The sequence below is a fragment of the Biomphalaria glabrata genome, chromosome 13, assembly GCF_947242115.1.
Source record: "Biomphalaria glabrata chromosome 13, xgBioGlab47.1, whole genome shotgun sequence".
Taxonomy (NCBI): Eukaryota; Metazoa; Mollusca; class Gastropoda; family Planorbidae; genus Biomphalaria; species Biomphalaria glabrata.
Window position 1 is genome coordinate 38,138,584 of NC_074723.1, and position 72,089 is coordinate 38,210,672.

The 72,089-nt window shown below is 34.9% G+C and overlaps 2 protein-coding genes across 5 annotated transcripts; both read left to right on the forward strand.

The window, feature by feature from the left end:
- Positions 1 to 12,043: 12,043 nt before the first annotated feature.
- LOC129922305 (peptidyl-glycine alpha-amidating monooxygenase B-like) lies at positions 12,044 to 19,853 on the forward strand. 4 transcript variants are annotated; one of them, XM_056007828.1, is made up of 18 exons: positions 12,044 to 12,264; positions 12,420 to 12,481; positions 12,910 to 12,964; positions 13,094 to 13,184; positions 13,382 to 13,467; positions 14,826 to 14,902; positions 15,749 to 15,800; positions 16,607 to 16,690; positions 16,785 to 16,858; positions 17,134 to 17,186; positions 17,509 to 17,728; positions 17,884 to 17,942; positions 18,224 to 18,278; positions 18,926 to 19,016; positions 19,169 to 19,254; positions 19,363 to 19,451; positions 19,635 to 19,686; positions 19,786 to 19,853. In XM_056007828.1, the coding sequence occupies exons 1-11, from the start codon at positions 12,240 to 12,242 to the stop codon at positions 17,609 to 17,611; spliced, it is 762 nt and encodes a 253-aa protein (XP_055863803.1). In that variant the 5' UTR covers positions 12,044 to 12,239; the 3' UTR covers positions 17,612 to 17,728; positions 17,884 to 17,942; positions 18,224 to 18,278; positions 18,926 to 19,016; positions 19,169 to 19,254; positions 19,363 to 19,451; positions 19,635 to 19,686; positions 19,786 to 19,853. The 4 variants fall into 4 exon arrangements, with proteins under 4 accessions (XP_055863803.1, XP_055863804.1, XP_055863805.1 ...); XM_056007829.1 differs by lacking the exons at positions 19,363 to 19,451; positions 19,635 to 19,686; positions 19,786 to 19,853 and having other exon boundaries at positions 18,926 to 18,988; XM_056007830.1 differs by lacking the exons at positions 17,134 to 17,186; positions 17,509 to 17,728; positions 17,884 to 17,942; ... (4 more) ...; positions 19,635 to 19,686; positions 19,786 to 19,853 and adding an exon at positions 16,969 to 17,127.
- A 6,293-nt stretch (positions 19,854 to 26,146) lies between these two features.
- On the forward strand, positions 26,147 to 58,283 carry LOC129922574 (mitogen-activated protein kinase kinase kinase 13-like). The gene is made up of 10 exons (XM_056009222.1): positions 26,147 to 26,280; positions 34,669 to 34,777; positions 35,933 to 36,042; positions 36,324 to 36,431; positions 43,731 to 43,856; positions 44,375 to 44,535; positions 44,582 to 44,924; positions 45,077 to 45,221; positions 51,315 to 51,626; positions 53,275 to 58,283. The coding sequence occupies exons 2-10, from the start codon at positions 34,676 to 34,678 to the stop codon at positions 53,377 to 53,379; spliced, it is 1,512 nt and encodes a 503-aa protein (XP_055865197.1). The 5' UTR covers positions 26,147 to 26,280; positions 34,669 to 34,675; the 3' UTR covers positions 53,380 to 58,283.
- Positions 58,284 to 72,089: the final 13,806 nt, after the last annotated feature.

Consider the following 72,089-nt stretch of genomic DNA (forward strand, 5'->3'; position numbering starts at 1 on the left):
TTGCGCACGCTCGATTGGCTTCCAGTGAAAGCGAGAATCGATTACAAGGTCGCCACACTTTGTCATCAGTGTATATATAACAACGAGATGCCCTTGTACCTTAGCAAACTGATTACTCCATATGTCCCCCAGAGAGCCCAGCGCTCAAAGGACTCAACGCTTTTAATAGTGCCACGTTTCTCCCTCAAAAGCTACGGTCTGCTGGCTTTTTCAGTTCACGGACCAAAGGTTTGGAACTCACTCTCCATTGATCTCAGACAGACAACATGCTACACCACTTTTAAGAAGAACATTAAGACCTATCTGTTTAAAACTTTTTTAGATTAACTGTCATTTTAGCTGTCGTGTTTGTGTTTGTAATCTTATTACAGCGCCTTGAGCCTACATTTTGTTTGTTAACAGCGCTTTATAAATAAAATTATTATTATTATCATTATTGAATAGCTTTGGTTCTAAGAAAGATCATTATGGCTGAAGAAGCTACTCTTACTTCTTTATCTAGTACATGAGGTTGAATTACTTTCTAGTCATAAATCTTAAAATACAAAGTTGCTTTTTTTTTAAAATATTCAACAAAAACCACTAAAAAAAAATTGGATACTAAAAACAAAAAAATGAATCCACATATTAATTTACTGCTTTTTTTTTTTTTTTGCAATAGCAGTTTTTTAGGTTATTTAACAAAAAATTATTGTTTAAAAAGTTTTCCTCATGTATTTAAAGAGGAGTTTCATTTGTCTACATTCTATTGGCCCACAATGATACTTCTTTAAAAATAAAGTTATCACATGTTTACAAATATAAATCCAAACCCTTTGAACAGTTTTAGTCTTAGTGGGAACTCCACTAATTTCTCTATTTTACTATTCCATTTTTCAACCAGTCTAAATTGATTCCATATCTGATAGTCTCAAAACATCTGGTAAAGAAAAGAAATAATGATTATAAAACTCTTTCAGTTTTAAACCTTAAGTAAACACTTTTTTTTTTCTCAATTGTATTATTGTTGATTTTCAAAACATTTTTTTTTAATCTTGTACAGGTCAACAGGAAATGATGAGTTGTTCACTTACTGGTGATAGTTTCTGATGCAGGTCAACAGACAATGATGAGATGTGCAATTATTACATCATGTTCTACACAAATAGTTCTGTAGCTGACTCATCAGGAGATTGTAAATTCAATGAACTTACACCACTGACAGGAGATAACTTTCCCAGAGATGTTAGTGTTCCACTTCCACCCAATTCAGCTCTTGAAGAAGCAGCCATAGGATCTCACAACTATCCAGGAGTAAATCCCCCAGAACAAAACAATGGTCAGTTGGATTTTATTGATTAATATCTTAGCAGTGTCTGCTTAAATCCCAACTGAGCTTTGTGTTTGCTGACTGCCTAAAGGCAGCATGAAAACTTCCATAATACCTTCTCTCCCCCCCCCCCCCCCTTTGTCCATACAAGAAATTTGACAGTAGTGCACTAAGCATGCTTTGCAAGCACTATATAAAGGCAATTTATAAAAGAATGAAGCTTTCTCCTTTAAGAAAAGATGAACTTGATGTAATTTATTTGCACACAAAGACCTTGGAGTTGAGTCTTCTTCTCGAGAAGCAGAATACATTGGAGACATTAAGAGGATTCTTTCAATGGCATAGCTCAGTAAAAGAGACTTACTGAAAGGCTTATTGACTTCTTAATATTTTGAGCAATTTTCTAGATATTTAAAATACCAACACTCTTACAAAAATACCAACACTCTTTAATACAAATAATAATACAAACAAAAATGTACAATTAATCAACAGAACTTTGTTTTCAACAATGTTTTTACAAAAATGGACATGATCTTAAGATGTCTTTTTCTCTCCTAGTTAGTCTACTTTTATTTGTCTTTAAAGAAATATTTCTCTTTTATAGATATAAATCCCCCTACTGGAACATAGTTGGCTTTCTAAGTGGTGGACATTATTAAATGGCATTTTTTTTTTCCTTGAGACTTCCATAAACTATTCATAAAAACTAAACATCAAAAAGTCAATTTAAAGGGCTATTTGATGGTCTTGCAAATCTTTTGTATTCATTTCAAACCATTGCAATGGTTATGTCAAAGTAATCTGTGAAATGAGCTCTCCATACTTTAAAAGCAACTATTATTTTTTTAGTCTGACTTATTTGAATAATGTAAAAGTTTTAAATATAAAAGAAATAATCTTTAGAAAGAAAAGTTTGGTTTGGTTAAGTTTCTATTCTACTCTACTCAACAGGAACTGTCCACTAATGTGTAAAAATGGTCAGGCCTCAATAATGTTTGCCTGGGCTAAGAATGCTCCTCCAACTGTCATGCCCAAAGGTAAGGTAAATTTAAAATAAATATTTGCGTTGATGAATTATTTAATTAATTATTAATGCCAATGTGCTCTATCAAACCACATTTTGTATGAATTGAACAAGGGAAGACTGACTGAGGTCTTATAATCCATCCATTTATTTATACATGTGTTAAGGCTTCCGCGCGGTGTTGATTCTTGGTAATCTGTCTAGTGTAGATCTGACTGGGAGTAACGCTGAACTCAACTACTTCAGTAACACCGGCGAAAGGCCGAAACAATCAAATATGTAGTCGGCGCTGATATGTTGTTCTACAAATATGTTTAATACTCAAGAAGGGAATCGTCCGATGTCAGTTATGTCGTAAATCCGTATATCTATTGTACTCAATTCTACTACTCTACAAGAAGCGTCTTCCTTTTAGCTTCACTTAGAGCGTTCTTATTTTTTTAAGATCTGTCACGTCACTTGTCGCTAATTAAAACTTTCCCCTTATTCCCGAAACAAATAACTAATTCCTAATCATGTCATAACAATGTTAAACCCTTTAACAATAAGCTAATTCTTTTTATCAGACTTAACTAATTTCTAGTGACAACTTGATGTTTACAGATTTGGTTTTGCCGCAAAAACATTCATAGCTCAGTGGTCTAAGCTAGCCAGGAATAGTAACAATACATAAGACTATTCCTTAGTTCTATAGTTAGCTATCTACAAGTTTTTATTGAAACCATTAAGGCAACATTTTCTTTACTTCCAGGTCATCATCTAACTAAAGACCCTTATATAATATACAGTAATAACTTGTATTAATATTTTTATTTTCTACACCTTTGATTTGATTGCTACTTGATAAACTGGTGCATGAAGACCAGAATGTGTGGGATTTTTTTTTTCTGCTTTATTGATGCCTTGATATGTGTTGCAGCTTCTTAGTGCCATGTGAACTTAAAATAAACAAAAAATGTTTAGGAAATTAAAATAATGTTCTGTGGCTAATGTTAAGTAATTATTGATACATAGTCGAAGTCAGATAGATTAGCCCACAACATTATTTTGGCGACCCCGACGAGATACAGAAAGCAGAGTAGGAAAGTTGAGTTTAAAGAGAACAGAAACAGAAATAACAAAAGTAGAGTGTATTTCACCAATGAAAGGGACAGTAGAGAAAGTAGTGATAATGAAGAAGTAGAAGAGATGAACTATTGTTGGGGTGTAGAAGAAATAAATTTTGCAGAAGATGAAACCAACAGAGTGAGAGTACACTCTGGTTTTATCAATGGGAAACCTATGAGGTTTGTCAAAGATTCGGGATGCAGTACAGTTGGAATTAGGAGTAACTTAGTTAAACCAGATTGTTTATTAGGCTATGAGAAAAAAGTAAGGTTGATAGATGGCAGTATCAAGCGCTATCAAGCCTGTAAAGTTTTCTTAGAAACACCATTTTATACTGGTTATTGTAAAGGTTTAGCAATACCAGGATTGTCTCATGATTTGCTTTTAGGCAATATACATGGACTAAAGGAACTGACTCAAGGAGAGATAGATAGCTGGAATAGAAGACATGAATACAAAATGAGACAAAGAAATTCTTATGGTAAAGTGAGAAGAAACATTATTTGTTTTAAATGTCAAAGAAAGGGACATATTGCCAGGCAATGCAGAAGTTGTGACTATTCAGATAGGAGATCTGACCATTATGAGTATGACAGAAATTTTGATAGCAATGCCTATGATAGACAGTATCATAGAGGGAACCCTCAGAGAAGATGTAACTCTGATGAGTACCAGGGTACAAGGGACAATTGTAGGTCATATGGACCTTACCAAAGAAGAAATGGAGAAGCAGAATATAGTTGGAGAAAGTAAATTCTTGATGGTTTACTTATAAGTATATATAGATATATATACCAGCATTGGTTTAATTGTATAGTACATGAACATGTTGAGTTCTTTTAGATTGTAAATAAGTTGTATATGTTATGATATTTATTTGTATGCTATAGTATGGCACTCATAAGACTGTGTTGATGAGAAAGGGAAATAATTTGAAAAGTTATAGTTTTAAAGGGAGATAATATATATTGAAAGCTTATTGGAAAGTAAGTATGAGCAGAAGTATTATATTTTCTTTGTGTGTATCATCACATCGATCATTTGTAAATTTTAGATTCCTGAGGAAATGGTAAGCGAAGGAAGAAATAAGCTTGAATCTATTGATGGGTTGGAAATTTAGGGATGCCTCAAGTATCACTGTTTAAATGTTGTAATAAGTTGTTAATGGATTTTTACTGTTTGTATCCTTAATAGGAAAATGTCATGAAGTTGTGATGCTTCTTGATGGTACTTGGCATCGTAAACAACATTATTGTGATGTGATGAACTTTTATCTTGTACAACGTGTACAGCTTGAACCTTGTACAAAATTGACTAAAATTTTACACAACACATCAGAAGTAAGAAATTTCAATATGTGTAGTTTCCTACCTACTGCCATTTAAAAAACAAAAGCTATATCTAGGGAGAGATTGAAAAGATGAAAGCGTTGAAGATTAGTCCATACATAATACTATGGACTAATGAATTTTTGACCCAGAGATCTCAGAGGGTTAGGGTAAACAATGTTATTTCAAAAGACCGCATAGTTTCTGTAGCTGGAGAGACTATTGAAATTGTGCAAACCTTTAAATACCTTGGTACTATCCTAGACAATAAACTAAATTTTACTGCAAATACTGATTATATCAGCAAAAAAGGGCAGCAAAGATTATGATTACTAAGAAAACTGTCCTCGTTTAATGTTAGCGAAAAGGCCTTGGCTATGTTTTATCACGCTCATATCTGCAATATTTTAAGTTTCAATATCACTGCCTGATATGGCAATCTGAGCATTAAAAATAAAAATAAACTTTATAGAATCCTAAATGCTGCTGGTAAAATCATTGGCAAAAAACAAACCCCATTTGGGCAGTTGTTTGAGACAAACATCTATAAAAAAGCCATCTATAAAAGATCCTCGAAATAAAGAATCACCCTTTGTGTCAGGATTTTGTGATTTTACCATCACAAAAGAGATACAAGACACCGATAGCAAAGACTAACAGACACAAACTCTCTTTTGTTCCCCTGGCAATCAAATCATTAAATAAGAACAATCTATATAAACTTTGTCACATGTAAATTATGAGTGAGTCTGGTGTGAATGTACACTTTGGTTTCTTTCTTATAGTTATAATGTTTTTGTTTGGTGTAATGCACAAATTGTAAGACCAATTTCCATACGGACAATAAAGATTATTATTATTATTATTATGTTAGAAATGAACGAGTAGTCATTCTCTGGCGCTGCCAGGGTCGAGTTTCGCTAAAGAGAAACAAAATTCATCGTAGTCCCTTTAACAGTTTCCACTGAGGAATTTTCGGGTGATGTGGCAGGTCTGCAACAGTACCGCCCTCTGACAGGCAACGAAGATGTTCCTAGGAATGTTAAGGGCCTTGAAGGTGTCTGTGAGGTCAGTTGTTATTATCCCCTCGGTTGATATAACAATGGGGTATATTGTTATTTTGGACAATTTCCATAGACGCTTAATCTCCAAGCCTAGGTTCCCATATTTTCTTTGTTTTTCTATCTCAGTTTTTCTTAAATTATGAGACAGTGGTACGGCGATATCGATAATGGTAGCGTTTTTTTTTCTTTTTTATCGATGAACAGCAGATCCGGGCGATTGAAATCTACCATTTTGTAGGTCAGAATAGGCCTATCCCAGTACAGCAGATGTTCAGTAGACTCGAGAACCTCTTGCGGAGAGTATTTATTATTATTATTATTATTAATAGAGATAACCAAAACAAATGAAAACTGCTTATCCTTATTATTCAAAACCAATATCTCAAAGCTCAAAATACCTTGGAATTATAATATTATACTAATATTATGGAATTAATTTAGAAATCAAACAAATCATTAGAGCTTAAAAATTATTGAAAGAAATTTTTAGAAATCCAATAGGAACATACAACTGAAATTCTATTTAATCTTAGCATTATAAGTTTATCAGGTCTAAAATAGAGCTGTTTAGTTTCTAACAAATGAATGTTTACAATTACTGGAGTAATACCAAGAGTAAAGTTACTAGGAGACAATTCAGAAGTAAAGTAACAAACAATATTACACAAGAAAAATACGTAAAAATACTTTAAAAAAAAAACAAGTTTATATTAAGTGTAATTGTATCAATTAGTTTGGATCGGTCATGTAATTAAATTTGTAATAAATCTAGACTAACAATAAGTCTGTGCGATTAGAAATATTTCTACCTATTGTTTTTGTTTAGCGCAATTTCCTGCCCTTAGCTCTCTCTTATGGCAGCCTCTTTGTGGAATAGTGTGGTGGCTTGTTTGAACTCAATGGGGACCATATTCACCTGTTGCTTGCAAATCCACTTTCCACAAAATAAATGTTTCCGAGCCGCCTCGTTGATACCATGGGAGCTGGAATCTTCAGAAGTCTTTCAACAGCTTGTTTTATATTTTTAAACGCTTTTAGCATTTGAAGGCTCTTAGCATAATTAATATTTTGCTTTTTAAAGTTCTATCTTCAAATTGTTCTAAATCTAGTTAATTTAATCAAGGATTTTTTTCTATTTATCTTATTATATACTCTTCAATGCTTACTTACAACCTTCACTTCTAGGCCCCAGTATATTCATCATCATCATCACTCCTTTGAGTTCCTCATGGAACATAGGGCCTCGACAAAAACACGCCACTCTCCATGGTCTCTTGCTAGCTTTTTGGTGGTTTCCCTGCTCTTCCCGGTCTTCTCTGCTTCTTCAAGTACACTGCGTCGCCATGTTCTTTTTGGTCTTCCTCTGCGTCTTGTTCCCTGGGGGTTCCACTCTAAGCCCTGCCTAGCTCTGTTGCTGGTATCTTTTCTAAGGGTGTGACCAATCCATCTAAACCTTCCTCTCTAAGATCTGCACTTCTATATTTTTTTGTCCACTCATCTCCCACAGTTTGGTGTTTTCTACTTTGTCATACCAGTGTATTTTTAGGATATTTCTCAGGCATCTGTTGATGAAGGTCTGTATTTTTTTTGTTGTGGCTTCAGTTGTTCTCCATGTTTCAGAACCATACAGTAGGACAGCCTTGACATTAGAGTTAAAGATTCTTAGTTTAGTCTTGTTTGAGATGTAAGGAGATTTCCAGGTTGGTTTTAGCTGTGTAAATGTCTGACGTGCTAGATTTATACGGCATTTAATGTCTTCATCTGTTCCACCTGATATACTGACTACACTCCCAAGGTATATAAAATTTTCTACTTGGTCTATTGTCTGAGAATCCAATACTATGTCTCCGATTTGTTTATTGTTTACTTTAAGCACTTTAGTTTTTTGATGGTTTATTTTGAGGCCTACTCTTTTTCCTACTTCGCTTAAAGCTGTGACCTTTTCTTGCATATCCTGTAGTCTGTGTGATAATAGGGCTATGTCATCAGCGAATTCCAGATCTTCCAGCTTTTGTGTGAGAGTCCATTGGATTCCTCCCTGTTTGACTCCTGTTGTGACTGGAAATTCCTCTGACAGCTTGCCACAGTGGGTTACTTGGCAGGTGAAACCATCATAAAGGTTCTTGATTATGGTTATTATTTTATTGGGGATCCCATAATGTCTCATTACAGTCCAAATAGATTCTCTGTCGACACTATCAAAAGCTTTTTCAAAGTCGACAAAAGTTGCATAGAGAGGAGATTGCCATTCAACACATTGTTCTACAATTATCCTGAGTGTAGCTATTTGGTCAGCACAAGATCTCCCTTTTCTGAATCCGGCCTGTTCTTCCCTTAGGTGTTCATCACATGCTCCCTTTATTCTGTTTAGTAGGATTCTGCTAAAAATCTTGCTTGGTACTGACAGCAAAGTGATACCTCGCCATTTCTCACATTGTGATAGATCTCCACTCTTTGGTATTTTTATTAGCAAGCCCTTTTCCACTCACCCGGAGGTGTTTCTGTTAACCAAATTTTGTTGAATAGTTTGTGCATTTGGTCAACTATTTCACTTCCTCCTTCTTTTAGGACTTCGGGTGGTATGTTGTCAATTCCAGCAGCTTTACCTGTCTTCATTTGTTTGATTGCATTCCTTATTTCTTCTTTTGTTATTTCTTCCATGTTTATGTCTAGTGTTGGTCCTGCATTTAGATCTGGTGGATTTCGTGGTTTAGGTCTATTGAGCACTTCTTGAAAATATTCTTTCCATCTTTCAAGTTGTTCATTTATTGAAGAAAGTAGTTTTCCGTATTTGTCTCGGACTGGAACATTGCAATTAGCCTTTTTGGTACTGAGAAGTTTGGTGATTTTGTATAGTTGTTTTATATCTCCTTTACCTGCTGCTTCTTCTGCCTGTTCTGCCAGATTATTGTAAAATGATCGTTTGTCTTGTCTAAGCATTTTGGTGACTTTCTGTGAAACTGCTTGGTAGTCTTGTTTTGATTGTTGCTTGTGGTTTCTTGTTTTTGCCTGTTTAGCGCATTTCCTTTCTTCCATTAATTTCCATGTCTCGTCACTAATCCACTGTTTTTTCTTCTTAGGGTTAAGGCTTAGTACTTCATTGCTTGTTTCAGTAATAATTTCTTTGAAATTTTGCCAAGATTTATTGCTTTGTTTGGCCTCATCTAGTTGTAGCACAGCAAATCTATTTTGAAGGGATAGTTGGAATTCCTTTTTAATCTGGGTGTTGTGGAGCTTGTCTAGGTCAAATCTTTTCCTTTTGTTTCTTTCTGTTTTATTGCTGGCCAGCTTCATTTTTAGTTTGGCAACAACTAGGTGGTGGTCTGAGCCAATATCTGCTCCTCTTCTGTTTCGTACATCTAGTAATGTGCTTCTCCAGTTCCGCCGTATGGTAACATGGTCGATTTGATTCTCTGTTTTATTGTCTGGTGAAACCCATGTCACTTTGTGGCATTTTTTGTGGGGGAAAATGCTGCCTCCTATCACTAATTCATTAAATGTGCAGAAGTCTGCAAACATTTCTCCATTTTCATTTATGGTGCCAAGTCCATGGGTGCCCATACTTTTCTCTCTCTCTCTGTTGTCACTTCCCACTTTGGCATTCAAGTCTCCCATGACGATCAAAACATCTCTTGTAGGTATTTTGTCAACTATACTTTGCAGTTGGTCATAGAATGTATTTTTGTCAGTATCACTTGCAAGGTTGGTGGGAGCATAGCACATAATGATGTGAACATTTTTGAACTTAGACTAAAATTTGGCTCTAATTATTCATTCTGAAACTTATTTTGAAAGCGTCCTTGTTTAGTAGTAGTGCTACACCATTTTCATGTAAGTCATCTTCTTTTTCCTTTCCAGAGAAGAGAAGGGTTTCTCCTGATTGCAGTCTTGTTTCACCGAATGTGTTCCATCGAACTTCACTCATTCCCAGGATCTGTAGTTTGTAGTTGGCCATTTCCTTGGCAATTTGTGCACATCTACCTGGTTCTAGTAAAGTACGGACATTCCATGTGTTTCTTTTTCATTGGTTTAAGTAGAGTGGTCGGCCTCACAGGATTCGTTCAACTTTCCCTGCATAGCTTCATAAGTCTCCTTTGTGGAGCTCTACGTTCGCCTCTGACAATGTTTAGTGTTTGTGTTTTTGTTCTGGTTTCTATAACACTATTTTTTCCATGGACAGGTTGTTAGCCTATCGCACAACCCCTGTGTCCCGGGGAGGGGGATGCACCTTTTGTCTGGCCTCTTTCCTAACAGACCTGTCCGGCTTGGTAGTACCTGCCAGGAGTGATGAGCTCCCGCCGGTATAGCTCTGAGGGTCATTGAGGCACTCAAGCTGTCACACCACGGCAAGGTATGTGCATCAGGTGACAGCCCCAGTATGTTGCTGGTATATTTTTGTAGGCTGCTGGCTTCACCATCCCACCACATGTAAATTATAAGAATTCTTAAATTCTATAGACTATTTTCAGTAGATATTATTCCAAAGAAAAGCTTTTTTTTTTTGTTTAATGAAATTTAATAATAGTTGAATCTTTTTTTTTAAAACATTATAAACACCCAAGGACATACATTTTTTTTTAAATTTCAGTGTACCCTGTAGATATAAGCTGTACATTCAGAATGGACAAGAGTATCTTTCCCTTTGCCTACAGAACACATGCTCATGGATTAGGTAAGAGTTAGAATTTCTCTCTTTTCTCCTCTTCAAGATAAACTATTTCACTTCCTTCACTTCCTCATGTCTCACACACTAACTAGAAAATGGATTAGGGTCTTCAAACTAGATCTAGGTAACAGCCTTGTGCCTTTCAGTTCTCTTCCACCCTAACTATTGTTCCAGGTCGAGTCATCACTGGTTACCAACACAATGGTTCTTATCATAAGATTGGCAAAGGAAATCCACAATGGCCACAAGTGAGTTAGCTTGACCATATTATATTAACATTAAGAAATTATATGTAAAGACTAAGCAATATTTTCAAGACAATATCGAGCACTGTCTATTATATCCTTTTATAAGAAAAGTTCACTTTTAAAGCAATGTCTAGAACGTACTGATATTTTATGTTTTAAAAAACAAACTATATTGTTATATTCATATGTTTAACTAGTTGTTTATTTCTTGTATACTAAGTGATTGGTTTTCATGTCTGTTTTAGGCAACCTATTCCATCTCTTTAGAGAGTATACACTTTAAGGCACTGCACATTTTAATGTTTTTTTTTTACATTGAATGATCATTAAAAAAATATGATTGCTATTCCCAAGACATCACATTCTTTCATAGGTAAACAAATGTGTGATATTTATTTGCTAATTTCTTTTTTGTTTTCACTTCCTATGTAGGCTGCTCGATGTACTTATAACTCAAGTTCAATGGATCATGCTGTTGGTGTTGGGTTAGTGTATTGACTTGTATTGTATTTTCACCTCATTTGTATTTATTTTCTAAATATGTATGCTGATAATAATTTAACCATTAGTTCAATAATTATTTTATAATTCATTCTTTTTAAATGTATTATACTGTGTTTAACAAGTCATGAAAGGATTCTTTCCAGTCATCATCATTAATTTAAGGTTTACAAGTAAAGAGGGGGCAGCAGGGTGGCTGAGTGATAAAGTGCTTGACTTCCGCACCAGGGAATCCCAGGTTTGACTCCTGGTGAAGATTTAGAATATTTAATGTTATGATCTTTGGGCACCTCTGAGTCCAACCAGCTTTAATGGATACCTGTTGTTAGTTGGGGAAAAATAAAGGCGGTTTTCATTATACTTGCCACATAACACCATCGTTAACCAAAGGCCACAGAAACAGATGACCTTTACATCATCTGTCCTATAGACCACAAGGTCTGAAAGGAACTACATTTTTATGTAGGAAAAACTTTAAAGAATTAGCCCTCGGAAAATATACAACTTAGTAAGGGACTTGACTGTAGCATTTGTATGAATCTAATGATTGACAGTCCATTAAGTTCCTTCACTCATTAAAAAAATGTGCCACATGACCTTATTTTTTCTGATCCTCTTGTAAATTAATAATGTACTATTGAAATTGTAGTTTGTATACCATAATTAGAAGCAAACTAAATAAACCCAATATTTAAAATTCTTATTGACAATAAATATATCCTTTTGCAGGTCTACAGGAAATGATGAGATGTGCAATTTTTATATTATGTTCGACACGAACAGCTCTGTGGCTAATCCTTCATGGCAATGTGGCACCTGCAAAAGAGCTCACAGCTCAGCAGCAATAAAGCTGGCTAGAAGAAGAAGAAGAAGGCACTAATGAACTTCTACAACTGACAGGAGATAACTTTCCCAAAGATGTCAGAGTTCCACTTCCACCAAATCCAGCACTTGAAGAAGCAGCCATAGGATCTCACCACCATTCTGGCATGAATCATCCAGATAAAGCCAATGGTTAGTTTTGTAGCATATAGAAGCAATTCAATTAATTGTTTTGCATTGTTAAACCTTAATTTTGTTTTGTAGTAAATAGATTTTTTTCTTGAGCAATTAGAATCATCATTTATTTGTATTACAAGTGATATATTGAATACACTGTCACTTTCCAGAGAACTTGTACCAAGACACAAAAACTCAAGACATATTGATGCCTGGTGCTAAGCCTAATACAGTAAGTGTTTATGAAATATAAAGAAAAAAGCTTATCCCACAAGCTGACATTCAAGTTTTAGATGTACTAAGAAAATATTGTGATGGTTGCTGGTATTTTTTATATTCAGTCCTGTGTTATTTCTAAACAATTCTTTATCCAAAACCAAATTTTTAAAACATGGGCTAACTTTGGAAAACATTTTTTTCTTAATCAAGATATTGAAGTTTAAATTAAAAGACTTATTACAGTAGCATCTGAACATTTCTCATCATAAAAGTATTGGGTTATATTAATTAATATTTTTATTAAACTTGCTTAAACATAAATGTATTTAATAAATAAACAATGAAGTCCTACCTAGCCATGAAAAATTATTAATACAAGTGTGTCAGTAATCTAGTCAATTAATGTGTTTGTGAGATGATGTTGTTTCTCTTGTCCTGTAGCCTGACACCTATCTATGTACAACCTATCCAGTTCTAGAAGAGGAGCTTTATATTTGTAAGTCATCTCCAAGTCTTGTTGACTAAACTATAGTTACAGTGGTGTATATGACATACACTGAATAGTTAATTTAAAAAAAAAAATCATGTAATATATTTAATGGTATTCAATTATCTTGCTAATCAGATAAATTTCAAGATCTGGCCAATGCTGCCACTGCACACCATATGTTGCTGTATGGATGTGATGGTGAACCTTTTTCTACAGACAGCTTCTGGTAAGTAAGAAGCTTTAATTTTTTAATGGTAAAGTTGTTGTTTTTTTTAAATAAAATTCAAATAGTAATAAAATGATTCTAGATAATTAATATATTTTATTTGTGACAAAGTGCTTGACCTTCTAGTTTGTAGCTAATAATAAATAAGAATGGCCTCCAGCTTTTGCTGTATTAGAATTATACTTTTTCTCTTTCAGGAACTGTCCACCAATGTGTAAAAATGGTCAGCCTACAATAATGTTTGCCTGGGCTAAGAATGCTCCTCCAACAGTTATGCCTAAAGGTAACAAATAAACAGTTGACATGTTTTAAGCTTAACAAACTGACTAGAAAGAAACAATTTTGTTTTTTCAAAATTCACTGATGAGTGAAGACTTCTGTTTGAGCAATTCACTTGTTAATTGATGGTGGAATTGCATTTCTGAACTTGTTATTAAATGTTAATATCCTCTCACCCCATCAATATGTAACACTTTTTAAAAATTTAATACTATAACCTAGATATCTTTTTCTATGTACCTGAAATTGATTTTCAGATAGTATCTTTGCTTATGTTTTTGACAGTAAATGGACTTAAAAGAGCCTGGTAATGGTCCATTTTTTAAAAACCTGCATAAAATATATTTCAAAATAATTTTTGTAAAAACGCTATATTTCTCTTCAGCAAGCTGACAATTTAAAATGATTACATAATATTCTGAGATCTTTGATAAACCATTTTAGTATTTTTTCTTCTTGGCACTTATGTGTTGGTGACTGCGCCTTGCCATTTTATTTCCAGAGTCTTGCACAAATACCTGAGACAGACACTTTTAATGTGGCATTCAAGACATGCATTCTTTTGTTTATCTCTCGCTGCCACTGAGGCATGTACTAAGCATAAATGCAATTGGTGAAAACCAGCTGGAAAGGTTTAACAATAGGTTAATGACCTGTCAAGAACTATGTTAGGCTAAGAACATTACAAGCATGCTGAAACTCAGATATAAGCTCTCGGTAGTCCTTTTATATTATCATCATCACATGATGACAGGTCAGAGGGATTTATCTGTAAAGAATTTGAGTTAGGCATACTATTGTTGAAATGAGAAGATTACTGAAACTTTACATGCCCACCTGCTCTCCATAAAGTATTTTAACACAAGTAAGGGCTCAAGGTAGCAAATGTAATTTCCAAGATATAAGCTGCATGATCTGTGATAAAGTTCTGAGTTGTGTTCTTAGGAACACCTGACCAACTTAGTGGTAAAACATTGAAAGGAGGTTCATTAACATATGCAGTGCAGTGAACAAAATAGTTTGGCAGTAATGCATTAAGAACATCTGGGTTAACATTGACAAAAGAAATAGAACACCTCAACAAGATACACTGAGTGTTTCATTGGGAACATTTAAGTAGGGAGAACTTACTCTGCAATTCTTTCTATTAATAATCCATCATGTTGCTTGTATCACCTTTACAAAAGGTTCCTTTTCACCTATTCCTTACTATTGCTAAAAAAAAAATCTAGACTTTAAAGTCAGTAAAAAAAGTCATTGAAGATCAGATTTCTCCTGTCTCCACCTTTACTTGTCAAAATGCACACACACAAAATGTAGGAATTAAAATGTTATCAAGAATGTCATGTTCTTTCTTTAAAGGTGTAGGTCTCAGGGTCGCAGGAAAACATCAATTAAGACTATTGTACTCCAGGTACACTACGCAAAGATTTTTGAAGGTTAGTTTTATTTACTAATATATATTTATAGCTTTTTATATAGCGCTACTTTCATGCTTATAGCATGCTCAGAGCGCTTTGGTCCAATCTCATTTGTGGACCAGTGGGGGGGAGGGGGTATCTAGGAGTTGGTTTTCCGTGCTGCCTTTAGGCGCTCAGTAAACACAACTCTACCCGATTCGGGTGTCGAACCTCGAGCCCCCTTCTAGGTAGCCAAGCCAAGCCAAGTTCAAGCGCACTTGGCCTCTCGACCACGCTTCCCATATAAATGTAGATGAACCTATAAAATTGTATTCTATGGAATTATTGACAAAAAATTTAGACAATGTATTAGAATGCATTATGGGGGTGCGGTGGCTGAGTTGTTAAGTGCTTGGCTTCCAAACCTGGCGTCCTGGGTTCGAATTTCAGTGAAGACTGTGATTTTTAATTTCGGGATTTTTAGGGCACCCCTGAGTCCACCCAACTCTAATGGGTATCTGACTTTAGTTGGGGAAAGTAAAGGCAGTTGGTCGTTGTGCTGCCCATTAACCATTGGCCAAAGAAACAGATGACCTTTATGTCATCTGCTCTATAGACCACAAGGTCTGAAAGGGGAACTTTTCTTTATTAGAATGCATCATTGAAATGATTTGAAAACTCAAATTCAGATTTTTTTCCTTATATGAACTTAGTCATAGAAATTGATTAGATGTCATTTTGTCAACTAAATTATTATTTCTCCTTCTGCTAACATTTTATTTCATTATGTTTGTCTTAAACAATATTTCATTCAGTGATGTTATTCCAAAATGTTTTATGTAACACTTCAATTTATTTTCTTTAGTAACTACCAATATATTTCAGACTCAGAACCTGCAGATCACTCTGGACTTAAACTTTACACAACCCACCAAAAGTAAGTAGTTCATCTTAAAATAATTCTCTTGTATTAGATTATTATTGATAGATTTGCCCCTCCTCACCCCCCCCCCCCTGGAAAAACAAAAAAAAAACTGCATGTTTTGACACCTTGTATTTGTCATCTTCACTAGGCCTCAGTATGTTGCTGGTATATTTTTATTAGATTCTGGGGACTTCCCCATTCCTCTACATACTAATTGTAAGTTTTCATAATTTTTTATAAATAGTACATTGTCTGCTTAACAACTAGTTTACTACTTTGAATTGTATTAGAAGATAGTGTGTGTGTGTAAATTATGTTAAACCTTTATGTATGATGATGGCCAATAGATTGCTATGAACATTGCCAAACTCATTTCTAATCATAACAAAAATAATCTGGAAAAAAAAAATAAAGATTATAATTTTTATTAATTGTTATGTTTTTTTTAAGGATGGATTACTTATATTTATAGATTTTAAGAATCAAAAGTTTCTTTTAATTTTATTCAAATGTGGTTTTAATAAGGAACAGTGTAGTCGTATTTTTGGTTATTATGATTTTTCTCATACAACTAATCACAGATGAATTGCATAACTTTCACCTAATTACTTCAGATTACATTGATTTTCATGTGTTTAAAGTTAAATAAAATTGTACAAGAAAACATACAGAATTCAACATGGTCTTCTAATAATATTTTGATGATAGCCTGATTAAAATCTGACTGGTCAATCAAATTTCCTCTCATAAAATCGAAAGAACTTATTTGTCTTTGCCCTTCATAAAATGTAAAGAAGTTATTTTTCTTTGTCCTTCAGTGTATCCAGTAGACATCAGCTGTACATTCATGATGGACAAGAGTATCATCCCCTTTGCTTTTAGAACACATGCACATGGTCTAGGTAGGAGACAAAACACTGTCTTAAAATATCTCTTTGTAATGTCTAAGATTTTATCATATCTCTTCTAATTGTTATTAATTGTAATGTTCTTCAGGTACAGTCATAACTGGTTATCAATACAATGGAACGTATCATGAAATCGGTAAAGGAAATCCACAATGGCCACAAGTAAGTCTTAAAGTTACCATATTTGATATTCAATTATTCTAACATTATATGATCTTATACAAACTTACACTTAAAGTGCCACATGTTTATGATATGAAACAAATCTAAAGGCCTTCTATCCAGTGAAGGAAGTAATTGAAGTCAAACCAGGAGATGCTTTTGTAAGTCTGATATAAATATTTACCAACTGTAATGTCAGCTTTTCTTTTTCTGAATTATTATTAAAGCTCTTATGGTATTTTTTGTCTAAATTTGAAATGTAACTTATGTTCCAGGCTGTTAGATGCACTTATAACTCAAGCTCGATGGATCATCCTGTTGGTGTTGGGTGAGTTTCTTGAAGGTTTAGCTTTTAACTCTAAAATTGAAACTAACTAAAAGTAGTCAAAATTGCTGAAATGTGATTTCTGTTTACAAATTCTGTCAACAGCAACATATTTTTTTTTTTAAATAAAACATTCATCTGTAATATGGACACGTAATAAATAATTGGAGAAAGAAACAAAATTGACTAAAAAAAAAAAGTAAAGAAAAATATATTTGTTGAAAAACTTCATCTCTAATATTAACTTTAAACATAAGAAAGATTAATTTATTTCAATTAAACCAATTTAGCGTTGTTCACTTACTGATGATAGTTTCTGATGCAGGTCAACAGGCAATGATGAGATGTGCAATTATTACATCATGTTCTACACAGTTCTGTGGCTGACCCATCAGGAGAATGTGCTTTCAATGAACTTACACAGCTGACTGGAAAAAACTTTCCCATAGATGTCAGCGTTACTCTTCCACCCAATCCAGCCCTTGAAGAAGCAGCTATAGGATCCCATAATCATGCTGGCATGAATCATCCAGGTGAAGCCAATGGTAAATTTTTTCTCAAAAGCTTTAAACACAATATTTCCAATAAGATTGCATAGTCTTGTAATGTTTTCACTATATTGTTTGTTGGCTTGTGTTGTACATGAACAAAGCAAATTTTAAAATGTTGTTCACTATTTCTGATTCTTTTTTATCTGTAGCTGACTTTGAAGACACACAGATATTAAAGATATTGATGCTGGGAGCAAGCCCTAGAAAGGTAAACTCTTTGTAATTGTTCATGGGACATAAGAAGAGAGTGAAGATGCTTACAAGGATTCTATTTTAATAACCTTTTGGATCAATTTAGTCATATTTCTCTAAAGTACTAAGAAATTGAATAAGGAAATCAAAATGTGTAATTTCACAACTGAGTTAGGAGTTGTCAACAAAAGAGAAATAGTTGAATATCTTAACAAATTTAGTTTCTATTTTCATACTTTTAGTTTCTGCCTTTATAAATAAACAAATATTTCTACAAAATCTTTATTGTGTTTTCAGCCGGATTCTTATTTATGCACAGCTTACCATGCACAGGATTTGGAATCATATATTTGTGAGTGTATAATCCACATTTTTTTTATGATAAACATAGCCTCTTTCTATTCTTTAGAAGATTTCACTAATTTAATATAATACAGTATAGGCTAAATTGTATGTTAAGCAATACAGCAAACAAGTGACTGAAAGGTTATTAAGTACAGAAAATGTTATTTAAAAAAAAATCATGATGAAAGCAATTGACTTTTATTATTGATGAAGGCATAAAGTCTGATTTGTTGTTGAAATAGAGTTCAAAGTATATGTTTCTTTTTTCCTTGTTTTGCATTAACTTTTGGGTGCCTAAGTTTTTATCTTTGCTCTGAAGCCAGCCTTCTCCCCATCATTCCCATTTCTTCAACAAGAAGATAAAACTTCTTTTACAAACATTTATTGGTATTCTGTATAGTAAAGAGCTTAAATCATCGCTTGCCCTGAAGTTGCTGTTTGTCCAGACAAAACCTACTGCTGGCTTATTTTTTTAAGTATAATGGAAACATCTTTCTTAGCGAAAATTGAAACAAGTATATACTTAATATAGGATCTTATGTACATTATGTCATAGGCCTTTTTTTTGCTGATACCTCAAATTAGTTTTGAAGACATATTTTAACTCTGGGAACTCTGTAGTTACTGTTATGAGTTTGGTGCTTTTTATTTCAGATAAGTTTGAAGCTGTAGCTGACGCCAACAGAGCTCATCACATGCTGTTGTATGGATGTGAAGGTGAAGCCTATTCTCAGTAGCCAGTTTGGTAAATATTTTCATTTGTGCATGATAGGTAATGCAAGGATAGTCATTGTAGTGTGTTGGTGTAGTGGTGTATTGGTTGTGATACGGTGGTGAAATGGTGTTCTGTTATATCTGTTCATTATTCATTAAGATTTTTTAAAATGTTTCTTTTAGGAACTGTCCTGCAATGTGCAAGAATAGTCATCCTGTGATTTTATTTGCTCGGGCTAAAAATGCTCCTCCAACTATCTTGCCTAAAGGTACATTAATAAACTCATTGTTATTTTAATTATTAGTTATTGGTATTGAGAGAAATACATTCAACTGAAACTTTTTTTGGCTACTTAATGTTCTTTGTATTATCTTAGATGTTGGTTTGAGATTTGGCAACAGAACATTCATTAAAAACATTACTAAACATTAGTACTGCAAGTTCACTATGCTAGGATATTTACTGGTGAGGAAAGAGAATGTAACCATATACTTCACTATAGAAAACTTTGTAACATGTATTGTCTATACTTTTTATTTTGTATAGTTATACTGTTTTGTTTGGTGTAAAGAGATTTTATCAACTCTCTGTTTCTTAGTTAAATAACTGAAAACAAAAACCAAAATGTCTTTCTTATTAATTGAACAGATGCTGAAGATGAAGACCACTCAGGTTTGAAGATTTATGTCACACACAAAAAGTAAGTCAATCTGATAAAAATAATTAATTATAGGCTGTTGTAATTAGAACTTTTTTTTAGAGCTAACTTGGCTGTAAACTTCATTTTGTGTTTTCACAGGCAGCCATATGTTGCAGGAGTTTTTTTCTTGGCATCTGCATCGTTTAGGCTAGCTCAAGGACATTCCTGTAAGTACAAGCCTAGTTTGTTGTGTCTCTATCAATATATCTCGCTAGTGGCATGGTTTTATCTGGTCACTTTAAACTTCTCCCATAATGTAGAATATCAGCATTAAACAAGACTCAGAAATGTACTTCATCATTGTTTTATGCCATTTTTTAGGCTAATCAGCCTCTGTAAGAAATGTAAATCCTCCCTCCATCCCCCCCCCCCCCCCCGGCTGAAAAATAAAAGTGAAGGATCACTGTTTCATACCATTTCTTAGGCTGTTAGTCATTTTTGACATTTCTACAAGGCTATCCACATGGTTGAAGTTCAAACAACCTTGACCTAACAATTACTTTACTCAGTCAATTACAATTACCCACAGTTCTCCACAGTAAATGACAAGAGACCTACAGTTAACATTTAACCTTCAGAGACCTGCAGTTAACTTTTATTCTTTTTTTTTAATATTTAATATTTAATAATAATTTAATAATATTTAAGATTTTGTGTAGAAAAAAAGGCTGTAACATTTGTATTCAATTTATTAACAGCCTTCCCTGTGGATGTCTGCTGTAGATTTTCAAAAGAAAAAAGTATTTTTCCATTTGCCTACAAGCCACATGCCCATGGTTTAGGTGAGAATATCTTTGTTTTTTTAGTCTAATATAAATAGTTTAGGCAAAAATATAGTTATGATTTTAGTGTAAAATATGTGCCCATGGTTTTAGAGGAGAATATCTTGGTTTTTAGTGTACAATACATTCCCATGGTTTAGGTTTTCAGTGTGTACTAATGACACAATGGTGTAAAGTTTTTAGCCATGGAGTTAAAACTTTTAAGCTGGTTTCTTGAACTACCCACCTTGATGTTATCAAAATCACTGTATCCTGCAATGAGAAACAAGCGACACAATACATATATACATTGTCAAACTGTAGATTAAACCAATCATTTTACATTTTTCTTATTGATTGACTACTTTATCTTGAGAGTCTTTTATTTGAGTATGTTTTGAAATAGTTGTGATTTTTTTGTATTCAATCTCCAATCTGTGTAAGCTCTGCTCTAAGACACAGTTCTGATGGAAGCTCTGCTCTAAGACACAGGTTCTGATGGAAGCTCTGCTCTAAGACACAGGTTCTGATGGAAGCTCTGCTCTAAGACACAGTTCTGATGGAAGCTCTGCTATAAGACAACAGTTCTGATGGAAGCTCTGCTCTAAGACACAGTTCTAATGGAAGCTCTGCTCTAAGACACAGGTTCTGATGGAAGCTCTGCTCTAAGACACAGTTCTGATGGAAGCTCTGCTCTAAGACACAGTTCTGATGGAAGCTCTGCTCTAAGACACAGTTCTGATGGAAGCTCTGCTCTAAGACACAGTTCTGATGGAAGCTCTGCTCTAAGACACAGGTTCTGATGGAAGAAAGTGAGAAAGACAAAAGAAGATGGGAAGGAGGATAACATCTTGGACTGACTTGTGTTTTATTGAGTACTTGAAAATAGTATAGGATTGAAACAGATAACATGAAGATGTGAAAAAGTTAACATTGGTGCCCGAATGCTCCCCTCCGTCATGTGGATATGGGATAAATGAAGAATGTGTTATTTACATTTAAAAGTGGGATGGTCTTATAGATGATAAGACTAAGGCAGATAGTTTGTACACACTTTTCATATAAATTTAAGTCCAACTTTAAGACCCTGTGATTCACTTCCATTAGATATGTTACATGTACCTTAGTCAATGTTATTAGCTTATGACTCTGGTGTCTCTCTCTCTCTCTTATTATAGAAATATTAAAAACTCACATGAGTTCTCCTTTATCTTTTGCTTTTGTAGTGTGATACATTTGTTTACTTTCTACATGTATTTTGTTTGGAGAGTGGATGTTTAACTTGATCCTTAATCATTCAATGTTGTAAGCAAAAAATATTTAGCACATGTTGTATGTAGAAGCTGCATAGTTGTGATCCTGTTGTGTAGATTTGTTAATTGCACAAGCAATAGAACTTTTGGAATGATATTTGTTTACTGTTTTCTTTTTTGTGATTTCCTTATATCATACCTTAACAACTCATTTCTTTTTAACTCATTCTGTTCTTCAGATGTTCATTTGGAGAAACCTATATTCAATTCATCATGGCCAGAAGAGTCTATTACATTTGGTCAGATTGGAGTGGCTCAAGAAAATGGACTGCACAGTAAGTGTTGGAACCTGATCGTCTTTTCTTCCTGTCACAGATCTATAATGATCACATCAAGAGCTAAATTAAAGATTTCTTTATTTTAATGGGAGTCCTCTATTCTTTAAAATAAAAAAATTAAAAAAAAGAGAGTAATGCAAAACTGGTTTGTAGGCTTAACCTCTAAATCAAAGTTATACAGAGAAAAAGGGGGGAAATAATTAATTTGACTGAGTTATTTGTTAAGGATTAACTCTTTCTCTCCGTAATTATTTACCACATTCTGGTGGAATCAATGCTGGTATCGTCAGTTAGAAGAGAAAGAGTTAAGGAGTACAGGTGCAAGGTTTCTTTTAAATAATTTTTTATAGGAATGGAATATATCATCCCATTTTTCTCAACTGGGGACAAGTCTCTTTAGAACTAGATCTAGATTATATCTAGGTAGTATTTAATGATCCAAATTGAACTAAAAGTATTTTAATGATAGTTATTCATATTTTCACAAAACTTAATATCTAACACTTAAAATATATAAAACATTTAAATTAATTGTCTTGAGGTCACTATCCAAAATAATCACCCTATGAAAAATTAATATAGAAAAAAAATATTTTTTTTGTTTACTCTTTAAAAACCTTTTTTTTTTTGGTAAATGCATGTTGAAAATGAAATGAATCTATATTTTTTCCTAAAGGAAACTTTTAAAGTGGGAAGCGTGGTCGAGAGGTTAAGGGCTCTTGAACTTGGCTTGGCTTGGCTACCTATCAAGGAGGCTCGAGGTTCAACATCCGACTTAGGCAGAGTTGTGTTTATTGTGTTATTTTATGTATTTACATACATGTACTAAGAACTAATGTCTTTTTTTATTAAAATCATTTGTATCATGAAATATTCCACGAAATATTCCACTTGATCTTTGGCAACTGCATTTAATTTATATAATTGTTTGATTTCTTTCTGGAAATGATCTGCTGTTTGAATATTTTAGTTTCAGCTCAAGGGCTGTGATAAAAGTTTAAAAAAAAATATTTTTTTTGATTATTGTTGGCGTGAAATTACAACTTAATCATTTTTTGTGTGATTTTTATGTATTTGAACCAATTTTTGTTTTAAATTAGCACAAGTTTAATCTGTTGATCAGAATTTTTTTCCTCGGTAATAGTTATATTTATACTCGAACCCATTTGATGTTACTTCTGCAAAGATTTATAGACACTCAGAGGAAATGATATTAGCATGGTAGACACAGCTAGACTTTTAAGGCAGAGTTTTGGAATTCAAACTAAAATTTTAAAATAAATCAAAAACATTGATAAACAAGCTGTTTACTGCTAGTTCAGTGCATCAATCCATTGTCTGCCTTTGCTTTAGTCTTTTGTTATTGATTTCTATGCTGCACTGTGTCAATAATTTTTTTAAAGCAGTTCTATTAATATCTTTCAAATACTATTTGCTTATAGTAATCAGAATGTAAGATTAAATGGGTTTGATATTTGTTTCAACTGGTGATGGTCCCCCTAAAGTATTGTATTAGTACTTCAAAACTTACTTATGTACAGTTTCATTAAGCCCTAGCCTTTATTTTTTACTTATATTTTTTAGGCTGTTGAAGGTTTATCAATTTTTTTTTTTATCTGGTGGAGACATTTAACCATTTTGTTTTTGCCACAAAAAAAAATTGAACTTGTCTGTTGTGAAAAATGAAATCAAAAGTGAATGAAAGTTCAAAATATTTGTACTACTTTATTGATGTCATGTTGATGTTGTTTTGTGATATCTATATCAACATTGTCTCTTGTTGGTGGGGTATGCTAGACATTGGTTCTATGCTGTTGGTAAAAATTTCTCATCCTTCATTGACTTCCATTGTACTCCACCTTGCACTTAGAGTGTTTTATGGAGTGTTTTATGGAGTGCTAGAAATCAAGAAATTTAAAAAGTATCCCAGTCATAATAGAAGTTTATAGATTTTTTAAACTAACCACATTTAGAGCATTTCATTTTTACTTTGCTCTTTTTTTTATTGTGTATGTTCTTAATTGTAATCAACATCTGACAGTGCTACATAATGTTTTATTTAATGACTGAGCATAATGCTTAATTTGATTTTAATGTGGCTAAGATTCAAGAAACATGTTTACAAGTTCATTGCTAAAAACACCTGGTGCAGAGTCAATGTAAATTTAATCTCTGAAATAAAATGGGACTAACAATGACTTTCAAAATAGTGATGTCATTTGTTTCTCAAATGTTAGTAGCATAGAAAACGTGGACATGTTTGATGTATTGTAAGGGATCATATGTAACAGTTATGGGTATAGAGAATAAAATACAAAATATTAAACTCATTATGTTGTTTCATTTTTCTTAAATAGATGACCAGACTTGAATAAATCCACCATTATGAAACTGTCAATCATACCTGCTTAGACACAATTTAAGTTCCCTCAGACTGACTTTATTAAAGCTAATCTTGAGATAAAACAAAACTTGATCATTTAGCTTTAAAAAAAATAATAACATGCTTCTCTTGAGGTTAAGAAATTAATAACTGGTTAATAGTTAATGAATGTCAGGGTAGGTTATGTTGACAGTGCAGTGTGAATAATCAAGATCAAATAGCTCTTAGACCTGGGTGGACTTATGTTTTGAAATTTCATACCTACATCATAATGAGAAAGTAATATTCTCATTTTACCAATTAAATATTTGAACCACAAAGCAAGGAATCTTTAAATGCAGACAAATATCAAGTAATTTTTTAGATTTATTTTACAAAAAGGAATGATAAATCTTCATTTTCATTTCTTAGTTGTAAAACATGTAAAAAGAGATTTAATTTGAAACATGAGAGTTTTGATACCTGCTGCTGAAAAAACTCTTTACCTATCCCTTAGTCTGTTGGACCATTGGGGCACCACGCAAGATTTATTCATCATCTTTCTCCATTCCACTAGTCTTTTACCTTAGTTAGAACCTCTTTCAATTGCAGGGCCATCCATTCTTTTATGTACTTTATCTTTCCATCGCTTTCTGTCTGCCTCTTCTTTTTCCTGGTACCGTTCCCTGAAGGAAGGTCTTAGCGAGCCTCGAAGACTTTGTAATATGGCCATAGATTTTTAGCTCAAGTTTTTTTATGATAGTAGGTCATCATGGGGTCTAATCGCTGCAGTAGCCCTGCCTCTAATATCTTTGTGATGTGGTTTAAAATGTGATACCTAGGATCCTTCTGTAGCAGCTCAATTCCATTGCTAGGATCCTCCTCTCTAGCTCTGCAGTCAGCGTCCAAGACTCACAAGCATATAAAACACTTGCAGGTAAACATTGAAAAGTAGGCATGCTGATGCCTTGGTAGTAAGGGCACCTAAATTCCCTAAGTAATGCTGCCTATAATGTAGCTTTAAAAAGAAAAGGACAATGGGCATTGCTGAAATCGAAATTTTCAAAACAGGATCCTTACTTTACATTCAGCACTAATTTTGTAAGCAGCTCAAAGGCAGATCCAAAACATTTTTTATGGGTCGAAAGTCGAGAGGCAGTGAAGAGAGCACAAAGAAATTGTCGTCCAAAGCAAAGCTGGCTGCACAACGAAAAAAGGCCACTCTTTGGACATCCTGCTAATAATAATAAGGCTAGTCTTCGAGTCCGAAGATCAGTGAGGAATGCAGTATTTCACGTGGATGCGCAGTCCCAGCTGTGACCTACATATTTTGCCACATCCAGGGCAAGCATAACCATTGTCCGCAGGTGGTCGATTTAGATTTTCTTTTCGCCGTCTGTTCTCGACAGCAGATTTTCTTTTGGTTTTAAAATGTGTATCCCGCGGCCTTCGTAAGTGACCTCCAGCTGTCTCGTTCTGAGGCCGCATGCAACCAGGTGCTCTCATCTGTCAGCCAAGGAAAGTTGACGCCTAAGCTGGTCTTTGAAGCCTTTCCCCGGGGAAAAAAATGGGGGTGGGGAAGATTTAGATCTAGTTGCTCCATAAATCTAGAATCTATGTAAGAAGAATAGAACTACAGAAAACTGAAAAATATCCTTGGTAACTGATAATTTAGTTTATTTGATTTCGTGGCTTTTCAAAAAAAACTTTTTTAAGCTTACGTACAGTCAACTCATTTGTTTTGAAATCACGGAAATGGCAACACTCAATGTTTGTCGTAGAAATTGAGGGAAAATTGATAGATTTCAAATCTAGATCTTAGATGATTCTGTTGATTCTCTTGCAATTGAAATTAGTACAGATTCTAACTGACGATTTCGGTAACCTAAAATTTTTATAAATAGTTAAAAATACTTTAAATGAATCTGGTAGATTGGTAGATCTATCATGATGATCTTCTATAAGTTATAAGTTCTAGACATCTCTCTAGTCTCTACTAGATCTAGATCTAGTCTGACTCTAGATCTAGATCTAGTATTCTTTATTTCTTAGTTCTAGACTAACTCTTGACGTCTTGAGTCTCTTGATCTTGAGCTAGGCCTAGTACTACTACTAGTACTCCGAGTAGTACTCAGTGTGTAGTAGTACTATTAGTAACACTCTTAGACTCTAGTCTCTAGTAGTAGTAACTAGATTCTAGATCTAGATTTATAGATCTACAGTAACTTACGTTTATCGAACAAGTTAAGCTCATTCGCCGACATTTTTTATGTTTGAATTTGTGTATCTCCGTAAAAATTAGACCTAGAAAAAAACTGATTATATCTATGAACTCCTCATCCATTTTTCTTAAAAAGTAGATATATATGTTTTATTCTATTACTACTCAAAGTTAAACTTATATTTGATGTTAAAGTGAGTCAGGTCGATGATTTCAAAAGCTTAAATTATCAAACACTTTTTTTACCTTTATCTTATCTTATCGAACATATTAAGAACTTATCGAACACATGAGAAGTATGGTGTTTAAAAGTGTTATAATCTTAAAATTTTGTGAAAAGTATGGTCAAGTATGGTGTTTCAAAAGTGTTATAATCTATATTTTTTTTTATTTATATCATTTTCTTTTTACGCCATGTCAAGACATACAGATTTTAGTCATTTCCACATGGTCCACATCGAAGGAATCTATAATCTATCACTGATCAGCTCTGCTTAGAAACTGACGGTGCTAAGCCCAGTAACGCATTATCGTAGTACTTATTTAGGTCTAAGCTATTTTGAGTCATAAGGCCATTAATAAATTAAATCCAGATATTATCTATTTGAGGGAGAGCCTAATAAGCTTTGGTAGCCAATAGATAATCCTCCCCAAGTCATTGCAGGACACAACAGTTTACTTGGTTCACCTAAAAACAAAACATACGGTACGCAGTCCTACGTAACTAGCCGCCGATCTAGCACACTCAGTGTATGTAACAGCCCAAAAGTCAGTGCTAGATATTTTTCGATCTGGGCGGGGAAGGGGGGGGGGGTTGCTGAAAAGCTTTGGTAGCTTGCGAGCTGTGTTACCTATAGATGTAGATAGATCCGCCCTCCCTAAACCACCTGGTTGACCAAAAAAACACACCGTATTTTAGAGCACGCTTAGTATTTGTCACACACACACAAACAACATATCTATATATCTATCACGCCTAGTGTTTGTGACCTAATTAGCGGCTTGACCTTAGGTACTCGAATGATGGCTCCTCCCCCTTTCCCCTCAACATTGTTCATACTACAACTTGAACAATGTTTTGGGGCTGCGTTGGTGGCCTGGTTTACACCTGTGTGTTGGGCTGTCACTGACCATTTTTTTTTGTTGTGTGTTAATCTGGTGGCTGCGTTTGGATTGAGTCTTGAAATTTACGTTGTTACTTTGCACTGAAAAAGAGTGAATGTTGGAGAGTGGAATTGCGTAAGAAGAAAGCGCGGGTAAGGGGGTGTAGGCAGAATAAGAGAGTGGTTAAATGTGTTATTGTTATTATTTTGAGTATTTGTGATGTTTCAAAGGAGTGTCTTTGTAGCGCATTATGAGCTTTATCATACTTTATGGTATATGGTACTTTATATATAATATATAATTTTTTTAGACCCTGCGCCACACGTCTAGATCGAGAAGCACAACTGACTATGTATTTGAGGCTGACGTCACATTTTAATGGTCGATCAATTATTGATGATCTCTTGATACAGTGTCTGGACTGTTTCTCCCCCCCCCCCCCTTTTTTTTTTTTTGTACCTACCAAAGACATTTTTATTTCAAAATACCATAACTACATTCTATACCTCCCCCTGAGCCCTTTCGTTTTATTAATATCTCTTCACATCAAGCACATGCGCTAGGTATTGGTTTATAAAACATAATTCAGAAGTTAATAGAATGGGGCATCTAAAAAAAAACACAACTGGATATATTCTAAATTCATTGTTCATAATATATTCTATATTCCTTACACCTATGGTAGCAAAACGATGATAATAGCATCAAACTATATGTGTCATAAAATCAAGCTTTTAAAATGGGTACAATTAGTGCATATCGATGTAAATCTATTTACTTAGAAAAATATAGCACATTTACGGTAAACCACAAATAGCTGATACAAATTGTAACACATGGCTAATTTATATATGTACTTTGCATTACATTATTTTTAAAAATAACAATTAAAAAATATATAATTTAAATATTTTGTGTTCTTTAGGTTATATCCCTTTGATGTTTATTTTTAACATTAAAATGGCGTTCGATATCTTACGAAGCTGAGATTGCTTATATAAAAACTGCTATTATCGAACACCCCCTTTTTAAACCTCAATTTTCATGTTTAGGTAGCAAAGGACACTTTAATGAAAATTGTTGCAAATATTTCTCAGCCTAATTAGAAGCGTATTATATAGGTTTTGTTGAGCTGAACATCATGGGCATTAAAAAATACCCTTAACCCGAGACTCACTTCACTTTTCCCAAGAGGTCAAAAAAAGTGAAATTTTTATACCAATATTACCAATGCACTTTGAATATAAGTAAAAAAATTATCCTCGGGTGAAAATGAAACTAAATATAACTAAACTATAAAGAAATGGACGATGCACATTAGGAATGGACTAGTTTCTAATCATCAAAATAAAGGAGAATTTTTAAAAATACAATGGGGTGTTCGATAAGCACCTTAAAACGAAGGTGTTCGATAGATGTAAGTTACTCTAAATAAACTAAATACTAAGTAGATCTAGTAGTACTACTAATAACTAAGTAGTACTACTTACTAGATCTAGTACTGTGAGTGAGTAGTAGTACTACTACTAGCCTCATACCCATAATCATATTAAATATTACTAGTCTCAAGTCTGGTCTAGTTGTAGAAATGTAATCTAAATGATTCTAGATCTAGTAGAAAAATCTACGGTAGAGACTAGACAGGATACTCCAAGATCTTGGTCTGGATGATAATATGATAGTAGATTAATTTTTTAAATTGCAATTTTCATTAGATTTATTAGAAATTTTATAATTGAGCGGTGTAGTAGCTGAGATTTAATGTGCTTGGCTTCTGAACCAAGAGGTCTTGGCTTCAAATCTCAGAATATAATTTTCATAACAGCCTACTTGACATTAGTTGGGGAAAGTAAATGTGGTTGGTTGTGCTGGCCACCTGACACCCTTGTCAACTGTTGGCCACAGAATTTTTTTTTTTACTATATTGATTGGGATTTTTTAATATTGTTTCTAAAATTTAGCAGATTTTATTCTATTTTTAAGCTTTGAGTAATAATACTAATACGAGACTTTAAATTAATACAATCTTGTATTAGATAATTTCTCTTGAGTAAATTAAACCTTCATAACAATCATTAGCTACTTTGTGATGTCTGGAGTTGAAACAACCATCATAGGATTTAAATCTTATATTGATTCCATACATTACTTTCCTTAAGTATATATGTGTTACGTGCGCATCTTAGTGTGAATGTGAAATGGTGCGATTGCGTGTTGAAAGAAAAAGAAGAACCGAAATGGAGGACTATCAGACCTGCCTACCGTTACGCAAAATGCGTATTCGTTACGCAAAATCTCCCAAAAATGACCGCCAGTACGCAAATACGCATTTAACCCGTCGCGTTACGCATTTCGTATGCTTTTTTTTTCTCCTCTCTAGACTAGCTTACAAGCGGTCACCGAGGTCACGCTAAGCCCACCTGTGGGGAGAGGGGCGAAACAGAAAAGGTGGGGTGAACACAATGTGCCCAGATCTATACGTTGATTGGTACTTAACAATTAGATGTCTAGAAATAAAGAACGCGAGAGTGAGGGAGTGGCGGGTTGGTACCAGGTTGGTACTGTCAGTTAGCTGACCAACGTGACTTTTTTTTTTTTGTAAGTTCATGAGTAGAAATTAATTATGTTGGTGCATTACTGATTCTTATATTCATTTGTATAGAAAAAAAAATCGAACAGCTATCGATTAAAAACACATTGAGTGACATTGTAGATATCTAGTCTAGATCTAGATCAGGATTCTAGATCTAGAATCTAGATAACTTGTTATACAGGAATAGATCTAGCTCGAGTCTAGCTAGTCATTACGTTATGATTCTCTACATTACCCTACAAACTAGTTATAGATCTAGTATGATTTAGAATTTAGATTGACTAGATCTAGATCGATAACATCTACTATCATCTAGTCTAGATCTAGACTAGATTCTTAGTCTTAGTATAGAATAGATCAAGTATGAAGGTAGGCCTACGAAAGTTTGGATCTAGCGGATCCACGGCATCGGTAACACTTTTGAGCCCAGATCTAGAGTAGATTATATTCATTATATAGACATAGATCCAGATCTAGTCTAGATATCATCTCTATTGATCTAGATTTAGATTGTAGATCTAATCATGACATCTACATATATATATATGACAAAATAGAGGATCACGTAAGTGTTACGCATTCTGGTTCCAAAATACGCATTTTGACCGTAAGTGTTACGCATTTGGACTTTTTTTGGTAGGCAGGTCTGGACTATGAACAAGAAAGTGTTTTCAGTGTTAATAAAGATTAAAGTATTTATAAACTGTGATTTGTCGTTTACATGACTAAAGAGTCTCATCCAATATGAAAACGTAACAAGTGGCGCCCAACGCAAAGGTAAAAACCCACGTATCCCTCTATACACAGTGGATCTCCTGTCAGCAGACAGTAGAGATAGTATAGTCTAGATCTAGAGACAGGAGAACATTCGATTCGTTATTATTAGTAATCAACTATGGCGGACAGGGCTGAGGTAGCAGCGTTGAAGGAAGAGGGAAGGTTGTTGGAGCTTGAAGGGGCAGAACTAAGAAAATACGTACAAGAAAGGTTGATGGAGAGGGAGAGATTAGCCATAGAAAAGGAGAGATTAGCGATGGAAAGAGACAAAGAAAAGGAGAGATTAGATAAGGAGGACAAAAGAGAAAGAGACAAAGAAAAGGAGAGATTAGATAAGGAGGACAAAAGAGAAAGAGAAAAGGATAAGGAGATAGTAGCAATTGAAAGGGAAAAGAAAAATGAATTAGTCGCCATTGAAAGAGAAAGATTAGCGTTTGAAAAAGAGACAGCAGAGAAAAAGTTAAAAACAGACCAAGGAAAAGAGAATGATAAAAGAAAGAGTGAATCTACAGGGAATAAACTGGCAAAATATAAAGGTTTGATATTCAACGAAGACAAAATGGACATAGACATTTTTTTGAAGAAGTTCGAAATAGAAATGAGAGAATTGGAGTACCCTGAAGACAAATGGACATTCTTATTGTCGAGATCATTTACAGCGGAGGTGCCTTCAAAAATATGTATGAACCAGAGTAACTACAGCATTGTGAAAGAACAACTACTTCGAACTTTCGGAAAAACAGAAGCTTTCTATCGCCAACAGTTTGTTAATTGTGAGATAGAACCAGAGGATGACCCGCAGACCTTCTTGGACAAAATGAGCAGCCATTTCGATAACTGGATAGAAACCGCTGAGGTAGAAAAAACCTTTGACAGTCTTAAGACATTTCTCATGCTGGACAAAGTGATGTACGAGTGTCAGGAGGAATTAAAAATATTTCTGTTGGAGAGGAAACCGAAATCCATAGAAGACATAGTAAGACTGATAAGGGCTTATAAAGTGGCACATCCCGAGAAGAAATTATCTAGAGGCATTGATATAGAAGAAATAGTTGCCTTTAACAGAACATGTGAGACACAGAATAACTCTCACAGAACAAGGGAGACACAGGATAGACAGTATAGAAGTGGTACATATGAAAGACAAAATGATAACCGCAACGGAAGATATCAAGGAAACAGACAGGAAAGAAAGGACTGGGAGAAAGGTAGAATAGAGCAAGGCTTATCATTGTCATCTGATACTGGAACATTGGAGATTTTTCAGACATTCGTAGGGAACAAGGCAGCCAAGACCATCAGGGATACAGGAAGCACTATTATTGGAGTGAATAAGAATTTAGTGGAAGACCATGAATATACAGGCGAATCTAGGAAGTGTGTTATGTTTAATGGGAATATTGTACAATTACCGATTGCTAAAGTTAGTATAGACACACCGTATTTTAAGGGGACAGTGGAAGCTTGTGTTGTAGAGCAGGGTGAGATAGATTTAATTATTGGGAATATTCATGGGGTGAAAATATGTTCAGTAAGGGAGATTGAGAATTGGAAGAAATATTATGAGATAAAGTCTACTCGATGTAGAAATGGGGATGTGGAAGAAGACATAAGATCCCATACATCAGATGGCATGGGTAGCAGAGAGCACGAGAAGAAAGAATTAACAGATAAGGTAGAAAGCAATGCAATAGGAATGGGTCCAAATCAAAGTAAAGTAAGGCAATCAGTGGTACAGGGAAAGCGATTTAAACCCACATATAGACATACAAGTCCATACATCTTATGCTTTAATTGTGGGAGAAGGGGGCATATTAGAAGACAGTGTCAACAATTAATTAGAATTAAGGATTCAAGGTACAATAGTGAAGAGGCGTATACGAGAAAAGAGAGGGATATTAGCAGCCTAGAAAACAGTACAGCTAGATCATTAGGTAGTAGGATCACAATGGGACATCATTGCAAAGGAGGGAAGCGGAAAGGATGGCATGTCAATAATGTTAGAATTATATAGATAGGATTAGAAAAGGTGGGAATGATGGACATTAATTATTGTTCTATTCTACAATGAATAAATATATGTGTAATGAATTGAATATTGTTGTTACAATATGCATGGAGCAAGATAGACTTTGTTTGTTAACTATTTGATTGCGACTGGAATGATGGTGTTTTGTACAGGCATATGATTATGAGTGGGGAGTAGTATTAATAGAAATATGATTACTTATAGATATATGTTAACAGAAGTGGTTTCAATTGCTCATAATAACAGTTATTATTGTGATGAATATAATTGTTATTCCATGTTGGAATTGTATTGGTATTAACATGACATTGTGTTTGATTTTGTGTAGTTATTACATTATGGTTTTATATGTTACCGATTTGTTTTAACTTGGAATAGTCTGATAATATATTCAGTGATTTGTATTTTGGACGTTCGATGTGCATCGAACTTGTTAAACAGGGGGGGTGTTACGTGCGCATCTTAGTGTGAATGTGAAATGGTGCGATTGCGTGTTGAAAGAAAAAGAAGAACCGAAATGGAGGACTATGAACAAGAAAGTGTTTTCAGTGTTAATAAAGATTAAAGTATTTATAAACTGTGATTTGTCGTTTACATGTCTAAAGAGTCTCATCCAATATGAAAACGTAACAATATGCAACCATTGGATACTGTTTTGCAAATCAATATTTGATGAATTTCTCTCCTGAACACATGCTTTCATGCCATTGAGAGGACTGTTTGGTCATGGGCTCTGAACTGTCCTATCAATGGACCAGGTTTGAGCCCTGCCAGCTGCCATCCCCCACTATCCTGCAGGAGATTTGGGCTAGGATGTAGTAATCTTCAATTCTGAAAGAACAATCCACACATATATATAACAAAAGAGCATCACCATAGTTTAATGATTTTTTTTGGTGCATTTATAATAATTTGACATGATCTTCAAGAAACTTTCTCTGTTCACAGTGTCAAAGGTTTTAGTTAAGTCCACATATATTGAAATAAAGGTTACTATAAAATATTTACATTTACACAAGAGCAGACTTTATTATTTGAAACACATTAGGCAAAAAATTCACAGCCTTGACTATAGTAGTTGCCCCTTATACCAAAAAGATAAAGCTATGTTGATCTGTTGATTGGATCTCTGGGTACTTTAATAATCTTTTATGGTATAATTATGTTAAAAAATTAACAGGATCCACTTAAAACAAACAATAAATCAAGGAATAACATTACACACAGTAAGATCTTGAGGAAAGTTTATGAAGTGGGAACTGGTTATCATCTTCATTGCATTGTTGTATATTTTACATTAATTTATTGCTTACATTAATCTATAACTATTATTCAGGTTTTTAATCTAATCAACATTTTATATCTTAATGTAAACTGTTCAAATGTTTTTCTTTGTATTTACTGGCAAAAATTTGTATGCATAGGTTACCACACTCTCTATATACATGAAATTTTAAAAATAAATCATCAACCTACTCCTTTAAAAAAAAAGGGTCATCACCAAAGAATAATTTTAATGGAAAATATCTTTTTCTTTTTTTCAGGAGTGCAATGCCCAGAAATAGACCATCATTTAGACTAATTCTCATGCACATTGAGATTGCCTCTGCTGAATTACTTCGGTTCAGTCTGGAGGACTTTTCTGAATCTCAAGTAAGTCCTTTACTGATTGACACTATGTTGTAAAATGTTTTGTTGTAAAATGTTTTACATGTTTCGGATGTTCCTTCAGAGTTGAAGATAGTTTACTTCCTAGTCCAAACCTCCCGCAGGACGACGGGGGATGGGAGCGGGCAAGATTTGAACCCTCGACCATCGATAAATCCGAACGACAGTCCAGCGCACAAACCACACGACCAGGCAGCCTGGTTCTGTCATTATCAACAAGAAACTCTTAAGAAATTATCTGAGGTGTTCTCATTTTCCCAATTAAAATATACAGATGAAAAACCTGCCTTTGTGCATTATGCATATATATATACATTATTATTTGAATAAAGAGCAGATTCTATGGCCTCCTGACTTGTCATATTCTGCTAGAAAATTTGTCTTTTTATGGCATTTAACGTTTAACAGTACACATGCTTTCTCCATGCAGCTGATGTATCCAAAGGAGTGGCAATTGCTGATACAGTTTGGTATCAGTGGTGTTGCAGGCTCTGCAAATTGCCTAAGGGTTGCGGTCTCCAGATTTTTTCTCAGGGTCAACTCTCAAAACCTTTCCCATGATTCGGTATAGCTGCAAGGCAGCAGAGCTTTTAATTCAGAAGTTTCCTTCTCCTAGGTGGGTACAAAGAATTGATATTACTCTAGTATCAGCATCTTGGTTTGTCATCAGAAGTTGGCTTTGTACTTAATGTAGCTGTGTGATAGCAGTGCTAGAGCCAGAAGTGAACTTGTGCTTTGAATGATTAAAAAAAACTTTTTTTCAACCAATGCAAAGCATCTAAGCTTTCTTCATACAAAAAAAAGAGACAGCTCTTATTTTCTAGCCTTCTTTTACACTCTGAGAGAGAAAAGCTTTTACACTGCAAGTATCCCTGCTGCTATATGGTAGTAATGGTGACCATCTTTCAGACTCTATTCAAACTTCTTATTCTGACCAAGAATGACGTTGAAATAATTTGACCTGATGCAGAAATAAAGCAAATTTAACTCCTTTCTGTTCCAGCTCTGGCTTATCTTCTAATGTCATTAGTTCTTAAAGTGAACCAATTCCTATCTAAATATTTTTTCATGATACATTTTTTTTTCTACTATATATATTAAAAAATGTTAAGAAAATATTTAAACCTTTTTTTTGCTTAGGAAATTTGGAGGAAAGAGATTCGTGAAAATTTCCAAAAAATGAAAGCTGAAGGTTCCAACTTACTCCAGCTGGAAGAAGAGCTTATAAAAAGAAGAAAAGAAGAATTAAGGTATTTTGTATGGAGAAGATTTGGTTTTTTTTTCTTTCTCATGAAATTAAGATCATTTATTTATGCAACTGAATTTTTTTTTTTTCATTTGACTTTTAAGTACTTTGTTTTATTTTTAAGTAAGACATAATAGACTTGACAATTATATTTTTAATTATCTCATGTCCTGACTTGTATCTATATAGACTTTGACTAAACATATAGTAAATTTGGATATTTCCATTATTTGTTGCTATGAAGTGTTAACTGTTATGTTTCAATATGTTAATTATTTTGTTTAGACATGCACAGGATGTCAGAGAGCATTATGAAAGCAAGTTGAACAATTTGTATATAGAATTAACAGCTTGTATGCTGCAACTGGAAAAGAGGGAACAGGAGCTCATCAAGTAAGGACATGTTCTTTGGTGTTAATGTTAGTCATGCTTTACAATGTTTTAGGGGTGCTTTTCTCAACCTGTGGGCCATATCACAAAAGGACCCGCTGACAAGGACTTGACTTATTCCTGTGCATTCCCAGGGGAGCATAGGGCCACAATCACACCTCTCCACCAAACTCGGTTCTGAGCAGCTTTCTTCACTTGTCATTCAAGTACCCTCAGCTTCACTGATGACTAACCTCTTCCAGGTTTGCGTGGGTCTGCCCACTTTCCTTGCGGATTCCAATCAAGTGCGTACCTTACAACATCGGTAGCTGGTTTTCGCAAGGTGTGTCCTATCCAGCTCCACTTTGGCTTTGTGATGACTTGGGCTATCGGCTTTTGTCTAATTCTCTCCCACCAATTGCTGACAAGGAGCAGTCACATATCTGGTCCCTTTTTTTTAAAAAACTTTCTTATGGCAGTATTAATAAAATTACTTTATATTGTACAATTAAATTTTACTAAGATTATATATCAGTTATATTTATTTATATTATATTTATGTTAATTTTTGTTTTTAATGTTCTTTTTCAATGGATACACATTTAGATACAAGTAAAGTAACTTTAATGTTGCGTATACTACCACTTTGGAAAGCCTTACTATTTTACTATTGATATAGATGTTTTGTATGAACCACAGCATAAGCACAGTATATTCTATTATAGATGTATCTAAATAAGTGTTTCCCAAATATTGGAATATAAATATTGCACATTGGAAAAAAAAATTAGCTGAATATTTATCTTATTTTTAAGGTAGAATATTCCTTACATGTAAAATATATAATTTGTAAAACACTTTCTGTTTTGTATTAGAATTTATGCTAAGATATATATATATTATAATTAACCCATTAGCTCCTTCTGCAATCTAAAACGTTTTCTCCTGTCATTGTTGTCGTAAACTGTTGTAGAACGTTTCTAAAATCCCCTTTTCAATATAGGCCTACTTGCTTTAAACTTTTTTAAATAGAAGATTTCTCCTAGTCTCGTTGCAAGCATGACTATAAATCATTGTGAAGATTATCGATTCTATTTTTAGTAAAATCTGGAAGATTTTTATTGTTTAAATAATTTTTCAAATGAAATGGCCCATAAACCCCAGTGTATAAGCCCCCACCTGAGAAAATGAGTTTTTCTTCTTCGTTCTCATTGTTATGTTGTAGTGTTCATATGACTAGAGATGAACTGCGCAGTGGTTTCCATATAATTTTCTTTCTATTGGGGTGATTTGGGGTCAATGTCTTATACTGGCCTCTTGGTAGAGAGAGCAGTTTTGGAAGACATGGTCGGCATTTTGTGGGAAGCGTGGTTGAGGGGCTAAGTGCGCTTGAACTTGGCTTGTCTCGGCTACCTAGAAGGGGGCTCGAGGTTCGACACCCGACTCGGGCAGAATTGCGTTTACTGAGCGCCTAAAGGCAGCACGGAAAACCAACTCCTAGATACCCCTTCCCCCCCACCGGTCCACAAATGAGATTGGACCAGAGCGCTCTGAGCATGCTAAAAGCATGAAAGTAGCGCTGTATAAAAGCTATAATAATAATTTTCTGGTGATACTCCACATGGGCAGATTTCACTGGTTCCAATTTTGAGCTTCCGGTACATTTGTTGTTGTATTCTGTTGTGTCTGGTCCTGAGTCGAAAGATTAGACATTGGTCTTGTCGGGATAGCTTATAGTAAGCGTCATCTTTCTTGTGATTTGGATGGGAGCTCGTCCATTTCTCATTTATTTTATCTACAATTAATTTCTTCATTTCTTCTGGATAGAGTGCAGAGTTTACTTGTGAGTTTGTTCTCCCACTCTTGGCGAGTGTGTCAGCCTTCTCATTTCCTGCTAGTTGTATGTGAGCTGGTATCCATTGAATAACAGTTTTTTTTTGCTGTTGTTGTTGAGCTTTGTAAGTGCTGTTCTGAGGTTTTTAATGTAAGGGGAATCAGAGTTTTGCAAGCTTTGGATGGTTGTTTTCGCGTCTGTTAGAAAGACAATCTGACTGTGAGGAGAACTTGGATGATTTGCTAGCATGGTAGCAGCTAGTGCTAGTGCTTCTCTTTCTGCTCTGTGACTGTCAGAGAGCTTTCCAGTTGCAATGGATTTTTCTAGTTTTCCTCCATCTGGCCATTCGATAAGTATTCCAGCTCCTCCATTTGTGGTGGCTTTATGGGATGAGCCATCCGTGTAAACTCTGATCCACTGATTGCTAGGGTAATTGGTATGTAGAAAACAGTTCACTATTTCCTTGAGCTCTGTTGGTCTGTAATCAGATTTTCTTTTTATGTTTTCAATATGGTCCCTTATAGTAGGAAGAGGGCCTTCGTCCCAGGGTGGAGATTCATTATAGTGTATCAAGGATTCCAGAGTAATTTTTTCAAGTTGGTGTTTCTTTTTTAGGCTTAGAGATTCCTGTATGAAATTGGTTCTTTTGAGACGGTTTTTTGTGCCAGTTTTGTGGATTTTTGTTCTGAGTGGGTGCTTCTTCAAGGTTTCCAATTATCTTATCTTATATAATACAGACGTTACTTCAAAAAAGAAGATGATTACGTCCTACGCGTCATGCATTTAGTCATGCATATTAACCAATGACTTAAATTCTGCCAAGTCACTGGTTTTCCTGGCTAGCTCAGGCAACCCATTCCATGCTCTAATAGCACTAGGAAAGAAGGAGTATTTGTACAAATTTGTCCTAGCATATGGGACGAGGAATGTGCCTTTATCTTTGTGTCTTTCAGAGTATTTTATTAAATTTTGTTTTTGTATTTGAAGATTATGGTTCAGTGTTTTATGTATGATTGCTACTTTACTTTTGAGCCTTCTGTCCTGAAGGCTTTCTAAATTTAGTGATTTTACTAAAGGTGTTACTCTAGTCAAATGTGAATATTCGTTTGTTATGAATCGCACTGCTCTATTTTGTGTCTGTTCTAGTTTCTTAATGTTTTCTTGAGTTGAGGGGTCCCAAACAGAGGATGCATATTCTATTATTGGCCTAACCAAGGTTAAATAACATTTTAGTTTTATGTTCTTATTTGATTTATAGAAATTTCTTTTAATAAATCCTAATGCTTTGTTTGATTTTTTTGTAGTTTCATCAATATGTGGATTCCATGACAGTTTTTCATTTATTATAACACCTAGGTATTTTGCGTTTTTAGTCTGTGTTACTGGTTTGCCATGAATAAGATAAGTGGAATTAATTTGTTTTAGTTTTTTTGTTACTCTTAACAACGGACATTTTTCTGGGTGGAAAGACATGCTCCAATTTGATTCCCATTTCTGTAATTCATCTAATTCTCTTTGTAAAATATCTGTGTCTTGTGTTGTTTTTATTGTTCTATATATTATGCAATCGTCTGCAAATAATCTGACTTTTGTTCCTGAAGTAATGCAATTTGATAAATCATTGATGTAAATTAAAAATAGTAGTGGACCCAAGACTGTTCCTTGAGGTACACCTGAGTTTACTGTTATCGGTGTTGATTTAGAGCCATTTATTATTACAGTTTGTTCTCTCCCTATCAGAAAGTCCTTAATCCACTGATGCAGTGGACCATTAATGCTGAAATATTTTAATTTTTTAAGCAAACTATGGTGGGGAACTTTAGTGAATTGGGAAAGGATTTTTATTTCTTTTCTTTCATTTAGAGAGATCAGGGCAGCGGTTTCCTCCATAGCTCTTATGGGTGTTGTTTTGATTGCTCCTGTCATTATCCTTTGACCAATATTTTGAACCTTGTCTATTTTTCTTAGGTTGGTTTGGGCTGCTGAGCCCCATGCTGTGGCACCATATTCTAGTACAGGTCTTACATAACTGGTATAGGTCTTTTTCAGGATGTTGTGATTAGCTCCCCATTCTGTGCCAGCTAATTTTTTCAAGAGGTATAGTCTCCGGATGCCTTTACTCTGTGTTTTATCTATTTGGTTTTTCCAGGTTAGTCTTGGGTCATAGGTGACTCCAAGATAAGTAGGGCTGTCATTTTTTTCTAAAGCTTCCTTATCTAATGTTAATTTTATTGTTTATTGTTTTGTTGACAGTGAGAATATGGTATATGTGGTCTTTTTTGTGTTGATGGACATGCCCCAGTCTTTGGACCAATTATTGAGTTTATCAAGAGCATCTTGTAATCAAAATTTCGATGTTCCTACATATTCTTCTGTGCTAATTATGGCAAGGTCTTCTGCATACATGCTGCTTTTAACTTTTCTTGGTAGGTTTTGATTTAGATCGTTTATGAATACTAGGAAAAGTGTTGGGGATAGGACTCCTCCTTGGGGGACGCCATTTTTTATACCCACTTTGTGGCTTCTTTGTCCTTGCATGCAAACTAAGGCTTTTCTATTATTTAGATATTCCTTTATCCAGTAGTACATTCTGTGGAATATGTGATGCTGGATTAGCTTGAGCAAGAGACCTTGTTCTCAGACTTTGTCAAATGTTTTTTCTAAGTCAACCCACACAATTGTTGTTGGTTTCTTTTCTTGAAAGCCGTCTTCTATTTCTTGTGTGATGAAGGCAATTTGATCTTCTGTTGATCTGCCTTTTCTAAAGCCAGCCTGGGCTTCAGTGAGTAGGTTATTTGACTCAAGGATCCATGTCAGCCTTCTATTTATCACTCTTTCCATCAGTTTGCAAGTACAGCTAGTGAGGCTGATGGGATGGTAGCTATCCAGTTTATTTCTTGGTTTGCTTTGCTTTAGTATAGGGATCATAATGGCTTTTTTCAGATGTTTGGAATTCTGCCAGATTTCCAGCTAGCATTGAATATTTGTAGCAGTTTTCTTTTGGCTTGAGGACCCAAGTGAAGAAGCATGTCATTTGATATTTTGTCTGGGCCCGGGGCTTGTTTTGGTTTGAGGACTTTTAGGGATTCATCTAGTTCCTTCATTTTAAGATTAGTGGTCATTCCCAAGGAGTAAGCTGGATTGTTTTCTTTAATTTTATCTGGGATTTCTGAGTTTACATCTTTATTTCTACTTTCATTAATTTGTATTTGTCCTACGCTTTGGAAAAACTTAATGAATTCATTTGCTTTGCTTTCATTGGCCTTTCAGGGGTTTGTTGTCCCTTTCTATTACTATAGGAGTTGTTCTGCTTTCTTCCTGGTTGAGACATTTGGCTATACGCCAGAGTTTGTGACCATCTCTATATATGTTTAGTTGTTCTCTTTTTTCATGCCAACTTTTCCTCAAGGCAGAAAGGTAATTTTTCCTGAAAACTGCGTTAGCTGCTTTTAGATTTATGTTATTTTCTATACAAGGGTTATTTTCTACTTTTTCTGGCTTCAATAGTGTCATTGAGGAGTTGTTGAAGGTGATCAGACCAGTTGGGGATATAATCTTTTCTTGCTCCTCTAGGAATTGATTCCTTAGCTGCTAGGAGGATTGCTTTGGAGAAAGCTGAGAATGACTTATTAACCTGATTTGATTTGCAGTTTATTGAAGTTGTGTATAGGTCTGTGAGCTTTGAGAATAGGTGCCAGTTGGCTTTTTTGTAGTTGCATCTGGGGATGGTGGAGTTTTCTGATATTTTGAAGGAGGTATCGATACTGATCAATTTGGGTCTGTGGTCACTGGTGGCTAGCTGGTCTGCAACTTCTCTGGTGCACTTTTTGGATAAGTTGTCAGTTGCAAAGGCTAGATCTGGAGTGGTTGATGTTAGCCAAGCTCTTGAGAAAAAGGTTGGTTTATCCTCAGGTTTATTAAGCAAGATAAGTCTGTTCTCTGCTTGCCATTCTTCAATTTCTTCTCCCCTGGCATTTAGGTCTGGCTATCCCAAGCTCTGAGAGTGACTATTCATATCTCCTAAGATTAGACAGTCTTCTTGGTCAGGTATTTGTATGTGGTCAATCTCGATTTCCTTGTCTGGTGGGAAGTAGCAGTTAAATAGATAAATATTTCCATCTGGGAGAATTAGCTTAGTTCCCATTATTTCTGATTCTGAGGAGTTGGGCATAGTTATGTCTGTGGTGGGGATTCCTCCTTTGGGTCTGATTTCTCTATCTTGTCTGATGCAGGTGTAGCCTCTAATGGAGAAACGAAGATTACTGTTCAAATGAGTTTCTTGGATGCAAGCTACATCAATTTCTTTCTCATGCAGAAATATTTTTAGAGCTTGTTTTTTCTTTTGGATGCCCTCTGCGTTCCATTGTAAGATTTTTAGCTTTTGGTCTTGGAGTGTTGGCCAGTAGTATTTACTTTCTTGTCCCTGCTCCTTGCTCCACAGGCAGAAATAGAAGAACCACCAGCTCGCTTGTGTGGGCTCCTTCGAGGGGGAGAGCCCGCCCCCTACCTGCGTGGCAGGACGCCACATCTATTAGAATCGTTACTGAACTCCAACATAGATGAAGTTGCTTGTCAATGTGTTATGCGCCAGGAGGCCCATTGACTCAGACTTCAGCCTGCTTTTCTTTCTGGGTGTGCTCCCATAGCCTTTGATCATCCAAGATCATCTGCAAGGTAGCAGGTGTTTATTTTCTGAGTTTTCTCTCCTAAATGAACTGCTATCCCTAGCTAACGGGTTTCATCTACCTGGGTTTAGAGTTAGAGCGCCCTATACTTGCTTTTTGCAATCATTTCCCTGGATTTCTCAGATGTTTTTAGTAAATATTCTAACCACTGGAATACTTCACCTCATCCTCCATGACTGCAAACCAGTTGGTCCTCAGCTGTTTATTTGCTATTCACAGGTAACCCTTATATCTAAGGGTCTTTCCCCTATCCGCCACCTGGGGACGCGCTTGTTAAAGGTGGTAGCTCCCCCAAGAGAAAATTAGTATTTTTGAAGCTTTTTTTATATTCTAAAGGTATTAAAAGTATATATTTTTTTAAACTAGACATATTGTTCTATTTTTTAAAGTTGTTTGTTTATTTAGTATTAGATCTTAAGTTTGATTACTTTTTCAAAATATTTATTTTTTAGGATTCAGGGTTATCCCTCTTTGATTAGGGCCTTGAAAGGTTTTTTTTTCTAACTGGAAATAGAAGCTATTGGGTCAAAATATGAAAAAAAAAAAAATGACTACATGATTTTGGGTCCTTGAAGTGCATATCTTATTTAAATCAGGCCCAGTATTGGTAAGTTCAATGCTAACAATGAATTTTGAACCCAAGATTGATTTCAAGTTATATAAAATAATTTTGGATCATTTTCAGCTCTTCATTCATTTTTTTTTTTTTTTTTTGAGACTATCTCTTGTTACTTATGCATGATGTTGATTATTTTGTATCATGGCGAACATTGAATTTTAATCATGAAATTTTTTTTTTATCAGAGAACAACAACTGACTTTGTACAATAAACATAGAAAGAGTATCGTTCGACCAATCATAAAAGCTCAAGAAAAGTTAGATCGACTTGGTAAAAAACGTACACATAGGTCAGGGTCTGAAGTCACGACGTAAGTAAATTTTCTTGTTGTGTGAGTGTATCTTTATATCCACAATCTATAGCTCACACTCCACTATCATACTGCAAGGGATCCTTGGCCATGTAGACATAAAGCATAAAGAGAAATGAAAAGATAGAATTTAGGTATAGAATGAAATAAAGAGACAGATTTATGGACAAAAAGGGAAATGACAAGGCACAGTCTTACAGAGGGAAATGACAAGGTAGACATAATGTCAAAGTCAGGGTCATTAATTGAGGAACTGTAAAGACTTGTAATCTATAACACTGTTAAGTAAATATTAACTAGCAATCATAAAGAATATCTTCACCAAATGGTATTAAGATGCACAGGCTGAGTTATGTACAGATAAATGACCTGCCATTAGACCTATATGAAAATGGTATTTAGAAAAAGAAAAAAAGAAATTAATTTTAGAATATATATGTGGTTTTTAAAAGATGAATAACAAGAGATGGAGATGAGATAATAAAAATAAAGACTTTTTATTTCTCTTCTGACTTTAGGCCAGACTCTATGAAAAACACAGAAGGGAGCATGACAACTAGCTCTGAGCTGGTACTACCGTCTCCTATGAAATTGGGTACCAGAAAGTCTCTTCATCGTCGGAATAACAGCAGAGGGTCTATGAAAGACATTACCTCTGCTCAAATCTCAATCTACATATGAAGCATCACTGGACACCCAAACATCAGACAAACTTAACCCTGCAGGGCTTCATCCTACTGACCATGCACCCTATCCTGGGACATTTAAATTTTTGGGACCTGCCACTGCAATCGGGGAGTATCGAAGTGAAGATGAAGCTGATGGCCAAGAGAAAAGGTTAGCTCATATGGAAAACAACATGAAGAAACGTCAGGAGTGTTGTAGCAGAAACTCATCCACTTCTGCCACCAGGCACTTGCCAATCTCAAAACACTCACCTGTAAGTAAACACTTACCAGCATCAAAACAGAACTCTTCGTCCTATCAAGACAATAACATTAATGATGTCTGCTTTGGCTGTGATGGTGGCTGCAGTGATGCTACTTGTAGCAGAAATGCTCATCCCAGGTCAGTGCAGATGTGGAGTGCACATGTGACCTATCCCCTCTGTCCAGCCCAAAACAGAACTTTGAAACTATGAGTGAAAAATCATCTCTGGATATTGACCTCTCATCCCGACCTGAAGAATAGAAGCCCCTCCAGAAGGATTCTTGAATCTGATTTGATGAAGAAAGGAGTTATGAAAACATTAGAGGATACAATACGCTAGGAAATTTAGAGACCAACTGTTTCCAAAGTGGAATAGAAAAAAGAAATGAGTCACCAGAGAAGACCAATGCTCCGAAGAAGTTTAGAAATACAAAGGTTAGTATAGTAAAATATTGTATCAATGTTAAATGACCATTTTTGTTGTGTAGTTGTGTAGGTCTTATCTACACTGATCTTAGTAAAATCCTGACTTCCCTGTTACTTTGATCCACACTGTGTCAGTGGGAGTTTGATCATGGCTCAATTATTTATTCCACACAGTGTCAGCGGTGATAATCCCCATCTTGATAATAAAAGACATAACCATATAAATTTCATTGAACCGAAGGTTAAACACCAGTCCACTAATCAGGACTGAAGTGCCAAAGTGTTCTTGTATCACATAGAATAATCATTTAATTGGTTCCAGGTCACTTCATCCCATGGTCATTTCATCCGCTAGTCATTTCATTCTCTAATCCATCAAATTATAATTGTAGAAAGTATTAAATTAACAATATTTCATATATTTATTTTTATTATTACACATTATAATATAATAATTATAATAAGTATAATAATAATAAATATAATAATTACACATTAATAAATAAGAATAAAGTATAATGTCAATATAAAAATTGTTTTTGCTTGTTAATTGAAATCAATAAGATAGTCTATTGATAGTAGGTACAGAAGAAGATCTTTTGATTTCTATTGCTGTACATTGTTCCTAATTTCTCGGCCAGTGTTGCATATGTCTTGAAGTCAGCGTTTATTAGAATAAATAAAATGTTATATATTAGGGTTTGAAATGACACGCACATATTTAAGAAAAAAAGTTTGACAAAGAAAGATAAAGTGAAAGATGGCAGTCAGGTGATACTTTATCTGCGATATGGTCATAAGTATTCTAACTATTCTCATCTCTCAAAAGATTTACACTACTTCCACCACACCTTGGCCTTTGATGATAATTTATGAGAGCAGAGTGGCATGATCATAATTATTCAAATTGTACTTCTATTTCTAAAAAGATTTTCCCCACTTCCACCACGCCTTGGCCTTTTGTCATTACATCACCCAATATGCACAGGATAATATTGACATCCCTACAACAAACAGAAACTATATAACTAAATACAAACCCTGCATTACAATATATAGGGGGAACACTATAAACACTATTAATAACATGTTCAAAACATTAAAAAAAAATATTCTAAATAAGAATATTTATATATTATATGAAATGAGTGCTTAAAGGCAAACCCTTAACAACACAATTATACAATGACTAAAAACATTTTTAATTGGGAATGATCTGACCAAAAGTGAGAGGGATGAAATAACCAGTCACCGTGTAATTGGACCAGCCAGTTATTAGCACCAAAATGATAATTTCCTGGTGCGGTCAGATTAAACAGACTCAAGTCTGTAAGGTTATAAAGCCTCATATGAATTTTTATCTTCAGCCTATATGGTTTGTTAGTGGGATACTTATAAAATCACAGATGATAGATTTGTATGTTTGTATCATTTTTCTTATTTCATCTGTTTTGTAAAAAAACAACAACACTTGAAATAAAAAAAAACTGAAGGTGAAAATGCTCCTCATGAGTTATGAAAATATGAAATCAAGATTAATTTGTTAAATATTAAATCCATTGCCATGTCTTTTCAATTGTAGCAGGGATATCAAGGCAAATTATTGCAAATGTATGTAGGCTTTGCCCCTCACCACCCAACAAACAAGAGGAGAAGCAGTCTTTATAAGACATGTATCTAGAGACTTTCATTTGAACATGACAAATCTAAACGATTACATACTTCCTTTGAATAATTATTGTAATTGCAATGTATGCAAATTTACTTTCTTCCTCTATGGGGGACATTGCCTGCCAAACTCCAGTTGGTGCCTTCTGGTAACTTGAGGGAGTTTACCCTCTTGAATGTTTTGATAAGAGCTAACTGGTGATATGCTAGTGGTTGTTTGGGGAAAGCAATGAGCTGTGGATTACATAGTTCTTGCATGCTTGTCTGGTTTAAGGACTGTGATTGTCAGAATTTAGAGCTACTGCTGGAGTTGATCTGATGCCTATTCTGAAGACTTTTGAAGGGTCGAGCCTTTCTCATATGTGTAGGTTCCAAACTGGTGGTATAAAAAGGATCTCTTGCCCCCCTTCACTTTTGTGGATTAAACCCTAAAGATGATTCTTCCTTCCACCTCACAATTATTTGGCTATGTGAGAAAAATTGTCAGAAATGAAACATTCTATATTTTCTTGCCAAATGTTTTAGTGTTCAATGTACAGTGGATATGAAATAATAATAATAATCTTTGTTATCTGTAAAGACACTTGTCTTACAATTTGTGCATTACTTCAAACAAAACATTATAACTATAGAAAACCAAAATGTACATTCACACCAGACTCACTCATAATTTACCTGTGAAAAGTTTATATCAGATAGTTTCTGTGAAGTAAGATTTCATTCACATAATACTTTGTTCTAGTTATCATCATTCATTATTTTTATAAGCTCTAGCTTGGGATTGCAATAGACAAATTGTTAACAATCTGGGCCAACTTAGAAAATGTTTTGACCACTTTCTGAGCCAGGAAATTATTTGATGAAATATTTTAAAAATCTTTAACATAATTTAGATAAATTATAAGTCTTGGGTTAGTTTTGTTTTATATATATTTTCTTCAGAAATTTAGCATATTACCTCCTAGTTCAAACATCCTGCAGGATGACAGGTTTGAACCCAGGGCCATTGTAATGACAACCAAAGCACAGACCACACTGCTAAGAAGCCATACTTACTTAGTAGTCAGTTCTTCCATCCATCCATCCCAGTAGCGCTACAGCCCATGGAGGGCTCTGGCCTGCTTTAACACATCCTTCCATTCAGATCTCTCCTGGGCCTTTCGTCTCCACGCCCTAACCCCAAGCTGCTTCAGATCTGCTTCCACGTCATCTATCCATCGCATTCAGAGTCTGCCTTTGGGTCATGGTTAGTGCTGTCCTCCACCCTGTCTCATCCTGTATGGCACCATAGATTTTCCTAAGAATTTTTCTTTCCCAAGTGTTAAGTAAATTTTCAGATGTCAGTGTCCAGGTCTCACTTCCATACATTGCTGCTGGTCTTATTATATTTTTGTATATTATTTTCTTGGTTTTCCTTGAAATCGTTTTGCTCTTAAGTAAATGGTGGGTGCTATAAAATGCCCTGTTGCCTGCTGCTATTCTTTCCTTTATTTCTGTTAGTAGGTCATTTTTGAAATTAATAGTACTTCCTAGATATTTGAAAGTTTGGACGTTTTCAAATTCGTGGTCTTTGATTTTGATATTTTGTCCCTCTGTTTGATTGTCTCTTGTCATTGTGATGTACTTGGTTTTACTGTCATTGACCTCAAGTCTTGCTGGTCGAGATGCTTCTTCTAGTTGTATGAAGGCTCTAGCGATGTCAGAGGTTTCTTTACCCAATAAGGCAATGTCATTGGCATAAGCAAGGTATTGTAGAGGTTGGCTGTATATCGTCCCTGTTGGTTGTGGACCCATGTTTTCTCTCCTGAAGTAGTTAGTAATAGTTCCCCTTGTGTTTATGTGTATATTTCTTATAACTCTCTCCAGTGTTAAATTGAAAAGCATGCAGGAAAGTGCGTCTCCTTGTCTTAATCCTCGTTTAATCCTAAATTCCTGTGAGTGTTCTCCTTGTATTATGACTTTGCTTTTTGAGTTGTTTAATGTCATATATATGTATAAGTCTTGTCAGCTTGTTGGGTATTCCAAAATCCTGTAGAGTGTCATATAGGTATTTCCTTCTGATACTGTCATAAGCCATTTTATAGTCTATAAAGAGTTGGTGGATTGGTATGTTGTATTCATGGCATTTTTCTAGTATACATCTTAGTGTGAAGATGTGGTCGGTAGTGGATTTGTTGGGTCTGAAACCACATTGGTAGTCACCTAAGATTTCTTCTGAATATTTTCCAAGTCTCTTAGTTATAAGCCTAGACAGTATCTTATAAGTCACATTTAGTAGAGAGATTCCTCTGTAATTACAGCACTTTAACTTGGATCCTTTTTTGTGTATTGGGGTTATAAGAGCTGTTTCCCATTCTGTTGGTATTACTTCTTCTTCCCAAATTCTTGATATTAGTCTGTGTATTTGGGAATGTAAGTCTTTCCCTCCATATTTAATTAGTTCTGCTGTGATTTGGTCCTCTCCTGGTTCTTTGTGATTCTTCATGGTCCTAATTATTTCTGATGTTTCAATGAGTGTTGGAGGGTTCACTAAGGGATCTGGTCCCCCATGTGGCAGTTCATATTCTCCATTGTCTCCATCTTCAGTGGTATATAGGATCTCCTCAAAGTATTCAGCCCATCTCTCAATGACCCTGCTGTTTTCTGTAATAAGCTGACCATCTTTGTTCTCACACGTGTGTGATCTAGCTTGAAATCTGTTCTTTTCATCTTTAATTTTCATATACATTCCTCTCATGTCTTCCTCCTTTGCTAGTTCCTCTATTTGAGTAATCTTGGACTTTTCCCATTCCTGTTTTTTCTTTCTTACAACTTTTGTGGCCCTTCTTGCTTCATTGTATTGCTGTCTAGTGTTCCTGGTTTCTCTCTGTAGCATTATCATTTGGGCATTGTTCTTCTCTTCTATAGTTTGTCTGCATTCATCATCATACCACCCCACTCTCTCGTTCTTTTGTTTAAGTTCAACTACCTCTTCTGCTGTTCTTTTGATAGCATGCTTTATTATTTCCTAATGCTCATTTATGTTATTTTCGCTGTCCTTTTCTAATGTTGTCAGTTGCGTTTGGAGTGCCATTCTATAAGTTTCTGTAACAAGTGGATCCTTTATGAGTTTTTGACTATCATATTGCTGTGCTCTCTTTCTTTGGTAATTGTGTATGGTACTTATTCTTTGTCTAAGTTTAGCTTTTATTAGTAGGTGGTCTGAGTCAGCATTAGCTCCTCTGAAACTTCTTACATCTAGTATGTCTGATCCATGTCTCCTATCTATGAGTATATTATCTATTTGATTCTGGGTGTTGCCATCAGGTGAGATCCAGATTACCTTGTGAATATTCTTATGTTGGAATTTTGTGCTGCTGATAGACATTCCTTTTCCTGATGCAAAATCCACTAATCTTATGCCATTATTGTTGGTCTCTTCATGTAAGCTTTCTTTGCCAATTATTGGTCTGAATGCTGGTTCCTTTCCGATTTTTGCATTGAAATCTCCTAGGACTATTTTGATGTCATGCTTTGGTGCTTCATCATAAATTCTTTCCAGTCCATCATAGAAGGCTTCTTTTGTGTTATCATCTGCATCTTCAGTAGGGGCATGAACATTGATAAATGATATGTTGAAGAATTTTCCTTTCAAACGTAGTGAGCAGAGTCTATCACTTACAGGTTTAAATCCAATGACATTACCTACCATTTCCTTTTTAACAGCAAAAACCTGTACCTAAGTTGTTAGTGCTTCCACCACTATAAAATATAGTATACTCCTTGGTTCTGAGAATGTCAGAGTCTTTCCACCTGATTTCCTGTAGGGCTACAAGGGGTATCCTATATTTCTTTAACACTTCAGTAAGTTGGGCTAGTGCACCTGCTCTATAAAGGCTTAGCACGTTCCATGTCGCAAAACAAAAATCATGTCCTTTTCCAGGCCTAGGTCGTTTTCCGTTGAGATCTGTCCAGGTTTTCTTGTGTGTATTAGCTTTCGTAACAGTATTTTTTATATGACAGAGTTGTTAGCCCTGTGCATAACCATCTGGGGGGCTGCCCCTTTCAGCTCTCTGGATAGCTGCCTTTATTTTCGGGTAAGGTGCCCTAGCTTTTGTGGATCCCTCCACTTCCTGCAAGGCAGCAGGTTTGATTTTGGTCCACCCCGGGTATTTTATTTCCCCGGTACCCACCATATCTGGAGGGCACCTGGGGAGGCGCTCGATGGGAGATCAAAATCTCCACACGAGAGTCAGTTCTTCTCTTTAGATAAAATCTGTGAAGAAAACTGATGAGATTTTATGTTTAAAGACAAATTTAGATTATGTTTAAAGAAAACTTTAGATTAGGTTTAAAGACAAATGTTAAAAAAATAAGTTCATCCACAGTAATTATAACTTCAAACTAAATGACAACTGTATGTTTTGATCACACCATTTTGAACTGTCCCCACAGCACTCTGAAGATTCATGCTCAGAAGAAGTAGGAGACGTTAGTGAGGATGATGAATCAAGTAGCCACCCTCCCTGTCGTCAGTCTCTCTCAACTCTCAGTTCTGAAGGTGTGTTGTCTGAGGAGGACATGACTAGCAATCGCTCTGGTCATCAAGATGGCAGTGGTGATAATGGCTTGTTGTCTACGGGTAGTGCAGAAAATTTACAAGCAGAGTTGACAAAGTTTACAAATATACCTGATGGGTTGTCCGACAGGCAGAAGACTGTCAGGAAGATGAAGAATAAAGTCAACTCCCATGACAGAATATTTGAAGTAAGTAGAAACTATTAGTTTTGTTTGTTTCGGATGTACCTTCAAATTTGAAGATTATTTTCCAAACCTCCTGCAGGATGATGGGGTATGGCACCGGGCAAAGTTTGAACCAGGGATTATTGGAATAACTGTCCAGGGCGCATACCACATGACTAGGCAGCCCTACTTTCCACTCCAACCAGTTGTTGATAAATAAATTTGAAAAACTAAATAAAATAGAAAGAGGCATTATCTCTGAACATCAAGAGGCTACACTGAAATGGCCTGGAACATATACTGCATATTTTTCCTCAAGTAAAAGCACATGTTAAAATGTGAAAGGTTGGGGTATACTAACTTGTGCCATCTCTACTTCTCTTTCTTGAAAACTTTCCTTAAAGAGATGTAGAGCTATGTCTGTTGTAGCGTACTGCTCAAAAGAACATAGAAGAAATGTGGGGGAAAAGAAGGAAAACATTCATGCAGCTAATTAGAGAGTTTAAAAGCAAACACTGCCTCAGGTTATAGAAAAGAAAATTAAGAGGGCTAAAGTATAGATGGGGGTGGGGGCATGGTTGCAGAGTGAGTGTTTGGCTTCTAAACAGAAGACAGTTGGTCATTGTGCTGGCCACTTAACACACTTGTTAACCATCTGTCATAGAAACAAGGCGACCTTTATATCATCTGCCCCAGCATGGTTCAAGGTGTGGGTGACTGCCAAGGGCCTTGTGGTTTTAGGGGCCTCACACCTCCAAGGTTTATCTATTGCATGAAAGACGCGCATCTAGTAGAACAAAATCATTTGAAAAAAAAAATCTTCAATTTCTATAGCGCTGTTAACACACATAATGTAGGCTCAAGGTGTTGTGATAACATGGCTTAAAGAAAAAAGTTAAAATGACAAACCAATTTTTTAAAAGGTTTGAGCAGACAAGTCAAAATTTTCTTTTTGAGGAAGAAACTTGGCAAAACTAGAAGTGTTTAGCCCAAAGCAAGGCTCTTAGAGGGTCACATGGAGTGATCAGTTCACTAAGGTTCAAGAGCATATCTTTGTTCTAAATGCAAAAATGACAAAGTAAGGCCACCCTGTAGTTGATCTTGTACTCACAGAAAGCCAATCAAGTGAATGCTAGAGTCTACAGAATCTCATGTTGTTTTGTTTCTGAATTCACTGCAGCTTATCAGTTTTACATGCTTGCATTGCATTTTATTAGTTAAGCCAGAAGAGTATGAATGCCTAAGCAAGTTTTTTTGTTGACACACTTGTCAAATATGGTAGAATCTTGCCCAATATGTGCAGCTGCAGACAGAGATGCTTACAGAACTGAATTATGTGTGGGTCAAAAGATACAGTTGATTCAAGAAAACTCTGAGATTGTGAACTACATGTTATGCAGATTCAACAGTGGATATTTAATCACATCTGTCTCTTCTGCCAGTCAATTCAAGTGTAGTTTTTTTTTTTCATTATCTGCCCCATCAGCAGCGGAGTGGGGGAGGTCTATAATGTATGAGCTGCTGTCTCTGTAAACTTGGAAAAATTTAAGTAATTCTGCAGTCAAATAGCTGTGTATAAAAAGTATGAATAATGTCAAATATTTTTTATTATTCACTTTTAGCTCTAAGTAACTCTAATTCACTTACTAACTATATTTTTATTTCATTTTAGAAATGTGATACAGAAACTAGTTCAAGTTCTGATGAATGCTCTGACATGACTGTCTTATCAACTATGCACAAAACCAGATCTCTAGAAACTAGTGCACACTGGTAGTAGTTTTTCTCTTAGTTCTATTTCCTCCAGACAGAAGTCTTCAGTTCTATCACTTACAATTAGTGTGTTCAGTTGTTAGTGAACTGTGCTAGATAAACATCATTCAGACATCGATACAGATGGTTAGACAACCATTTACAATGTTTTGTTTGGACATCCATCAAGTTGGATAGACTACCATTTACGCTGTTTTGCCATTTGTTTAAATCAAGCAGTAAACTAGTCCTGTGACGTCATGGATTCAAAATTTCACTATAACAAAAACATCTTATAACACAAAGACAGCATCTTTGAATTGCATTACTTGGTGGATGTAACATTGCATCAAACCAATGTTTTCACTGCTCTTGGTCTGAGACCACCATCAATTGCACATAAAAGGATTCATTTATCATTGTGCACCATCTTTAGAAATGAGGACCTTCATGGAATGCATTCAGTTTAAATCTAAATTGAAGTCATGTAACAATCTCAATTTAAAAAAAACTCAACAATTGACATGTCGCCACTACAGCAAGTCAGGAGAAACAGAATTTCTGTGAAAATGTCTTAATTTTATATGTTTACACTTAAATAAATAAATAAATTATTGCTTTAATATAGTGCTACTTTCATGCCTATAGCATGCTTATAATGCTATGGTCCAATCTCATTCATGGACCAGTGAGGGGGTATCTGTGAGGTTTTCCGTGCTGCCTTTAGGTGCTCAGTAAACACAACTATGCCTGAGTCAAGTGTCGAACCTCGAGCCCCCCTTCATAGGTAGCCAAGCCAAGTTCAAGCGTACTTAGCCTCTGGACCACGCTTCCCACTTAGAATAAACTTTAATTGTATATTTTTACACTTAGAATAAACTATTCAGTTAGTTTGGCTACCATACACAAACTGTCTATCATTGCCACTGATACATCAAGACTAAAGAGATTTGATTTTCCTTACTTATGCTCATCTTCTTTGCATTGATGCGAATATGTAATTTTTTGTGTGGCATGATTCTAATTATCTTATACTAATAGTAAAACTTTAAATGTTTATGTAAGCATCACCTCACCATATCCTGATTGTATTATGCTTGTCACATATAGAAAAAGTAAAATGCATTGCTATTAGGGAAAATCATATTAAAATGATGGCAAATTTGTGCATTTTCTGCCAATAGAAACTTGATCTAAACTAAATAAAAGCATGCACTAAATCAATGAATGAAAAATTGTCATTTTATATCAGATTTGTCAATGGTTTATACAAGTCTAGAATAACTTTTCAAAGCTAACCCTGGGCCATTGATGTATTGTCTGGAGGAGGATGAGCAGTATTTTTTAAATTTTTGTTGTTTTATGTCCATTCTAACAGTTCTGTGAACTCATCCTTTTTAAAACTACCAGCTATTTCAATTGAACTAACTACTTACTGGTTAATAGATTTTTTTTTTTAAATTTTGATCTAAATGAGATTTGATCAAAGGACATTAGTACCTTTAGATTCTAATTTTGAAATGTATTTAGTTAAATTCTGTTCCAAATATTAGTGATTTTCACACATTTTTCCATTTCTCTGATTTTTGCTTCTTAGATAATGTACACTGATGACATAGACCTTTTTTTCTGTTTCTAGTATAAATAATCAATTTGAACAAGTCAATGTGAATCTTGTGCATATGAAATTTACCTTCCAAAATCCCCCTCAACCCCCTCCCTTTTTTTTTAGTTTTATCAGGGGAGTCAATAATATTTAAACTTCAATGAGTTACCAAAATCATTGTAGATCAGTTTTATAATTAGTACTGGATCCACTACATCTGTGGGGATATGATCATTTTGAATGGTGGCACTTCATATGGGGATAGAGCCAATGATAGAATCATCAGATGTTTGTGGGAAATAAAACTAAGTGGGCCTGTGAAGAAGGGCTTCTAAGTGTATGATGCTCATTTCCTTGATATATATTTTAATTTATTTTTAAAGTGAACTAACTTTAGCTTTAATGATTTATTTCCTTATGCTAAACCCAGTATAGCTTCAATTCATTGTGATTGACTTATCTATAAGTAGGCCATCTCTGTAGTCACTTTCCCCACTATGTAGTTTTATTACTTCTTTCATCTTAGGGAATCCTATTCAATATGTCATTTATTAAATGGCTTCACCTTCTGAAATAATTTCTTGATATGTCTGGTAATTATTAATACCAAATCTTCAGAGATCAGCTCCAACAGCAGAAATAGATTATACCATCAACAACATTTTAATACTAGTCATTTTGTTTAAAAATAACACAAATTGTTAGTTGTATCAAGTCTTACAACATTGGCAAGATGTCACAAATTATACATTCAACAGTGGTGTGCCTGGCTGTCTGAAATTGCATGAGTGTTTTTGTCTCTCATTGCACTTTGTTTTAAAAGTTTTTGTACCAGACTCTCCAATGAGACCAATTTTTTTGTATACACTAACTTCCTTCTATTGTCTAAAGGCATTGACTGATACTTCTGAACAAAGATATTTATTTTCTCTCTTTGTTCACTTTTTTTTCTCTTTCTTTACTTTTGGATTATCTTCCTTTTCTTGTTTACATTTAAGCTATGGAATGTTATATTTTCCTTTGATGTAGAATCATCTATTTCTGACATCAGCACAAATTTTAGGGCATTCTCCCCTCATGAGTATTTTATTGCTAAGCTCTTTGTTGTGTCTTAACATTTAGTGCTGAATTCACTACTTCTATAGTGATAGTCAAAGGAATTTGTTAGGCTTCACTTGTTTACAATATCAAATTAGGCAGATAAAAGTTAAGTTTTTTTTTGTTTTGTGTATTTTGAGTAAGTTTTATATAATGACAATAATGTCATAGTAAAAACAAAAGAGTTTGATATGAAATGAAAACAGTTCATAATGCTAGTGTCTTTGGTGACAGTCAAGTTTTGTGTATCAAGAAGTTTTGGACTTAATTATTTGGTTAGTGACAGCGATGACAGACAGATTCCCTTCATTATTAGATTAAAAGTTTGAACTGCCAATACACTTGATTGTCTCATTATATTGTTGGCATTGCCTCTGTGTTCATTTGGTTAGTTGAAATTAGTTGTTAGAATACTCAAGACACAGCGAAGAAGTTACCATCAATTTGTACATCTAGGCCTGACCACAGTATGAAATGCTAAGAAGATTATCAAAAACTAATAGTCAAATTGTATGAAATAATTGCTTCTTGGTAGAATGAGATGTTAGCCAATCTTGTAGGATGTTAGTAAAATCTTGATTTTTGTCCCTCTTCTATTATAAAAAAAAAAGACAGTTATATATATTTTTATCTATCAGTATTAAGCTTGAAATGTTAGTTCAAAAATGTGCATCAAATTTTCCTTGGAGAAATAAAAGCCATTTGTTGTAGCTTCAGGTTCTTGAGTGAATTCAAAAGTTTCTGCTTCTAGCTGCTATGTCTCTACAGATGTCAAGTAGCCATTGGACTTGAAAGAGTGTCAACAAAGTATCACTGAAGCCTAACCTTTATTGATTAGACTTGAGAGAGTTCAGTGGTGCCAAACCTTTATTTCAATGCTGACATAACAAACAGACAGTTTGTTATTATTGTATTTGAAAAACATAAATGTCTACCAAAATTGAGGCCTACTTTCTCAAACTCTTTACAAAGGTAACCTGTTAATCATAAATACTGTATGTTAAAAGATGAAGTTAGTGATAGGCTTCTTAAAAAGTTGGTTACGAGTTTCAATTGTGATTATAGATCTGCTTGTTTGTTTGTTTTTTATGGTTGTTTTCTTTTTATTGAAAATAGTCAACTTTTTATGTGTGTGGGTGTGTTTGATCTCAAAACACACAATAAAAATTAAACTGAGTGAATTCATCAGTATGAATTTTAACCAGGTGCAGTAGTTTGTATTTCAAATATCTAATAAGTCCACTTGGGTGTTGTTTGCTTATTGGGAGCTCTGTTTAATTAGCCAGTCACTAGGAACTTTTGTCTCTTGAAAAAAAAAAAGGGGATTTCCTTTAATTTCCTTTGAACTTTAAGATGACTCATTTTCAAAACCTGATTGCATTCAAGGTTTGCGTGGCCGATTGCTGCACTTAGTGTAGCTATATTGGCTTAGCCAATGTACAAGAAACTATTGCATATTGGTAATAAGCTAAAGCACAGGAAAATAGTATTTATTGATGACTATTGCTAACAGCCAATATGAAAAGGATTTTCAGCCAGTGCATGTTTTCAAGAGGGGAAAAGTCCTCTTAAATAACTACCAACAATGATTTCATTGGCAGTTTTCTTTGCTTCTTTTCTCCTCATTTTCATCTTAGCTAATGATACATTTATTTGTTTAGCTCAAGTTTATTTATTTAATGACAATATTTTATCAAATCTTTAAAATATCAAAAATAATTTAAAATTAACCTATCACATTTTTTTTAAAGTTTTTTTTTATGTATCTTATAAAACATGGTAACCACTATTGTCATTCCGAGATAAGAATAAAAATAGATGCACATTTTTTCAAGACTATTTTTGCATTCCTAAAAGCATGTATGCATCCAAAATTCAAAACAGTGATACCCAGCATAGGGCCTGCAGGCCATATCTGGCCCATGGTGCAGTGCTGTTTGGCTTTTGAAGCTTCTGCTCATAGTACATAATCAAACTGCAGAGGCAAATTTCATTTTGTTTTTAAATGTGGCCCATGACCTGTATTAGAAATTCAGCCTTCAGGCTGGAAAAGGTTGGGCAGCGCTGATCTAAATCATTCCTTGAGAGTTTTGTCCACATTTTTCTTAAGCAATGCATGATTTTATTTCCTGTCCAACTTTTCATAGGCCAAAAAAAAACAAAACTTGTAGGCTTTTTAAAATGTTGATAGAACAGAAAGAAAAAAATAGATTCAAGTTTTCTTTTCGGGGGGGGGGGGGGGGGGGGGGGGCCTCTAGTTATTAGAAATACAGCATTCGGTCTACAAAAAAAAATATTTTTTGTTGAGACTTAAATTTGTTTTGTTTTTTTAATAGATCAATTTTCATTGTCATCATCTCTAAATTGAATTATTCTCAATCTGAAAAAAAAAAATTTTGTCATAGAAACATTTACATAACCTGAAAAAAAAAAAGTTAAATATTGTATATTACAATATCTTATTGATTTTCACTAATGAATTTTTTATATCAGTTTTTCTGTGTCTTATTACTCTTCTTTCATACATTTGTAAGTGTTTATTTCTTTGTATAGATCCTTTTATTTATTTTAACACACACATTGCTTCATTTGTCTTAAGGTTTACCAGTGATATTTGTATTACATGTCCAGATTATAATTGTTTAATTTGGCCACATAGTTTTGTCCCTATTCCATTCATTAGACAAACTCAAGTTTTGCTGGATAAAACTTGCTTCATCAAAACATTGGTTTCGCTGGCTGGACTATCACCTTGATTCTACCTCTTATTGAAAAGAGTTCATGTTATTTTATGCTTTTGTTTGACTTTTGCACTCTCAAATATACTAAACATTAATCATAGGAAAATCATGAAACAATTGTTTTTTTTGCCATGTCTACTACTGTTGTTACAATTTTAGGGGAAGGGGGGGGAGGGACAAAAATGTCCTCTGTGGACCTCTAATAAATTTTTTTTTTATGTTTGCTTTTTGGTTTGTTTTATTTACATTTAGTTTGTCTTGCTTCTCATTTTATAAGTCTGAAGAAACCAAACAAGCTGAGTAAACATCTGTTTATCTGTTTAATACTTATTTTTTACAAATTATATTTGGTAGCACTCTTTGGTTTTTTTTTTTTTTTTTTTTTTTTGCTAAAGCCTTTCTTGTTGAGTAAGTTTTAAATTTGCTGTGTGATTAGTACATTAAAACAAACAAAAAACAGTTTTGTATATATTATATTACATTATTATTCATAATTGTTACTAATCCATTTTTTTTTTACATTCAAACACTTGTACATTGACAGTAGAACTCTTTTGTGTTCTCCTGATTCCTACAATCATTTTATTTCTTGTTATTTGTAGGACTATGATTCAATTGTTATTGTTGTCAATTAGTGCTGCAAATGGTTATTATGTATTGCGTGTATATGGTTTTAAAATCTTTGATGATTATTCTAAAGACAATCTGAATAATGCTTCCCATTAATAAATGATGGGTTTGCAGGCATTGAACTTGACTTGTTATAAACTAATAGGCCTGTAAGCTAATAAACTAGAAATGATTGAATTTAGTTGTGATGTCTTTTTTTCGTTTTATTTAAGAAATGTGCATTCTAAAAATAAAATAGACCCCATGTTTTAAGAAGTAATTCAAAGACATTTAGGTGGGGTAGCTAGGTCTTGTATTCCTTTTTAGCATTAAAGAAGCTACATGTCGCCCATAAATAAGCTAAATACAAATGTGAAGGTAACTGCTGAACCAATGCATTAAAGAAGTTGATAATCGTCTTGCAAGTACCTCTTTCACTCATGCTGCCTACAAATAAATGACGTCTACCAAGCAGTGGTTGTCACCACTATTTTGAATAGTTCTTCAATCAAAGGGGCCTCCGTTCTTAAATAGGCTTACTTCGAAAGGACCACCTTACAAATATAACTGTACCAGTGACTGTCATATAGTTATGGACTAGGCCGTGTCAAAGCTAAACAGACACCGTAAGAGTGAAGCAATAAAAAATGATATCTCCTCATGAACTCAATGACCTCTTTGGCGCACCACAACAAACACATCACCATCACATCTATGAGATCCAGACTGCGGCCCGTCTCCTCCTTCCTGGTGAGTTGGCCAAGCACGCTGTCAGTGTGGTAGCCAAGACCATCACCAAGTACACCAACAGCAAAAAAGTTTTGTAACAATAAGTCAAATAAAAGCCTTTTCATTTAACATGCCATTTTTAGCGCCTTTTCTTGTCCACAATTAGATAATTCCCTATCCGATCGAGTCTCTTTTGATTTATCCACGTCATACTCTGTTAACAAAATTTAAGAAACTTGGTTCAAACTCTAAAAATAGAACTTTCCCCAAATGAAAATTATAGATTTATTGTATTATTATATTATATTTTTCGAATGTCATAGACACACAAAAGGCCTTCTTAAATGCTGATAGATATTTTCTCAAACATATATTTTATTGCCTTGCAGATTTAGATATTAGTAAATTTATTTGAAAAAAAAAAATGTATAGCCACTTCGATGTCTTTGTTAATAGATGGAAGGTCAACTCTTTTTTTTTAAAGATTATATCAACTCACTCTGTCTGCCTGGTAAAAAGCCTGCACACGTTAATTCTCACATATATTTCTAATCGCTTAGAATTATTATTATTATTAGTCTAGAAAAATCTAGATCTATTACAAATTGGATTACATGACTAATACAAAACAATTGATACAATTATTCTAAATATAAGCTTTATTTTTTTTAAAGTGATTTTTTCTCTTTTTTCTTGTTATGTGATACTTTCCCACCCCAACACGAATTAGGTCAATGTCATCATCTTCCCTATTTCCCTCGTTTAGCACAGTGTAATAAAAGTTAAATCACGTGACAATAACGTGTGTAGTCTACAGGGTATTAAGGTCAACGACTTCTCCCTAAAAAAAAAACAACTTTTTAATTGTTACACTTTTTGAAATGGTCATACACATTCCTCAATGTTTCATCTAGACTCAGCCAGCAAATTGTCTCTTCTAACACAGTTTTTCCAAAGTGTGGTAGCCTACGCGAATCCCAATGGATGCTGAAAGAGTTTGAATAGAGTGCGCGTTGCATTGCATTATTAATGATGTTTTAAAATACTTATTTATTTTGTTCAGTTAATACATTAAATTAAAAGCTAATAACTTTTCAATCACATTTTATTACATGTATTAAAAACTAAAACATCGAATGCAGAGTGAAGACTAGAAAGCAAAGATAAGAATGTAGAGATGAAAAAATGGAGATAAGAATGTTAATATGAGAATGTGAATATAAGAATGTGGAAATGAAATTGTGAAGATAAGAATGTTAATGTGGGAATGTGAAGAAATGTGGCAGCTGCATCTGAAAAACGCGAAACAACTTAAAAAGACAAAGGCATAGCCCTCAACAACAAAATTCAGACCGACACGCTCCCTGGTCACTGCCACATTCTTCTGTGTGTGAATCTTGGACGCTGACTGCGGAACTAGAGAGAAAGATTCTAGCAATGAAATTGAGATGGTAAATATTGAATATACAAGGATCCTAGGCAGCTCACACAAAGACAGCATCACAAAAGAACCGATAAGAATTAGGATCACAATGGCGATTGGGCCCCAAGACAACCTGCTTACAACTGTAAAAAAAACAACTCAAACTAAACTTTATGGCCATATCACAAGGTCCCATTTTTTGCAAAGACCTTCCTTTATTAAAGAGTACCAGAAAAAAAGAAAAAGGCAGATAGAGAAAGCGATGGGACTCTGGGAAGACAACATAAATGAATGGACGGGCCTGTAATTGAAAAAGATTCTAGCCAAGGCAAAAGATAGAGAGGAATGGAGAAAGATGGTCGACAGATCATGTGTTGTATCCCAGCGGTTCAACAGTCTAGGGCACGTGTACTGCTTGGTCTCTTCAATTATCAATTTTTGTTCTGTCTCTCTTAGTTCATCATAGAACCAAAACATGATTTTGTTCATAAGAAATAATTTCATTTGTTCGTATCTGTGTGTGTGTATTTGTGTTTATGCGCATGTGTGTGATGATCCTATACGGTCAAATGTTTCAAGTCGCCAGGTCGACACGTGTATTTTGGGTCGTGTTTTTATTATTATTTGCTATAGGCTAGGATTTTAGTGCACGAGTTTCGCTCGCGTGGCTAGCATTTAGAAACTAGCTGTGTTGCTGTACATTAAACTTGAAAAAAGGTGACTAGTCAAGCATTGTTATTTCACATAACACTTAACTCAGTGTTTTTCATACTGTATCCCAGGATCTCAAGGTTCCACGTGACGAAAGAAGTTCCACACAAGGATGAAAACTATATAATTAAAATAAATTCTTCTCTAAAAGCCAGTTTATACAATAGGATAACTTCAAAAATAATCGACTCGTCCCTTACTACTGTTTAGTATGTCTATTACTATTCTATAAAGACCTTCACAAAAAATTTTGCATTGCGCGTTTTTAATGTTATAACATGCTTAGTGCACTAGGGTCCAATCTCATTTATAGAATAATGGAATGGGCAAAGGGAATACATGTGTATAAGAATGTTTCCAAACTAACTTAGGGCGCTCAGTTAAAGGAATGGACCTTATTCGCCAATCGTAAACAAACAATATTTAGCCACGTGATTCTCTATCTCTTCTATACAAATTACGTAATACACACAGGCTGTCACGTGACAGTTTTTTTTTCAATATTTTATCAATATTATCACGTGGATAAATGTTGTTTGTTTACGATTGGTAAATGAGGTCCATTCTATTCGACTCAAATTTTAAATCCTTCGAAAAAACAAATTCCTGGTGCATATTAAGAATGACCTCTAGCTGCTGAACTAAGCGGTGTGTATGACTACTTCTAAGTCACACAGTCTACAATAGAAATACACGTCTTCTTATTTTATTGTGATCTCTACTGGCAAGCTGTTCAGTTTATAACCGATGTAAATGAACTGAAAACAACTTAACTATAAAATAAACGTAATTTTACTATCAATATTTCAAGAACTAGACTAATTTAACATTGCTACTTTCTCTTTACAGACCATTGGATGACAGCCAGAATTTCTCGAAAATTTGACTTAACATAAAATTATTTACTTAAAAATTGTATTTATATTTTATTTATATATCACTGCAAACATTAAAATATAAGGGTTATTTGTTAAATGCTTCAATTTAACGGTCCAAATATTACTTTGTAATTAAATCTGTGATTTCACTGTAATTTATATTTCCTCAAAAGATTATGTTTATGGTTTCTTATGTATACAACTCTTGAATACTTGCGGTAATTTCCCACGACATGTATTAAAATAAAACTTCAAAAGCAATGTTTAATTGTAAGATTATTATATTTTTAAAAATTATAACGGACCAACCAGAGTTTTCACTGTCCACACACACACACCCAAAGGGACATTTCCCCTGGCCATGTTAATCGTTAGTGTTACGTTAGCCCTGTTCATGTGTAACTCCAGGGGATAACACCTACATTACCTTGCTACTAGACCTCTACAGAAGAGATAGTGACTCAATGTGTAATTTTAGTTTTAAAAATATATATATACATATTTGTGAGTTTGTGTAGCACAGCCGTAAATTCGGAGCTCGCGATAGGGGGTGCGAGCTCTTGACTAAATGGGGGAGGCGGAGCAAGTCATTTTCTTTTTAAGTGAAGAAAAAAAAAGTAATATTTTTGTATAGTTATCAATCCATGCCAGATCCACTCGCATGCCAGATGGAAAAATCCCTAAAGACATCCTGTACGCTGAGCTAGCAGAGGGAGCCAGACCCAAGGGCCGCCCAAGACTAACTTACAGAGATGTCTGCAAGCGAGACATGAGAGCCATGGGCATCGACCAAAGTAGGCCTATGTGGGAAGAGATAGCCCAAGACCGGACAGCATGGAGACAGACTGTACGTGCTGGTACGAACTTTACTGAATGCAAAAGAAATGAAGCTGCATCGGTCAAGAGAAAGAAAAAGAAAGCTGTCCTGTCAGTGAGCCCTAGGACAGATGAATATAAATGCACGAACTGTGGCAAACTCTGCCGATCCAGAATTGGCTTGATCAGCCACTCCAGATTCTGCCACGTCTCAAGACGTAACCAAAGCCAGTGACTCATCTGGGCGCATCCATTGTCTTACGAGATAGAAGGAGCCATGTATATATCAATCCATGTTTTGTTATTAACCAAGCCAAATGACATTTCATGTATTACAAATGTTTTTATTTAAACTTCGTTTCATCTTTTAAAAAGAAAGAGCAATTTGGGTGCAGGTCCTTAAAGCGTGTGTAAAGATGCGGATGGGCTGAGTGTATTGTGTAGACAAATGGCTTTGTGTGGGTGAATGCAACAACACACTGGATAAAGAGTAGGATTCTGATAGCGGTTAGTACATATAAATGTGAAAGAGATGGTACATGGGTTGACCATTCTAGATTGCTTGAATGTGAACGACGACTATATCAACACTCCCCAATGGAGTACAAACTTAGATTTAGTTACAGATCAGCCGATTCACATATACAAGTAGGCCTATCTCATTATAACCGATAACAAAATAGTAAATACACCCATACACATATAGTACTCGGGCGCCTAGGCTAATATTGCAATTTATGTAATAATATTTTAAAGTATAACAATTTGTCAACAGACCTAATCATTACCAGTAACAAGAACCAAACTAAATAAAAGAGAACAAATAATATCCCTTTCATACTCTATAACAGAGGTTCTCAAACTTTTTTGATCCGGGGACTCCTTTGAATAGTCAAAATTTGCCCTCGAATCTCAAAGTGACAAAGCTACAGAACTACATAGTAGATAATTTTTAAAATGTAGAAAAAAAAGTAAAGGGGAAGGATTGATTTATGAAATTGAAACTTTTGTTAAAAGTAAGTTTTAAAATAATACTTGGATAACTGTCACGAGATTTTAGGAGTGTATTTGTGTCCGGGTCAATGTTTTTATAAATAGCAACCGCAAATTTCAAGTCCTTTTTTTTTTAATGTCATGAGATTCTTGGCGGCAATGTATCCAAATAAAAGACGGGAAATCAGCCAACAACTTTGTACAATGATCCATAATGCAGGGTATAAAATTGGAATTATTTTTGAAACCAGAATCTTTCATATCATTGTTCAAACATTGGTTGTAAGTTCCTCTTTTTGTGTGTGTGTTTTTATTGTGTGTGTGTGTTGATATCTCAATTAGCTGCCCCTGCATTAGTATGGATTGATCTGTGTAATGAAATGATAACGACTAGAATACCAATAACATGGCTTTATTCGACAAAATTAGACTACAGTGAATGACACCAGCACGTCTAGCATACCACTGATGCAGTCTATACACACATACACAATGGCCATGACCTTCAGACACGCTGGACGCACGCAGAAAATCAACTCAGTTACACTACAATCTGTTATTGGGATATAGAGTTTGTCTACGCGCTAAAGAGTTCAGTAGAGTCCAATAGGGTATATCAGGTGAAGAGTGTCTTCAAATCTGTTGCCTAGGTCGTCATAAAATAGTTCGTAAAAGACAATAAACAATAGAGATGGGCGAGTCGATTATTATTCGAATTATCCGATCGAATTAACTGGCTATCAGCGAAGAAATTATTTTAATTGTAAACTATTTTCTTTTTTTTTTTTCGGACCTCCCCACGGTCGAATGTGGACCACAGTTTGAGAACCACTTCTTTATAAACAAACAGAATCCCGCTCCTAACAAAAAAAACCCAGTTTGAGAACCACTTCTTTATAAACAAACAGAATCCCGCTCCTAACAAAGACCAGCTTAGCACTCGAACTTCTGGCCCAACACACATAGTCTCCCCTGAATAAAAAAAATGTTAACAACACAATTCTCATGTCTCACAATAAAAAACAACTTGCACACAGTCTCACATCTTACACCCCTCTCTCCTGACATACTGTACTAGTGGAGAGGCTTTTTACAAAACTTAAATTGACTCCGTCTGTCTGGAAAAAAATCTGAACACGTTATTACTACTTATTACTCCAGCACCTATTTTCTGATCAAGTTGAAACTTCACTACTGGAATTCTGTCTCCCCGCACCTTCGATATGGAGTCACGGAGGTCATGGTCTCACGCGTGACGGCTGGGGGATTGGTGGTCTCAGGATTCGAGACCAAGATCGTCTAGACCAGGGGTTCTCAACCTGTGGATCGCGACCCCTTTGGGGGTCGATTGACGAGTTGCCAGGGGTCGCCTAAGACCATCGAAAATGTTATTGTCTACTCTTCTATTGCTGTGTGTGTGTAAGGGGGGAGGGGTCGCGGCAAAGTGAGGAATTGTAAAAAGGGGTCACCGAGCTTAAAAGGTTGAGAACCGCTAGTCTAGACGACAGTGTGGAGCGCATAGAACATGACCGAGCAGCCATCTATCTTGTGTGTAATAATAAATCAAACCAATCTAGTTAATTAAAACTAGTTTACATTGATAATTAGCGATGTTTATTTTAATGTCTATCAATTAATATTAGATCAATCTAACATTTATTTACTTTTTTTTCTTTTGGTCTTCTAATGAAATAATTCAGAAACCAGTGAATCTATTTCTAAACGTTTGCTGTTTTTCGCTTGTGCTAATATGTTTATATTACGTCAATGTTTGTTGTGAATGTTTTTGTGAGAAAGTACTGGAAAGGATATTACGAAATAAAAAAAAAAAGGAAAGTCTTCTATGTCTACTTGTATAAACACAAAGTCTCTGTTAGTATTATTGTTATAATTAATGTCTACAGTATTTTATTTATTTATCTGTGACAACAGAACATCGCTCATGGATAGAACAGCAAGTGAAGTCAACCTGCTCTGTGTCCTAGAACTTGTTATATACTTTTTTACTTCTCTCAACTTCGAGAATGACCGAGGCCATTCGTTATAAAAAGCCTCAACACTGACCTGCAACGTCACAACCTGTGGACAGTGCAGATCAATAGCTAGTTGTCACGTCGGAATGACCACTCTTCTGAACAAACGGTAACAGGCTTTGACAGTGTTTGGAAAACACAAAATGCGTATATATGGTATATAAGTAGTATAGTCTATAGACCATGTTTGGGGAACAACTGAAGCATCAACAAAAAAAAAATACAGATCTTCATCAACAGATGTCTGAGAAATATCTTAAAAAATATACCTGTACGACAAAATTTAAAAAAAACACCTGTGTGAGATTGGTTGACAGAGAAATTAAGATATGCAGATCTTAGAAATAAAGTGGAGATGGATTGGTCACACCCTTACAAAAGATACCAACAACAGAGCTAGACAGGCTTTAAGAGTGGAACCCCCAAGGCATAAGACGTAGAGGAAGACCAAAAAAGTCGTGGCGACGCAGTGTACTAGATGAAGCCGAGAGGACCGGGAAGAGCTGGGAAGCCATTAAAAAACTAGCAGGAGACCGTGGATGTGGTGAGGCCCTAGGTTCCATGAGGAACGCAAAGGAAAGATGATAATGATGATAGACCATAGTATCACTTATGATCTAATGGGGTGTTTCTTCCTAGTCACGTCGTGGTTGTGTTTACATCTCACCCCGTACTTAGTTGTTGTTTGTTTAGAGTGGGAATCTGAAGCGTTTTATGACAATATTTAGTGGTTTTAATTAATTAATTAGCGCCAAACTATAATTTGTTAATATTTTAATAATAGGAAAATCTAAGATATACATCTTTTTTATAATTTCACTTTAAAAGATAGTTAAACAATTGACAGATGGTTCGGAAGCGTTGGTCTATAGGTCATATAGGTCATACACTGACATTACTAAAGCTATATGCTCAGAGCATTCAGGTGATCAAACCTAGAAAAAAAAACAGTAACACTTTCACCCACACCCATCCCTTTCTGCCTTAAAATAAACAGGCTAGATCGCTAAACGGTGGAGAGTTGACCATTAGTTTGTGTTGGATTGGTCAGATAGGCCTAGTCTATCGTGTAGTCGGTGTCTCGATATGTCGACTAGTTGCTGTAATGATGAAAAGACTGCCGTCTCCTTGTGCATAATAGGGTTGATTGTCTAGCGAATAAATAACACATCTGAAGGTCAAGGATAATTATAGATCGACTATAACACAGGCCAAATTTGTCTTACCCCATCCTTTCATTGTTACTTGCCAAGTAGGCCTACAATGTCTTTAGATCTATTTCGTCTACGCATTTTTTAAACTTTGCTGTAACATTTCGTATAAAGTAACTTACTGAATTTCTTAAAAATTCAAGAACATAATAGGGCCTAATACATGTAGGCCTATACAACACACATTTTAATAATTCTTATTATGCCATTGATATGCATAATATATCAGGAACTATCGGTATATGAAATACATAAGTTGAACTAATAGCTGAAGTTTATAAAAAAAAAAAAGGGGATAGGACCGGAAAAACACACACACACGCGCGAATATATATATATATATATTTGTGTGTTTTGTGTGTGTGTGTGTAGTTTACAACCAGCCTTTTTTTTTTTATCTTGCAAGATCGTTTGTAAACATCGTATTTCTGGATTTATTGGATATAGATTTCACAAAAAATTTAAATAAATAAAATAAAATAAAAAAAAAAAGAACTTCCATTCAAATAGATTAACTGGGTTTAGACCAAATATGCTATCGTTTGTTGCATCAGTACTTTTGACAGAGGCTAGTTGGCTTATACTGCCTACATCTCAATGGTAAAGTGACATTGAGATATACCACAAAAAAAAAAACAACTAATTGTAGCAGCAGTTGTTCCTTCTTTAATACGCTTAAAATAATTGAACTATTCATACATTTATTCAGTTGACTTTAACATGTTATATATTATGATATTAGCAGTTGAAAAGTAATGGAAATAACAAGGCCTAGCCTCTGTAAACACGCCACAGCGTGACTTTTTGAAAAGTAGATCGAGATTCGGAACAACCCCATTACAACCAAAAATGTTTAAGATACAATTCCATTTTATTAACATGAACAAGAAGAGGAAAAAAAAACTAACAGAAGACTGCCAACACACTAATAACACGTGAACACACTGAACATTTGAACAAAGGAGACTACAAGAACCCCCCCCCTCCCCCCAATTGCGGTAATACCATCAATTATTTTATCAAAATGCAGGGGAGGGGGAAGTCATACCGACGCACGTGTGCAGTGTGATTAGGGCTAGCCACTATTACGAAAAACCTGATTGAAATATTTCCTCACACCAAAGAAGTCCAAACCACTGGTAGGCCTATACAGCTTGGGATCAACATTAAGAGGTTTGATATAGTGTAGCGCTGTGTGCTACAAACTGCCTAATGGTCGCCTACGCCGTCTCCTTATTTTTCCACAGGGTGACCCACAAAACCTTTCCCACGTTTGGGTATTAGGTGCAAGGCAGCAAAGGTTTGAGTTCTGTTTTCCGTCTGCTAGGTGGGTAGCAAACCAAGGTTAATGAAAACAGTTCCGCAGAATCAATATTTGTGCCACACGTGAAAATCAAGAAATACATAAGAAACTGCTCTTTGCGAAACCTTTTACAATGATATTTCAAGAAAATTAACTAATTAATATTTAATGTTGGAAGGACTTACTTCATAGAACAACAAATTCCTATATGAAACATTATATTCATAGCAACGGAGGATAAGCCTTAAAAAAAAAACACATTTCCAGTGTGTTTAGTGATTCCAGCAATACATATACATTATTTTAATTGGTTTAAATTTCAATATAAATGTTTGTTTTATATGTTTCGGATGTTTCTTGAGAGTTGAAGATAATTACTTCCTAGTCCAAACCTACCGCAGGAAGACGAGGGATGGGAGTGGGCAGGGTTTGAACCCTGGACCATCGATAAATCTTGATCGACAGTCCAGCGCGCAAACCGCACGACCAGGCAGCCAGCAATAGTTCTATATGACTTCATATGTAGTTTTACAATTTTCACTCTTCAACTAACAACATTTAGAAATTATTTTTAAAAAATGTTTATGAATTTGCAAAAAATTTGCAAGTTAAGCAATGGATCTACCGAAAACCAGAAAAAAATGGCAAGGGGTCTACGAGACAAAAAAGTTTGGGAACCACTGCTTTATATCTTCTGCTTTAATCACATAAACTCACTCTCAAATGATGAATTGAATGGGAGATAGGTGTGAAATATAATCATGTGTGTGACCAGAACTACACCAATCATTTAGAGAACAGAAAAATTGCATTCTACGTGGATTCCTAGGACGCCCCTGCTGAGTCCAACCAACTCTAATGGGTGCTTAACATTAGTTGGGGAAGGTAAAGGCGGTTGACCGTTGTATTGGTCATATAAAACCCTCGTTGAAACAGTCGGCCATTGAAATAGATGAGCTTTAACGTCATCTACCCCTCCCTATCAATAGCAAGGTCTGAAATGGGTAGGCTACCTATGAGTTGTTTTGCAATTTAAGATTGAATGACACGTTTCATTAACTAAGTTGCAAAACTTTTTTTTTTAAGTTTTATTTTCATTGTCCTCCTTCTGAAGGCTTTGTCCTTCTTTCTGTGCACCTTGGGCTTGCATGTATAAAGTGACCCTAATCTAGCCGGACATCTTATAAAAAAGGACCAAAGTCTTACGTAACAATCTCTTATTTACTTCTACTATAATGAATTGGGTTGCTATAAGAATACTTCTTATTTTATCTTATGAATTACAGACGTTTCTCAAAAATATAATTACGTCCTTATCAAATACATGTGTTAATCTAGTTACGCATGTTAATTAGGGACAACCGCTAAACTCTTCCCACCGTCACCATATTGTAGTAACTTTAGTGGCGGACTGAAAGGGTTAATGTGTGTGCGGCCTAATGACATATATTACTCATGCCAATCACACAGGTCAAGGGCTAGTGCACGCACGTATGACCTGTGCTGAGGTCATGTGACAGATAGCCTTTACGGGGGAGAGACTCGTGTGTAAAGAAAGACAGTTGAGTCCAAGACAGCAAGAGAAAGACTATGCAGTACATTGAGAGTCCTCTAAGATGTAGCTGTGCGAGCTAGAGAGACTTTTTGGGATTAGTTAGGCAGTTCTGTTGTGAAGAAAAGCATTTCAGTTAGTGTAGCCAATTGTGTTTATTGGCTGTTGTTGATGTAATTTGTCATTAAACCGCCACTTTGTTTATTGAAGCTTTTGTAGTCAAGTTGTTTTAGATGTGTTGTGTTGTTGGCAGTGTTTGCAAAAGGCCTGATAGAGAAGATCGTAACAATATAAACACACACACATACACAATCCATATTAAGGCTACCAAGTGAAAAAAAAAATAAGCGAAAAGTTTCGCTAAATACTCAGAACGTGCGAAGTGTTCCTTTAAGGAAAAAGTTTGGGAAACATTGCACTAGAGACACAATAGCGCTGACTTTTATCTAGGTTTTCTTTCAGTGGACAGTGACTTGAAATTCCCATCGCTTAAAAATTAATATATGAACAAGAAAATTAAAAAAAAATACTTTTAGAAAAAAAAAACTACAAACTTTTTGACCAGACAGACAGAGTTGATATAAGCTTTGTAAAAACAATTGGGGAAGGGGAGGGGGATTATTTGAAAATTCCCACGACCCCCCCCCCCCCAATTTGGAGGGCAACCAAATTAGTGTGTTTTTTTTATATAAAAAAAAATATTACGCAAAATGCGGAGGCCTCAAAAGAGGTCAAGCCCTGGGCCCAACGATGAAAAATTCCTTGCTACGCCCCTGGTGGCCGCCTGTTCGAGCGATATGCACTTCAATGCTCGTCGTCAATGACGTCATCCCCCGACGTCACGCATGAGGTTTGGCCTGGAATGAATGATCTTCATTTCGAAAGAAGTGTCCGAAACTTTAAAAAAAATTCCACATCACTTACACAATAGACCTGTTTTTTTTACAAAGCGTATACCAAATCTTGTCTGTCTGGTAAAAAGTTTGAACACGTCATTTCTCCCATTCCCATTCTTGGATCAAGTTGAAACTT

Coding starts and splice junctions, on each gene's coding strand:
- LOC129922305 (XM_056007828.1), top strand. CDS start 12,240: ATGAATCATCCAGATAAAGCCAATG. Junction 12,965..13,093: donor AGAAGAGGAGCTTTATATTT/GTAAGTCATCTC, acceptor CTTGCTAATCAG/ATAAATTTCAAGATCTGGCC. Junction 13,468..14,825: donor TCCAACAGTTATGCCTAAAG/GTAACAAATAAA, acceptor CTTTCTTTAAAG/GTGTAGGTCTCAGGGTCGCA.
- LOC129922574 (XM_056009222.1), top strand. CDS start 34,676: ATGCCCAGAAATAGACCATCATTTAGACTAATTCTCATGCACATTGAG. Junction 34,778..35,932: donor AGGACTTTTCTGAATCTCAA/GTAAGTCCTTTA, acceptor TTTTTTGCTTAG/GAAATTTGGAGGAAAGAGAT. Junction 51,627..53,274: donor CCCATGACAGAATATTTGAA/GTAAGTAGAAAC, acceptor ATTTCATTTTAG/AAATGTGATACAGAAACTAG.